The sequence below is a fragment of the Amborella trichopoda genome, chromosome 6, assembly GCF_054954075.1.
Source record: "Amborella trichopoda isolate Santa Cruz 75 chromosome 6, AtrichopodaSantaCruz75HAP2 v2.0, whole genome shotgun sequence".
Classification (NCBI taxonomy): domain Eukaryota; kingdom Viridiplantae; phylum Streptophyta; class Magnoliopsida; order Amborellales; family Amborellaceae; genus Amborella; species Amborella trichopoda.
In genome coordinates this window covers 4,469,234-4,530,181 of record NC_142341.1, presented here as the reverse complement: position 1 = coordinate 4,530,181, position 60,948 = coordinate 4,469,234, and the positions used below count along the sequence as shown (strand labels likewise).

Genomic DNA, 60,948 nt, shown 5'->3' with positions numbered 1-60,948 from the left:
TGTTGAGCTATAGACCCATCAAATAACACCCAAATTCTTTCAAATTACTGTCTTTGTAATGATCTACGGGTAAGCTTAAAGTTTCATGTCTGAGGCATTCTGAAACTCCCATTAGACTGAGAGCTACGCCCTCGCAAAGAGGGGCATATCGCTGTTACACGTAAATGCATCAATTTTATATCCATGTGACACTTGTTATCTTGATATGCGGTAAATGTGAATGTTGTATGACAAATTTCATGTGAATGCTATAAAGATGTGTGCATGATGCCACATAATTGCACTTTGTGAGAAAAAGGGGCCACAAGCTCAATTTTTGATGAAATGAATTCATAATGAATGCCAATTGCTACTGAGAAGACTTATGTGTAAATGCCTTGTAAAAGCTTATGAAATAAATGCCTTTGGCCAAATGATATGATGACATGATGAAATATGATTCATCTATATAAGATATTGACAGATGTGAATGAATTGACTGCTTATATTAATATTGACCACTACGCAGTGGGATACTCATCGGTAGTGGATTATGTTATGATATTGTGATGAATGGCCACGACTCATATTGCCATTGACCCCTACTCGGTGGTACACTTACCGGTAGTGGATACTGTTATGATATCGTGACGAATGGCCATGACTTATATTGATATAGACCACTACGCGGTGGGACACTCACCAGTAGTGGATAATGTTATAATATCGCCTGCTACGCAATGGAATACTCATCGGTAGTACGGAAAGTGATGCCAGCGTATCTCCTAACTTTTATAATGATAGAAATGGGGGATAAGATAGAGGGTCGCACCCTAGATTCATGAAACAAGTGAAATGGTTGATGCCTTGCAAGGTAAGGGCCTATCGAACCCCCAATGCCCGTTGGGGAGGGTATTACGACATGGATTCACCCACTTGTCATTACCCTCCCTTCTGAGAGATGGTAGAGGTTCTAAGCAATATGATTAGCTTAGCCCGATGGATGGGGCCTCTACTGCAGGAGTAGGTGATTTAGGGAGTGAATGGGTAATAAGTGAGTTTCTGAATAAGGAATGTCTAGGATTGCACTGACTGAATGATTAATAATTTCATTGATTGAATGCTTATGATCACACTGATTTAATGATAACTATTGTTTGAATATAAACTATGACTTTATATTGATGGATTAAATTGTTATCACATATGGGTAGACTTACTATAAATAAATGCATAACACTAGACTTACTTACTGGGCTGCATAGCTCATTCCATCATTTCTTCTCTCCTTGGCAGCAGGTTCTGAGCCTGGAGTCCATGTTTTGTGGCGGGAAGTTGAAGCTAGATTTCTCAAAGAAGGTGTTTAGATCTTGTTTGTGTTTGGGCGGCTTGACCATGGGTTTTTTCTCTTTGTTGGTATATGTAATATTGGGCCTAGATGCCTTGAATTGAATGTAACATTTTGGAAAAAATTTGTATATAACGGATTTTTGGTGTTCGGGTTTGTCTTTGTTCACCTACAAGTTGAGTTATTATTTTAGTCTCTTCCATGGTTTGCTCGATTTCCGAAAATAAAAGTGTTGAGTCCACTCCTTCTTGAGTGACAAGCGTGCCATTGGATCATGAACCTGAGCTCGGTCGCCTGCCGCTGCGTAAGGTATGGTGGTCAGGGGCGCGGTCATGACAACTTCACGCACGGATACAAAGTAAATAAACAAAATACAAAATGGGACAATTTTAGCCAAAAGTTATGAGAAAGGTCGTTTATTGTAGAGTTTTTAAATTTTTACCATAATGCCCCTCGGTTAGGGGATAGTGTCCCTAGACAGGTTTTAATTTTTTTGTTATTTTCAATTGACTAGGCCGTATCTTATGTTTTAGGACAATTGGAGACCGGTCCGAGGTCCCCATCCTTGGACCACCTAGATTGTGGTGTTACACCACATTATAGGCAATTTGAGGATGAAGATCTCAGATAGCTTCAATCTAGTTAGTGGTCTAAGGTCCCCATCTTTGGACACTGAGGTGTTTGACAGCATTATAGGCGGTTTGAGGATGGTGACCTCAGATTACCTATAATATGGTGTAATACGACAATTTGGGCAGTCCGAGGATGGGGACCTCTGACTGCTTAGAATGTGCTGTAAGACCACAATCTGGGTGGTCTAAGGATAGGAACTATCCCAAAACATAGGACACGGCTCAATCAATTGAAAAATGCTAAAAAATAAAATTGGTCTGAGGATGGTAGGGTCATTATGAGAAAATTAAAAAATTCTACAACGACCTTTCTCATAATTTTTTGGACAAAATTGACCCATTATTTATATTACTTATTTATTTTGTGTGCGTACATAAATTGCGTTTTTTAGAAACTTTTCTTATAAGGTCTTAGAACTATCATTTAGCCCGAAGTATCGAATGAACATCAAAGGTATGCAGCTCTATATACCTAAAGTTTGATTTGTCCATATGTCTATCAGTATAATTCTATTCTTAGGTCATATATAGAGGCCTCAGGCACCCATAGAAGCACTCTCCTATACCTTAGTAAGAATCCCTACTTGCATACATCTTTTTTTTAGTAATTCAGTTTTAGATAGAATACCTACTTGCATCCATCTTTTTTTTTGGTAATTCAGTTTTAAGATGGAATCCCTACTTGCATCCATCTTTTTTTCAAGCCCCTACCTGTTTTTTTTCAATAAATTGGGGAGATATATTATGAAGGTGTTAAATTGATAGTGTCAGCAGTACGATGTGGTAACTGAAAGAAAGACTAATGCGATCTTGCCAGGGAATATATATATATATATATATATATATATATATATATATATATATATATATATATATATATATTCATCCCTTTTCTTTTCTTTTTATTTTCTTTTAGCAAAGATCACTTACAAGTAGTCTTATTATAATAACTCTTGCTTCAAAGAAATTAAACTAACAAATCCAAGATATTAAAAACCTTGATGTCATTAAATCAATTTTCTTTAAACAAAGAAAATATCAATAATTATTATGCTTGGGAGTATAAAGACAATATAATTAAATATGACAATAAACAAAAGGAGAGTGTCGGAGATTACCTCAACCGAGCTTATTACACCTCATGCCGAGTCACCACCATCTGATGGCGTGGGATCAATGATCAACCTTCAATCTCAATCGGGAAAGCAAGTTTAGGCCAAGTCACATCAATAGAACATGAACCCATTTGATTACAAACTCAAACCTTAAATGAATTCCCTTAGCAACCTAATTTGAGAGAGATGGATTCTCTTTTTTTGTTAAACCCTACAATCCTTAACCATAAATCCATAGTTGAGAGATAAGAGAGACGAATTCATAACCTAAACCCTTATGTTATTTCACAATGTGGGGGAGAGAGATCAAAGATGATAGAGTGGGGCATGCCCCTTTTGGCTTTCATGACCGAGAAGCTTTTCTTAAGAGAGAGAGAGAAATTCTAAGTGGGGCGTGTCCCTTTGTGGGATGTGAGTGAGAAGTATGGCAATTAGGTACAATCGATAAGGTATAGAGATTTTTGGGTAGAGACAATCCCTTTTTATATGCTTTGAGTAAGATTAAGGTTTCTTAGGGTTTTCCTTAGCTTGCATCTTCTTGTGAGATTGAATATGAACCATTGATCTTGAGTGACTTGTGAGGTAATAGATTTAAGCCATCCATTCCATAGATGGGCCATCAATATTATGAAAAGTACATGCACCATTATCCCTATTTTTTAAACCATTTTCCCATCAATAGAAATTAAATAAATTAAATCTAATCAAAATATTGTGCATACCATAAAATAGTCTAAGTCTATCCAATCTTTCCACAAAATCTTTCAGAGATATATCAAGTTAATATTTAGTCAATATCTTCCAACTATATGGTCGCATGCCACATCATCAAAAAAAAATAGGAAAGAGAATAAGGGTGGGACGTGCCACCCAAGGGAGGCACTCATGGGCCTCACCTTCTAGAAATATGGTGAACCCATGTGCACAATGGACCCCCATGATATTTTTATATATTTAAAATTAATAAAAATAAATAAAATATTATTTGAATATTTAAACCATATAAAATCAATATCTTTAATTTTATAAATCTAAAAACTGTAAATAAAATATCCAGGGGTTCATAAAAATTCAAATAATAATCCAAAATAATTTTCATCATAAAACAAATACAATTAAATTAATTTGATAGGAAAATGATCCATATGATTTAGGAATCAACAATCATGAGGCACTCCACCTTCAACTGTGGATTACAGACCACACTTGCTTTATCATACCGCTCCAGTGTTTTCCATGATCCACAGTCCAAGCATGGACTCATTAGTAGGTCACCAAAGTATGGCTGATAAACTAAGGGTTCGCAATCCCAGTCTGTAGATTACAGGTCCTCCCCTAAAGACGAGTCAAGGTCACCTAACCTGATGCGACCATAGCTCTTATGGTGCATATAGGTATCGGTCGCACATGCATACACTTTACCCTTAAGGTGGTTTACTGGCTTTTCTGAATGATTTATCGATATGCATGCCGTGTGATGGATCATGGATGAGGTTTTTGGCCCCCGTCTCTATAGGCTCACCATCACACACAAGGGTCACACATTCCCTGGGCTCATTCATCAAGGCATAAGCTCCGACCTCATCAATGGATAACCAAGAACCCTTTTCAGTTTATTCTCTATGCCCAAATACCTTGGGTTTTCCAACCGATTTGCCTAGATCATCAAACACAGTCCGGTATCAGCAAACATCGTTTGCTTAGTATGGTCCACGAGGGACGACACTCTCACTAAGTTCATGTTCCACTATATTAGTTCATTTTACAAGTACTCATAAGGACTTTAAAGGCTACATAAACCCAACGGTAACTGGGTATGGGGATGCTACCACCACGACCCCTGCCCCTTTCCTACTTGCATCCATTTTTAAGATTGATGCTTTACACTTTCTGAACAGCATATGTAGAAATGCGGTCTAGGCCACATGAAACAATTTTCGCCCTAGTTTTCTCTCAGCTAGCCTTATAACGAATTGTATAGGTCATTCCCCAATATCTACTCAATTTTATCATGGAAACCCTACTTTTTTAGGACAAACCTTAAATATTTCTCAAACATTTGCAGCATGACTTAGATCTATCCTTTCTAAGCAAAATATCTCTGATCCAGTCTTAAATATTTTTCTATCCTCATCTTATCTTGCCCCTTATTCAAATTTCAAATATCTCTCACCAGTCTGATTCTATGCCAAAAAGATATTCCCACAGGTGTATAATGTCCATTTACTCTCTTTGGTAAAACCCCACCTAGGATTAATTTAGACCCCAAAATTTTAGAGATATAACCTCTTTAACATATAGATTAACCTTAATAAAAAAGATTTTCTAATTGCACCCTCTAAACACTTGAAAAAAAATGTGTCAAGATTGAATAGAAACTTTCCAATTTTTAGAGGGTGAGATCTAAGTGCTAAAAAAATCCAATTTAAAATTTTTTCTTTTGAGAGTGATCATCTAGTTAATCTTAGATCGTTCTTAAAATCTCATATTGAAAAAAATCCTCCCAAGTAGGTCATCTGACCAAGGGAGTAGAACTAAACTATGGTCCCGAGGGAGTGCTCTCATACATTAAGTTTTTATTAATCGTATTTGTTTTCTTTCGAAATCCCTTTTGCACACTATTATTTCTCCTATACTGACTGGCTAGGAGCATATTTTCATGTAAAAGTCCAGAACAAGAATTTTGCAATCAGTAGCACAAACCAAATTTAAAATGTTTGTGCCATACATTATCTTTTATGCATCCAATCCCAGGGATATGTTCTCTCTCTATAATGAGATGGATAGAAAAGAAAACCATCTTATTCGATAAACCACCTTGGATGACAATGAAAAGATAAGAAAGAGATAACTGAGAAAGAGAAAAAATAAAATAAAATAAAATAAAAGATTTTAATATATGGATTAAAACTCCCAATTAGTTACGTCGAGATAAATCACAGGGGCTAATTTTTTCACTTCCTAAAAAAAAACCTCATGTATTCTCTTTCTAAATCTCTCCTTTAAATGAAGTTTCTATCGGGCCAAGTTTTTAATGAAAGCAAAATAAAGCCTCACCTCAAATCCTCATCCGGAAAGCCCTTTCGGCATTGGAAATCTTCACGATGGTTCTAAAATTAATTTTCAACATCGACAATAAAATTTGAAACTCAAAAAAAGTATAGATCTTGTGGATCATTGAATACATATTTTTATGGTGAAATGGATTGTCTAAATAATTTGTTACAATATACAGTGTTTCGAATCCTAATTTTTTTGCACAACCATTCAGTTCAAGTTGAGATTATCAATTTAAAGATTTTCAACACTTGAATTACAATTTTTGATGAGTTATGAGGGGGGCTTTACTTATTTTGATAGGGCTCCATTCATATTCTTTCTTTCTTTTTGATGTCAAAACATTCTACGTGTTACTCATTTTTTATTTCTCTACCATGAAGGTCTAAAGGTACAAATTATTTACCCTTTGCATTAGGTTCATTAAAGCTATTACAACTATAGCTAGCAAATCGCTTAATGGTAAGGGTGGCAATGGACCCAAACCCGGCCCATACCCGCCGGGTATATCCGACACTCGTTTTGGACCCGCGGGTAGGGTTTGGGTCCAATAAAGGATACCCGGATAGTCCCGAGTCTGGGTACAGGTCCCTGCTATACCCGACCCAACAGGTATCTAGACCCCAAATTTTAGTTTACTCAAAGGCCAAAGCCTCAACCCTAAAATCCTTTCAATACTTTTTGCCTTCCCTTAGTTCCCCAAACAGCTAAACCCCATCGCCGTCCTCCCTCTCTCAATTTCTTGGAGATATAGCTCTCTCTGGATCGCGGATGTCTCTCTCTAATTGCCCACCTCTGAAAAATCAATTATTTGTTATTCACCATTGTAGGATACAAAAAAAGAAGCTCATAGTGAGGGTGGCAATGGAACCGACCAGACCCGGGACCCGATGGGATAGACCCAAGACCCAATGAGTATGGGTATGGGGTTTAAGTTTTGGACTCGACAGGTTGGGTCTGGGTCTAAAACCTGAACCTGAATACATTCGGTTCTGAGTCCTGATCCAGCCAAACCCAACCCATTGCCACCCTACTTAATGGCAATAAATTTATTGGGATTAAAATTCATATTTATTCAGTTCTTGAATCCCACATTTATAGGGATTAGTTTTCCTTTTGATTTTGGTTTCCTATTTTTAGTTAATTCGTATTATGTAGGATCTTTGAGTTAATTCTTATTATGTAGGACCTTTGAGTTAGGTCGAGTTGTGTTAGAATAGACATGAGAGTCCACTTTAGATAAAAGATAAAGTTATGTATGGAAAAGATGGGAGGGCCTCGAGTACCACTTTTTATCTTTTTTTTATTTAAAATTTTGGATTATTTTGTAAAAAGACAAATTGTAGAGAGAAGAAGGAGATTGAGTTTTATATCTCTAGTTCTCTAAGTAAGTATCATGTAATTTTTATTCTTGTAAGTGCATTGTAATTTTTTTTATTTGATTTAGTGGAAAAATATCGTCCGTCTTCGTCTGTGGATGTAGTAGTAGTGACAAACTATGTAAATTACGATTTTTTTTTTCTTTTTTTTGTGCTATTTGTTCCTGCTTTATTTTTCTTACTTAGTGCTTGTTTGTTGCTAATTCTATTTTTCTCATACTTTATTTGTAAAAAATCAACCAATCCGATTTAGAGCTTCCACACACAACAATGCCTATGCTTTTTGAAAATATTTTCAAAAAAAAAAAAAAGGTTTGACACCACAAAATGTAGAATTAAAGTGCACTTATAAAGTCTATAGTAAAAGGTTGTTTTGAAGTTGTAAAACCCTCTAATTAAATATATATATATATATATATAAAGGGATTTTAAGTCCCAAAATCATGCATCTTGAAACACATTGTCTGAAGTATCATTGTTCAAGATTTTCATGTACTTATAGATCTATTTGATTTGAGTCATATTTTTAGTCTAAACTTTTATAATTAAAGATAAAAATAGATTCTCATGCCATCTCAATAATTTTTTACAGCAAAATTATATCTTATAATAAAATTAGGTGGCGCACCATAATTCAATTGTTTAAAGTTGCAACCTCATGTAAACCAAACCCTTGGAAAAAACACACCTGTTCAAAAGTTTTATGAACAACTAAAAACTTTAAAAACTTATTATCTTAAATAGAGTCTTGTAAACTAGGATTATAACTTTATTAATTGGTATAACTCCCTTAATCCCACACTATTTTTCTCTCTTTATAGGCTTCAGCTGGAAATGAATCTTAGCAAATCTCTCTTCATCTTAACTACAAAAATGTCACACTGGTGGTGGATGCCACTAACCTCAAGCCACTCTTGGGCCTTCGTGGAAGCAATGTTTCAACCCGAATCCAAGGGGTAGATCGTCTACCCTTTTAGATCCATGTAAGATTGGCGGTCTAGATTGGTCTAAATCAACACAATAAAAAAAAAAATTAAAATAGAGGCTTAACACTGTGGATAATTAAAAAAATTATAATAAATTATTGACAAGATTGAAAAATAAAAATTACTTTTCTAAAACCACTCAGTTCAATTTTACTGATTTTTTATCTCAATGATTCCCAACTCAGATTATACAAGGAGGTCACAATTATTTTTCGATCTCAATGATTCCCAACTCAGATTGTACAAGGAGGTCACAATTATTTATAACTATCTGATATAAAATATAAGAGTTTAGATGTATCACAAAGTTAAAAAAAATTTCTTTTGAGCTCTAAGTTTGGCCAATGAAATGAATGCAGTCCCCCAATTTCATATCCAATGGTCACGATTAATTATGACCATGCACCTAAGATTAATAGTCCGATTGTATACTTTTCTTAAAACAAATATATGCCCAAGATTAACAGTCCCATTGTATACTTTTCTTCAACAAATATGTGTGTGGTTCGTTTTTTCGTCTCTATCCCCCTCTTCTTACTTATGGACATCATCTTGCGGTCCCCTCTTAATTATGCGACAAAAGATGTTATGCTGCGTTGGAGTACATTATTTATTTACTACCACGAGTAAAACCTATATTTGAGGAACCTCTTTAACCCAAGCAAAAAGTTTATTTGGCAACTTTATATTATAGAAATAAGGTGCATCTCAAAAAATTAATAAAAAATAATGTTTTATAGTTGGGAAACTTTCTAATTGATTGTCTTGACCTCTTGTTGTGTGGTTACAAAGAAAAAAAAAATTTTACGTCCTAAAAGTAATGCATCATGCCCTAAGTTATCTGGACTGTCTATTTTCTAGACTTTCAAGTATTTACATATCTGTTCGATTTGCACCGCTTTTTATAATTTTGATTTCATAATTTGAGTTGAACATAAATTTTCAAGACATAGTAAGGGTTTTTTGACACCAAAACTTCATCTTTTTGGCATTCTTTAGAGATGTGTCTTACTCGTAAGGTAGGCACCTTATACAAACTTCACCCTATACGTACATTTGGAATGTGATTTGAGTCTTATGTCGAGGTTACTCAAGCATGGTGGGGTTTGTACAAGGTGTCAACCTTAAACAATCATAGTATATGATGTATTTTAGGTGCCAAACCTCTTATGATAGCCGTAAAATATAGTTTTCACCCCTATTATAAAATTGTAAGCTCAAAAAATAGTAATCTATGAACACTTAAATATATTGATAATGGACGGTCTAGATAATGTGTTACATGATGTACTATTATTAATACTAAAAATTCAATTTTGCTTTCATATTCATACATATCAAAGTGGAGATGATTAATTGGAGAATTTTCTAATGACAAAACGACCTTTTTACACTGAGTTTTGAGATGGACCTTACATGTACAGTATAGGGTTGATACCTAATATAAACTTTTTCCCTCAAACATAGGTTGGTCTTTGGGTTATGGAAAAGCTTATAGAACAAAGGCTCTAAACAATCAAATTAGAACCCATTTCAAAAATTTAACTAGAAGAACTTGTTTTGATGGCCAAATATCCTCAAATTGATCATCTCGACGTCAAGATGCATGGACATGAGAAAAAAATAAATTCCAAATTTTGGAAATAGTGCATATTATAATGAATTTTTGGACAGTCAATTTTCAAAATTTTCAAGTTTTCTCGGATATGCTCGATGTACACTATTTTAAAGCTTTAAATTTTATAATTAAAGATAAAAAGATAAGGCTATCAAAAAGATTTCAAGCATTGAAATCACATTTCTTGATGCTATTTGAAGGTGAGGTTTACTTTGATTGTTTGGAGCCTCGGCTCTATACATTTAAAAGCAGCTCTCATGCTGGACGGAGCAAGTGTACATTTCGCTCCCACGGAAGCATTACATTTATTAGAAATCCCTCTCTCCCTCTGGGTTCAGTTTCCGCCTCATCACGCACCGCCCCCGTTTCTCTCTCTCTCGCATGATCCACTCGCCCTTCTTTGCGCTCTCTCTCAACATCCACCTTGCTCCTGCACTTTTTCTCTCTCTCTCTCTCTCTCTCTCTCGGGCAGATCAGGGTATGTTCCCATTTACTCTTTCCCCAACCACCTTTCCCTGCATTCCCTTTTACCCCTCTTTCACCATGGTTTAATCCCTTTCTCTCTCTTTCTCACCTTCTCCTTGCATTCACCTTTATACTCTCTCTATATCGACTGAGGTTTACTCTCTCTCTCTCTCTCTCTCTCTCTCTCTACGTCGACCGAGGTTGATTCTCTCGCTTTCTAGGGAAACCTAGAGTATATGGATCTGTAGAGTCGTGTAAAGCGTGCCGTTATGGTAACCAGCGTGCTTAAAAAGCCATAGAACCATGGAGGCTTGAGCAAGTAGTTGCAGAGAAATCCATTGTTTATACTTTTGCAGTTTAAGCTTTTGCAGTGAAAATGCTTGACGTTTCTCGTGTTCAGAAGGAACTGGTGGAAATCGATCGTGACAAAAGGATCTCAGGGGTGAGCATTACGCTTCATGGTGATGATATCTCTCATCTTTCTGGAACAATTTCAGGCCCCATTGAGACCCCTTATGAAGGTGGAACATTTCAGATAGACATTCAGCTTCCTGGTAATCCGTTGCACTATGTTCCTTTTGCTAGAAATTATCAATGTTTTCCTTGAGTTATAGAGAATTTTATTCTCGTATTGATACTTTTTAGCTATCATAATAAGAAATTTCTTCAGAAATTAATGTCTTGTTTTGATGTGATGATCAAAATTATGTTCAATTACATTGAAATATATGTCAGGTTTAGTATCTTTGTAATCTTATCGATTATAGTGTAAAAAAATTGAGGTCATTGTCTAAAAAATTAATTCCTTGGGTCCTTGACCTTTTCTTTATATTTTGTGAATTTTTGCCGTTCTAGTGTTTTTCTGGATTACATTATTATTATGGAACTCATACTAGCTTTATTTGATGAATTTCAATTGTATATATTTCATTTGTAATCTTAATTGGATTAATTTTTCTTATCAGTCCATGCAAGGCATCTATCTTTTCTTTTATTTTTTTACTGTTTTTACTATTAAGAAGAATCCTAAAATCTTAGATAGTGATAGATTAGAGGAACCTGGGACTGATCATTTTAGAGATTGGTGACGTCTATGGAAATAAATTTTAGAATATTTGGAGATATTTCCTTGAGGATAGTTCACATTATGCAGCCCTTTACATTCTCAGAAAATTAAGTTAGGAGTATCTCTTCACTGTGATATAGTTGAGACTAAACTCATATTTCCATTGAAAATATGGTTTTGTGACTTCTGCTTTCTTTGGTTGTTTGTCTTTCAGTTGAGGTTTGAGATTACGATATAGAAAGGTTCAAAAATTTGGTCACCCGGCCACCTAGGCGACCTGGAGGCCAAAACGCTTAGGCGCCTTTTAGGTTGCACCCTGGCCTTGGGGCATTTTTGACTTATTTGCTCCTTAAAAAGGGGGAAAAGTGTTTTCTTGGGCATTCTAGAGAATGAAAAACTCTCAAAAATTGAAGATTTTTAGATTTCTATCAAGATTAAAAAAAATTCAACATTTTCGATTTCTTGCGAAATAAAAAGATATACATCGTGATAGATTTTGGAGCATGGAGTGGTTGCACTAGAGGACTTTTAGCGACCAAAGATCACATGTTTGGACCTATATCGATTGTATTTTGAAAATGGTAGTGCATTACAATATTTGAATTAGGGCTAGGTATTTATTGTATTGGGGCTTGGTATTTATTATATAATGTGTCATGATTTGATATTCTTTTATTTTTTGTTTTTCTTTTGTGATATTTTTACATGGTTTAGTTGAAATATTTTGTGAATATTTAGTGCTTTGGGGCTATATCGAACTCATTTTGAAAGCTTAGTGTGGTGGACGATGGACATCATGCTTTAAGTCTTTGAATTTTGATGGTTACTTTTCAGTTTATGTAATATGTACTTTGCGTTGTGTTTCCATTTGCCAAATGACATTTTGATTTTTTTTTTTCTTTTTTTGTGAATATGATGAATGATGATGTATGTGATTATTATTATTATTATTTTGTTTTCAACAGTTTTGGGGCCCTAAAACTGCCTTAAGAACTTCTTAGGGGGCCTAAACCCCTACCCTAAGATCTCCTTGGGGGCCTAAACCCATTCGCGGTGGCCAAGCTCAGCCTTATTCCTAGACACTTGCCCCCAAAACTCCTAGGCGGGTTGCCTCCGAGTTTATGAACAGTGCGATATGGTTAACAATAAAATTTGCAGAAAGATGCAGGGAAGAGGGAGAAAAATAAGACAAACCAAAGACGAAGGTGAGAGAATATGCCCTTTCTTTGGACTTGTAGGAAAGTCCACTCCAAAGATTAAGAATTTGACCCTCTCACTGAGTAGAGTCTACCCCAGAAAGATCTTTTCACAATACATAAGAAAATATTTTCTTCTTCTATGTCCTTCTCATTGTACAACATTCACATATATTACGAAAGAAAAACCTGAAAACCTATATTGCTTCTTAAGAAACCGTAATAGCAATTAAATCCTAGCCCTTTATTTATTTTAAATTAAACTTCTAACTCTACCATAAAAAAAAAGACAAATACCTGAAAAGATAATTAAAAATCCAAATAACCCCAATCAAACTTCTTAAAATGTATAATAAAATAAAACAATAGAAAACTCTAGTTGCATCATTCTCCGAGGTTTAGGAGAACGCAACCTCAAGCTTATTTGATTCATCATATTCTTCAAATACCTTTTCATTAATTGGTGATGGAGTCCCACCATTTTCCTGGGTACTTTATCCACTTCAATGGACCAAGTAATTAAATACTTAATGTGTAATTTGTAGTGATATTTCTTTATATTGAGCATAATCTTGATTTCTCTTTCGAGCTCCTCCTCTAAATCATTCCATTCAGAGAAAGTTCTATCCCACTAAACATGTTACAAGAGCCCTTGATGTAAGCTTATCATGAAAATGGAGGCCATGAGGCGTGTCTCGTCTCCGAGGTCACCATGGCTATTAGTTACTCCAGCCCCTAGCTACTAGCGGTTTGAACAATGACATCATCACTCCCAAAAACCTTGTCATCCAACAAAGAAACCCACATCACTTCCAGTTTGAAACAGCTCGCACTATCCCAATGGGAACATCATATCCCGCCCAGACCTAACTACAACGTTAATTGTCCTGTCCTTACCCTCGTCTTGCCAAAACTAGACAAAAAGCTGATCAAACGCTTAGTCCTGAACAGCAATTTCCTGTGTATTCCATTAGGTTCTTCCAACCTGTCCCTAGACTACTTGTGGCCTCCAAATCCAAAATCCCTATTCTCAACTGCAACTAAATCTCAGGCCAGTATAAGCCACAACCCTAAACAGTAAACACAACTTATTATAAGCCACCACTATGTACAGACCCACAATCAGAGTACCAGCCTAAAACGACGACTTGGCTTTCAACAAAATGACCTGCTCACTTGGCTTGAAAACCATTATGGTTAGAGATTGAGTGGCCTATGGCAGGATAGACACTCTTAAATCTGCTTTGGTCAGAACTTTCTCCCATGACCTCAGAGAGATGGAAGTATGGGCCACTAAAACTTGGAGTACCACATGGTTGGTTTCTTTTAAGTTTATTCAAGAAGGCGAAATCTTAATTTCCTTTCTTCCCATGGTGAAACTAGGCGCATTCTCCATTTAGGGACTTTCTCCTTCAAAAAATTGCTGCTGCATTGGAATCTTTGGTCATTTGAGGTAGTTCCTCATAGAAGACCTCAAAATAGGCATGCACTATATAGCCCAAGACATCCTGCTGCATGGATGGAACTATAAGACTTTTAAATACCTCAGGAACAGTAGCAGAATCTTTCTCAAGGTTGATTGGAGTTCCTTTGTGGAAATAAAGCTGGTTTCCATCTGCTTCCTCATTGACATTTTGGAGCACATACCTATCCCTATAACTATTTCCTCATTCTACTGGGAATTGGATATTTTGCGAGCATTACTCTTGAAAATAACTCACCCACATCTCTAGACCTACTGCAAACTCCAAACCACGCTAACTCTCAGTTTGATTTCACACCCAAATTCATCCACAAATTCAAGGCATTTCACTCCATCACACTTAGTGAACCAAATATCATTTTCTACCCCAAGAACACTCAAAAGAACTGAAAACCAAAATCATAGCCAAAGCCATAAAACCACGAGACTAGTCGTGATGATCACATTGCATTCTTGGGAGGTATAGCCAAAACCATAAAACCAAAAATTTCGATAAGTCTCACCTTGACCAAAGTCACATGATGTTCAAAATACTCTTAATCTTGTTAAACCCTGAGAGTCTAGGTTTCGGATGTCAGAGTAGAAGGGAGAGAGATATAAAATATTAAAACCGACCAAATAAAATATAGGAGGGACCTAAAGGCATGAGATGGTCTAGCTTTCTTTGAAATATTAAATTCTGCTGACTTGGTATGTAATTCGAGATGCAATCGGGTCCTGGCAAGTATACCTTCAGAATACAACCAGCCCGACAAAGTTATCAACCAGCTTCACCAAGTTGTCATACGTTGTCCGAGTTGTAATTTAAAGATTCTTATGAAATCTACTTTTTGTGGTTGAAAAGGTAAGGAATACAATAAGCTCTGATTTGACACTAAATTAATCAAAAAATGATTTTCCAATATGAAAAATCGGTCATATGAAGATTCTGGCCTTGAAAATGGATCCTTGGCCAAAAATATGAAAGCAGCGAGAAAAAAATCCATCTGATGATTTATATGTCTTAATGTGAAAAGGGGGGCTTACTATATATAATAAAGAAAATATTATGTTTTATTTAAAGGTGAGGCTACGTATGTGATTAAGTTTGGACAATCTAAAGGGAAAAAACATTTAGATAAGCAAACTAAGTGGTGGAGTAATGAGGTTCAAAAGGCTATTACCAAAAAACAATTATGTTAGAAGCTTGGCAATATAATAGAAATGATTAAAACTTAGAAGACTAATAAAACACCAAGAAGAATACTAAAAAACAAGTTAGGTTAAGCATATGATGATCTATCCAATAAGTTGGGGACAACATAAGGTTGAATAAACATTTTCAAACTAGCAAAATGAGAGAGAGGAAGTGTAGGGATCTAGATCATGTTGAATGCATTAGGAGTGAAGATCAGAGGGTCTTGGTGAGCAATGACGAGACGAGGTCAACGAAAGGTGTAGAATTTATTATTCAAAAATTGTTAAATGACTTCCACTTTGGAAGCATAGCATTACGAGGAACCGTTAATATCAATGAGGTCGGAAGTCATTGATATATTCGCAAGATTAGAATATCTGAAGTGAAAGAAGTTTTGAGAAAGATGAAAATAAGAAAGTCTTTTGGACTAGATGGTATACCAATGGAGGTTTGGAAGTGCGTGTGAGAGATTAGCATGACCAAACTATTCAATAACATTTTGAGAACAAAGAAAATGCCAGATGAATGGAGAAAAAGTACTATGCTACCTATTTACAAGAGTAAATGAGACATATAGAGTTGTACGAACAATCGAGAGATTAAACTTATAAGTCACACCATGAAGCTTTAGGAGAGAGGGATTGAACAAAGGAGTACGATATGAAACGAGTGTTTCAAAAGATTAGTTCGGTTTTATGCTAGGGTGGTCAACCATTGAGGCTATATTTCTCCTTAGGCAATTGATTGAGAAGTTTAGGGAGAAGAGAAAAGACCTATATATGATCTTTACTTATGGGAATATATCTCCATACACCCTATTTTGAAGTTCTATTTCTCAGTAGGCCCAGAATTTGAAAACATTTTTGGTGGCATAGAGATTCCACATAGTATATGTTCTAACCCCATAGACCAAATTTATCCCTTTTGATTTACTCTTTTTAGCCCAAATAATTATAAGAAATATGCATGTCTATTCCTTTCTAAACCCCCCTCTCTCTCTATAATGAGTTTCTCTCTCTCTCTCCCCCTATGTTTCTCCTCCAAACCTCTCTCTTACCCATCTCTCTTTTAGCCCTTTTTCTAGAGAGAGAGAGAGAAACTTGTTATATATAAATATATATATATATATATATATATATAGAGAGAGAGAGAGAGAGAGGGATTTAGAAAGGAGTATATACGGACGTCTTTCTTACTTTTATTTGGGCTAAAAAGGGGCGGTCAAAAGCGGTAAAGTTGGTTTAGGGGGTTAGAAGATATACTACGTGGGATCTCTATGCTGTCAAAAACGTTGTCAAACCCCGGGTCTGTTGGAAAATAGAACTTCAAAATAGGGCATACAAAGATATTGTTTCTTTATTTATATAGAGAAAGCATACGATAGGGTAGCTAGAAAGTTAATTTGGTGGATGTTGGAAATGGGAAGAGTCTCTAGAGGATATATTGACATAGTCATGAATAGGTATAAGGGCTGCTAACTAGTGTAAGAATAATTGGTGGAGAGACAAGTGATAGACCTACATCAAGGGTAAGTGTTGAGCCCATATCTCGTTGCTTTGGTCATGAACGAGTTAACTAGTGGTTGAGGTCGTGGTGGTAGCATCATATGTGCCTCAACTACTAGTCTACGTTTCCATTCCCACTAATACATTCGAAAAACTATTTCTAAAACGGGTAGGGACCTGTATTCCCCATTGATTTACCCAAAAAAAAAAACTATATATCTACAAGATGAGGTACTGTGGTATATATTATTTGCAAATGACATAACTTCTATTGATGAGACTATAGAAGGCATCAACACAAAGTTACAACTTTGATTGGATGCTCTAGAATATAAAGGTTTTAAAATTATCCGGGCTAAGGCAGAATATATGCAATGCAAGTTTAGTAATATAGGAGTATAAACGAGGAATTAATTAAGATTGATGGCCAAGAAGTATCTAAAAGATATTATTTTTGATACCTTGGGTCGATGATTCATGAGAATAAAGAGATTGAAGAAGATGTCACACATAGAATCAGAGCTGGGTGGACGAAATGGATATGTGTTTTTGGAGTCTTATGTGATCGTTAAATGTGAATGAAACTGAAGGGGAAGTTCTAGAAGGTAGTTGTAAGACCGGTCATGCTTTATGGGATTGAATCTTATGCGGTCAATAAACATTATATCCATAAAATAAGTGTGGTTGAGATGAGGATGTTGGGATGGATGAGTGGAAAGACAAGAAAGGATAGAATTCAGAATGAATTCATCTGAGGGAACTTAAGGGTAGCTCCGTGCCTCCGGCTGCGCCATGCTTGCTTTCGCTCGTCGCGTGAGTGTTGACTTAGAACAACACCGATTAAGAGTGGTGATTTTGTTCAAGTGCAAGGCTCTAAAGGGCAAGAGGAAGGCCCAAAAGGATATGGATGGATGTAATGAAAAGAGATATTATGATTTACAACGTGACTGGGTATGGATTTTGATAGAGCGGAATGGCGGAACAGGATTTGTTTTGCCACCCTAAATAGTTGGGACTAGGTTACTTAAGGACCCAGACTCGGGTCCGGTCCAAGCTCGAACCCAATCGGACCCCGGTCGGGTCCAAGTCATTTGGACTTGGACCTGGGTCTAGAAATTAATTAAAAAAAAGAAAATTATTTTAAGGAAGATACTACAAAACGTCTATAGGCGAAAATGAACAGTGATTTTGCCTACCCTCATCATCGTTCAAAGTTCATCGCACAGTCACGATTGTTCGGTAGTGTTTCATTTTTGATTTTTTTTCTACAGATCAGAATGACTTGAAATTTGGAGCATGTTTTCATAAAAAATAGGCGAATCTACGAAAAATATCAAAAACATATTTTGCATGAAAAAATTGATCAAAATACCCTCGAAAAGTTGGGGGTACTTTGATCAATTTATTTTTCTTGAATTACTTTTTTTATTTTTATATTAGGTGTGCCTTACTAAGATTTAAACACGCTCTAAATTTCAGATCATTCCGATTTGTAGAAAAAAAATGAAAATTGAAACACTATTGGACAATCGTGACCGTGCGATGAACTTTGGACGGTGATGAGGGTAGGCGAAATCACTGTTCATTTTCGCCTATAGGCGTTGGAAAGATTTTTCCTTATTTTAATATTGTAAACCTACATTTTTTATATATTTTATACCGGGCTGGGTCGGGACAACCCCAACTGGGAACCAACCCTACCTGATAGGGTCCAAGCTCAACCCAGACCTGTGCCCAATTCACACCTATCTGACCTGATTGCACCCCTAAATAAGGCTCAGATGATGATGGTTATTACTGTAAAGAAAAGGAAGAGCCACATGTCACCCTCATGGGTGACACTTGGTGTCTTCCTAAAAAGTTTGGGGCCATGGGTAAGGCCAACTTGTACGTGAGCATTACTTGACCAGCCTAAAGCTCTCTTGCAAGCGGACAAATAGTTCGCTGTTTGCGAACTTTATAAGTTTGGTAGTGGGAACTAGGTTCTCTAGCGGCTAACTTAAATTCTCATGCAGCGAACACGAACTATTTTTAATCAAATCATGGCTTGTAAAGACCACAACATTCTGTAATAAAAAGAAATTTAGGCAAACGCTACTTGACACGTGTATCAAGTGCCATTGCGTCCTTATTGTTGCATGCATGCACGTGTGCATGCGCCCCACTCCCCTTGAATAATTGTCTTAAACTTGACATGCACCTCAAGGGTCACTTTCGCGCTTCACATAAATTTTTTGGATTACTGAATGTTGCAGTCCTTGTGGACTATGATTTAATTTTAAAAAAATATGGGTTTCACTTCTTGCAAACTGAAGTTTCAAGTGAGCGAACTTGTAAATTTTTGGGGATTAAACTAATTTGTCACTTGCAAGTAGGATTGTTATCGGCCCGGCCCAGCCCGAAATCATGTTAGGTAGGCTCAGCCCAACCGAGGCTCAAAAACTCAAATTTCAGGCTCGGCCCGAAATCTTGCCTACAAGGGCCAAACCTGAAATATTGGGCTGGGGCTGGTCCTTTTAATAAATGTAGGGAATTTTATTTTAAAACGTCATGAAAAAACTTTGGCCCAGGCCCGGGTAGGGTTTGGACTAGCCCGGGCCTTGCTGGAAAATACACCAGGCCTACCAAAGAACTGCCCAAATTGGGCCCAACCTGTTTACACCCCTACTTGCAAGTGAACTTCAGATTGGCACGTGATGATCAAGTGTGGGTGTGGCCACCTACATGTGGCCATCCATGGCCTCCCACGTTTTAGGAAGATGCTAAATGTCAACCATGAGGATGACATGTGGCTCTTCCTTTTCTTTATAGCAATAATATCGTTATTATTAATTAGGAAATTCTATCAAATTACCCATGAACGATAAAAATTTAACACTTCAAGCATATCTTTTAAAGTAACCGTAAATAACGAATGGTCTTGAGTTGGAATAGTTTTCAAAATACCCATAAAATAACACATGGCGTTGAGTTAGAATAGTTCTAATAGTGTAATTGTTAAGTAGTTCATCTTTAGTGGGTTCTTTGATAAATTTCCCCTATTATTATTAATATAATTTTAAAGAAGGTTGATCCATGGAATGTAAATTTTCTCTTGGATTTAAATTTTTTTTTGTGGATCCATTTTTTGAGATGGAAACTTCCAATGCTAAGAGGAATCAAGCTTGGTTCAAGACGATAGAGATTGGGTTTTCATAGCACAACGTCGCAAGTTTCATTCTTATATAACGTTGTCAAAAAATAAAATAAAAATCCAATGGCTAATTTTTTAGATCTAGAAATTAGTTTTTAATGAAGTTAGTATCAAAACGAAGCTTATTGTATTCCTAATTGATCGGAGAGAAAATTACGTACCGACACCTTTTGTGCCCATTTATTACCAGATGGGATCCTTTAACACAAAAAGTACGAGGAACACCCTACATCCCACGGCCCTTTTTTTTCCGTAATTTCCCCTGCTGCCCGGTAATAACAATATCGGACAACGCATGGTTTAAACTTTAAAGTCAATTTTTTTCAGCTGTCAGGCAATGCCATTGCCGGACATCATGGCTGTAACACGCTATCCATGCATGGTAGCTGGCTCCTGATGCAATGCAAGTGATCAATGTGGAAGGAGGCAAAAGCAAGCATGTATGCAATGATAAGAGATCAAAGATGGCGCCGCCTTCACTCTCACTATAAAATACCCAACGCAGCAAGCCCTTCGTCACCGTCTTCGTTTCACAGAACTTTTTAGAGGGAGAGATTCAGAGAAAGAGCAATGGCAGCCATGCAAATTGGGTGGGCGGCAGCACTAGCCTTGGTGGTGTGTGTGGCAGCCTCGGCAGAGGCATCGATTTACCGGACGATTGCGACCACCACCATCACTGAGGAGGGGGCTGTCGTGGACAATAAGGGAGGGAGTTCTAGGGAGAGATAGAGGGAGCATTGCAGGCAGGAAAGGCGGAGCCTGAACGCATGCAGGCGCTTCACCCAGAGTAGGAGGCCTCGGTACACTCTCCTATCTTACAAGAGGGATATTCCACAAAGGTGTTGTGAGCAATTGCAGAATATAGAGGGGTACAGGTGCGAGGAGATAAGGTAGATGGCCAAGAGTAGCATGTACCAAGGGGAGGGAGAGAGGGGTGAGTAGCAAGAGATGATTGAACGCGCCGAGCAACTCCCATTGTCGGCCAGCAGATAAATTGACTTTAAAGTTTAAACCATGTATTGTTTAGTATTGTTATTATTGGACATCGTTGACAAATATAGAAAAAAAAAACAAGGTATATGTGATGTGAGGTGCTCCTCGTAATTTTTGTTAAAGAAGATCCTATCTGATATTTTTTCTTGATTTGATGATCAGAAGGTGATAAGATGAGGGAAAGTAAACTTAGGTGGCCATGTGTAGTGTAGATTTAAAACATCACCTGTTAGGAGGTGCAATTTGGTTCAAGTGGAAGGTTCCAAATGTGCAAGGCGAAAAGCCCAAAAGGACATGGATAGAAGTTGTTAGAACAAATATGGTGACTTTTGGTCTTATTGCGGGTATGATCCTTAATAGAAAAAAATGAAGCAACAAGATTCATGTTGCCAACCCCAGCTACTTGGGGTAAGGTTTGGATGATGACGATGATGATTGATTTGACGATAAAAAATAGAGAAAAGCTATGATTTTAGAAGATTTTTAAGAGTGCAACCCAGGGATCCTATGGTAAATTTTGTTATGCTGGTTGTATCCTAGGAGTATGCTCGTTGGGTCCCGATTGCATCTTGGATTACACACCAAATCAGAGGTGTTTAATACGTTGAAGAAAGCAAGACCATCTTGTGCCTTGTATATTTTATTTGGCCTGTTTCTTCCTTATATATTTTATTTGGTTTGTTTAATTTGCATATCTCTCTTCTTTCTATCTTGAAATCTAGATCAAGCCCCTCAAGATTTAACCGGATTAAAGGGTATTCTAAATATCATGTGAAAACTGACTTCAGTTAAGGGGAGGCTTTGCCGAAGTTTTGTTATGAGGGAATAAAAAACTAACAAATCCAAATCCAAAACCACCAAAAAAAACCTTTGAACTCCTCCACTGCAATTGAAATGTACCATTCTCCATCCATCCAAACTACATCAACTCCTAGTACTCCACCCATGCCCTCAAAATCTCAACTCACATACCCACCCTCTTCACCAACAGCTAAACAAACTTAAGACCCATATTCCTTGTCTAAACTAATTCAAATCCTCATAGCGTCCCCAGAGTCTTCCTTAACCCTCTCTTCCCTGTCCTTATTTGACCATCCGCCGATCTTCCCTTGCAACTGTTTCAATTCAAACCTGGGATGTTTAGCCCTCCTACCCCTCAAACCAAATTAGTTCAGCCCTCCTACCCCTCAAACCAAATTAGTTTCCTTCCTTAGAAACACTTTTTGACAGGTTTTAGTAGACAGGCCCCATAATCTGAATTAGTAGATAGTGATTCAACTTTTACGGATGTCGAATCTTACCTTTTCAGTTGACTCTGACAAAATTGAAAGAATATCTAGGGCAGAGGGCAACATTCAAGGTATTGGGTTCTCATTTGGTGGCCCCACTATGAGATCAATAATGCTATCCAAGAGAATGCCATCAAAGATCATTCCATGCACGACAAGAAAGGCGAAAAAGAAGGAAAAGCAATATCAACTCAGAAAATTGTCTTGCAATATTTCCTACGAGAAGACAACTACATTTGGAATTTCAAAATTCCCTTCATCTTTGATGACCCAAAACTTCAACTGTTATAGCCCTAAGCGCAACTTTCCAAACCCCCAGTTAATGTGGATAGTCACATGGAATATCAGGGGCATGGGTGACCCTAAAAAAAAGAACTCCTTCCAAATTTTTCCCTAACACTCTAACTAAAAACTTTGGCAATCTTAGAAACTAAAGAGGAATGTCAGGAACTAGCAAAATGTTCGAGAAATTTGAGGAAGAAGACCAGCAGCTCGGTCTGTTAATCCTGCAGAAGGTATCCAAACCCCAAACTGGTGTATTATGTGTTTGGAAGGGGAGGAAACACATGAACACCTCTTCTTGCCCTGTAATACAGACATGAAGCTCTGGGCAGGTATTATGGTACTGTTTGATATCCCTTGGGCTGCCCATGGTTTTTCATTGACCTACTCTAATACAGGCTCTCTCCTTCCCTACCGAAAGTGGTAAAATCTTATGCCAAATTACTGTCCTTGCCATCATATGGACAATTTGGTTGAAAAGAAATACTTACACCTTCAAAGACAACTTCTAGACTATCAGCTCTAATCGACAAAATAAAAAATTTCACCATATTATGGGCACTCAAAGGAGTTCAAGGTATGACGGCCATAGAGTTTACCACTAATTGGAAATGCATTATCCAATATTTACCTTAGTAAACTCCAAAATCCTCACTTTGGATTGCTCTACTTGAAGGCTCTATGAAAGTCAATTTGATTGGCATTCTCTCAGCCCAAGGGAGAATTTTGGCCCTGGAAGGTTTGGAGGACTCTACTGAAAGTTGCAGGGGGCAATTCTGCTGACAGACTCGGGGCCCTTGGGACCCTGCAATTTTACTGAGGCTGAATCCCAAGGTTTGCTCACGGGCCTTGAAAACTTTGATAGATATTGCGGGACTAGTCCGCTCATTAAGGAGATTCGCAGAAACTTTATATCATGGGCATCCCCTACAGACTAGAGTACTATAGCAATATTTGACCAAAATAAAGTGGCCGATCTCCTCTAACTCTCACCAACTCAACTCCCCCCCCGCCCACACAAAAAAAGGAAAATTACATCAGTACAAGTTTTGTTAGTTATAAAAAAAAAATTGTTTGTCTTAGTACATCTTATTTATTTATTTAGAAGTGTGCTTGTCTTAGTACATCTTGGTGCTTGTTTTCAAACTTCATAGTTGCAAATGCCTGAAGTCGAACTTTAACTGTATAAAAATGTCTGAAGTTGTGCATTTTATAAGATAACGAACTCAACCATGGGACTTGCGAAGAACTCTGAATGTTTAATTTGTTGATCATACCTTATCAAACTTCATGAACAATCCAATGTAGTCCAGACCTTGCATATTGGCCACACCTTTTTTGAAAAATGTTCACAATAACATATTGGCCATGCTACGGCTATTTGTGAAGGTCAGTATGTGCAAATATACAAAAAAAATTGAAAAAATCGGCAGCTTAGAGGTTATTTGCAAGACACGTGCAACTGGAGCTCAAATATGTCTCGAACTTCATTAGGTCATCTCTAGTTACTAACAGAGGCCTCAAAATTCAACAACCCAAGGTCTTACTTTCCATATTCATGGGACATTTAGGGATCCTCTCATTCGTTCTGCATATCTCATATATGAAGTATTATTGAAATCTAGCCCTAAAATACTATAGAAAGTGTGAGAATTGGTGTGGATTTTGACATGTCTTGAATGGTTCTGATATCATGAAAATTTATGGGCATGTGTCCACATAGACAAAATTGAGAAATATTCCCTTGAGCATGGAATAAAAATGTTCTCATTTTCTTATATACGGCCCTCACAAATCCACATTTCAGCATCGATCAGATTATTGCAAATTGAATTATATCCCTTGATGCGTCCATATGATCCTTATTCAAGTTTTTGTGATGTCTTTCCTTGTTCTCAAGCGTGATCGGTAACTAAGTTCATATGCAGGTTTTTACTGTAGCCTGATGACTGCTAATGTTCTTCATACTATCTAGTATACTCTTGTGGATTTTTGTGCATGTGCTTTCTATCTACATTTGATGTTAATCATGATGTGAACTTATATCATTTTCCCCCTTGTGGTTAGGGGTGAAGGGCTACAGCTCAACATCTAAAGGTCGAATTGTAGATAACCTATCCAAAAAGATCAACTTTTTATATTTCTCCTTAAAACCCCCAATGTACCATCAAAATATAACGATGATAAATTTTCTATTATATAATGTGCAGTATCTATTTATTGTCAAAAAATTAATACCTACAGCATCTAGTTTTCATAAGACTTCACTGTAGCTTGTTTATCTTTATTTTTGCATTGACATTAGATGCCTAAGCTAGCAGCATTGAAACAAAAAGTTCATGTTGTCAACTTTCATGATGGTTGTGCCATGCATCGCTCGTTTCTAAAACGGCATCCTAATTAGTTTAGCCATAATGGATAATGGGTGAATATTAGATGATGTTATCTGAAAGATTGTTGGCTGATGCTAACATGGTGTTATTGGTGTAATTACAGCGTCATACCCTTTCGAACCTCCAAAGATGCAATTTCTGACCAAAGTTTGGTATGGACCCACCAAATTACAACATGAGCTCTCTCTCTCTCTCTCTCTCTCTCTCTCTCTCTCTCTCTCTCTCTCTCTCTCTCTCTCTCTCTCTCTCTCTCGCTCTGATGTTGCATGTTGTGGCACTTTTCTTCTTCAAGTCTTTGATTCTTTTGGCATCTGAATTTGTAACTTCTTGTCGACATAATGCGAAGCAAGGGATTTTGCTAGGATGGTATTGGAGCTTATATTAAATTTATGCTTATTTATCATGAATCTTAAATGAAGGCATCCAAATATTAGTAGCCAAAATGGAGCTATCTGCTTGGACATTTTGAAAGATCAATGGAGCCCGGCCTTGACATTGAAAACAGCCTTGCTTTCCTTACAAGCATTACTTTCATCACCAGCACCTGATGATCCTCAAGATGCTGTGGTAGCACAGCAGGTCAGACTTTCCAACCTTGGTCCTTGACTGGACTGTTTATTTGTTTCTTTTTTATTCTTTGTGCTCCACTCCAGAGCTTTTTTTTATGTGATAATCTCAGTACAATCAAGACTACCCAACATTTGTTAGTACTGCTCGCTATTGGACGGAAACATTTGCAAAGAGATCATCCCTTGGAATTGAGGAAAAGGTACTCTCCTAATTGTTCTGATACTTGCTAAAATTTGACTTGTATACTGCCAAGAGCTCTGTGCTCTGCGCATGCCTTTATGTATTCTTGATTTTGTCTTTTACCAAAGGCACTTGTACCTTCTTTCTCTTCCGAATAATGTTTTTTTTTTTTTCTGCTGTTCAATGTTGCTGCCATGTTTGATATTGCAGTTATATGTCACATTTTAATAGCATAAGCATTACCATATCTGGAGAATTGAAATGTGTACATATGTTGTTAGACATGCAGTACCAATTATATGGGCTAATGATGGGTGTTGAATGTCTCTTAGAGATTGTTTTTTTTTTTTTTTGGGGGGGGGGGGGGGGAGCACTCTTAGAGAATTTGTGTTAATGTTTCTGGTAATTTCCAGTTATTTCTACTCTTCATTTGATTGTACTTGGTCTAAATTGGTGCTGTAGAAGATGTGATAGATAAGTGTAATCTTTAGCAATCTAGATAACCAACTTACCCAAGAATAAGAGCTTTAGCCGTTATCCTGTGCTTGTCGTACCTGTGTATTGGGCAGTGAAGTTACCTTGCACTCTTGTGGGTTCCGGTGTTAGTAGGTTAGGGTATGAAAGATTTCAGGTGCATTCTATAAGAAATCTACATCCGTACGTATCACGTGATGATGGTGCAGGTATGTTTTTCGGTTGGTACATTTTATTGGACCATCCTAGAGAAGGTTATCTGCTATTGGTTGTAAGTTGACATGTTTTTTTCTTAAGAACATGTTTTCTTCCAATTAAAGTTATATGAACACAATTGATCATTTTCAAATGCATTTAGCATAAGTGCTTCATTTACAAATGATATCATTTACAGCTCACTTTATGGTAGAATACAATTCAAATTGTCATACTTAGATAACAATAAAAAAAACAAAAATCTATTAGTAACATGCCCATCTACATCTAGGCCAATTTGTGAAGACTCGTGAAGGTCGCTTTTGGAAAACACAATCACATCACATTTTTTGTGAGCAATTCCTTGACAATCTGGATAATGAAATTGTCACTTTTCCCATATCGTTTGGAGTTGCGGAATGCTCATGAAAGCGTGTAGCGGGCATTCCTTTTCATGCGAGTTATTTTCAGGCTCATAAAACTTGCTAAGGTGATGGAAGTGTGGTGAGAAAGCTCACTTGACTTGCTTTGCCTGCATGTTGCCATTTGTTGGCAAAGAGACAATTGGTTATCTGATGGGTCAAAAAGTTCCATTGGATGTCCTCTAGATACTCATGTCAATGAATCATAATTGCATCAGAAATCGAAATAATATTTCATTCTTGACAACTTAAGGATAAACTCTCTATCGTATTTTATGAGCCTTTCCATGAGGTGTAGATAATTATCAATTCCCTTGCTAAGCAAATCGATTGGGCAAACTTTTTTCAGCGGCTCTCTAACTGTTTCTTTAGTTTGTACCAAGGCTACTTGGGCATTACAATGGGGTATTTGCTTTAATATTTTTCAATTCTTTGTGTGAGATGCCCATAAGTACCTTAATGTTTTTACTTTTCTAGTTGTTTATAGTAACATGAAGCTCTCTCTCGCTCTCTCAATTTTTTCCCTCTATCCAATCTTGACCGAATTTTTTCACAAGCAGCTTACATTAATGAGTACCCATTATTAGGCAATGACAAGGCAGAATACATTAACATATAATCATGAAACATTCTATTTGGCTCTTGAATGATGTGGGTTATTGAACAGGTTCAAAAGTTGGTGGAGATGGGGTTCCCAGAGAGCCAGGTACGAACTGCATTAGAAACCTGTGGAGGAGATGAAAACTTGGCTCTGGAAAAGCTATGCTGAAATGGAAGGCTTCTAAATGTATAGTGGGAGGGACTTGGTTTTTGTCAGAATGGTTTTGCTGCATCTTCCATCATTTTCTTCACTCTCATCAGTCCTTCAATCTCCTTGAGAACCTGTGAATTGTTACATAAAGTTCCATACAAACATGAAAAAGTCCATATCACAATTGAGTGGCATATGATAATATATTATAAATGTTGTTGGTTATTTTTAGAGGAAAAAGTTTATATAATGTCGCAACCTTAAAATGTAGAATCAAAGATGCACCTCAAAAATCCATCGGACAAAGTTGTTTTGATGTTGAAAAACCCTCTAATTGATCATCTCGACATCGAGATGTAAGAATATGAAAAACAGAAGAAGAAAGATTTGAGTCTCAAAAATAGTGTATTTTATAACACATTATTTAGACCGTCCATTTTTCAGATTTTAATATGTTTATAGATCTACTTGATTTTATCCATTTTTAGAGTTATTTTATAATTATATATGAAAATGGATTTTAAGTTAACCCTAGAAATTTTTTCACCAAATTTACGTGTTATGATAAGATTTAGTGGTGCACCTTAATTGGATTGTTTAAGGTTGCAACCTCATAGGAACCACACCCATTTTCAAATTATGGAGAGTGGCTTTTGGTGTAGTTACCTCAATTGCAACGTCTTCAGGTGTGATTGCATCGACTTCATCGTAGCCTAATTGAGAGGCTATCTCTGGTAAGGAGAGAGGAGGACCCTTTGTAAGAGCCATGATATTTCGTGTGCGTGTGTGCACCTGAAGATGAGCAGATGAACTATCGGTATATTGAGGAAAAAACGTACTCAGGGTTGACACTTTTGCATCTGCAGTTTCATAACCACCCTTCATTTCCTCATAAATTTGTGTTAGCTTTGTCAGCACCTGTGGGCAAGGATCAAAGTCGTCAGAAACTGTTTATCAAATTAAGGCTCGAGTATATAATGCAGGGATAGTCCATAATAATAGCCAGCTTTTCCATTTTTTAACAACAAAAGGTGCCCTAGTAAAAGTCATGAAATTAAGATGCCTGTGTTTTTATGTTTTTCCCAAGTTTCAAAAGCACTGCTAACTGATTCTCCTCATTTCATTGTTCTCTAGTGAAGAAAAAAAATTAGTAATTCCAGGAGTCACTAATATGCAGTACAATTCATAGCAAAAGGGGAATTCAACTATGGGAGATAAAGCAGCTTATCTCCCCTTGATCTGTATACCCTAATTTAAATAGGGTTGAATAGCAAGAAATCACAAGATAAATTGCCATAATATCCGTCAAATAAACCGTATGCTGGTTGTATGTCATATGGTACTTACTACACCTCAGAGGCATCCACCATCTGTTCCCAGTAATGGATGAATGGTTGAGATTCATCAAACAAATGTTGATCTCTACCTTACGAGGAACAAATGTTGGATTGCACCATGGTATATGATATACCATACACCACTGGCTTATGTAATACTATCCCCTTATCAGAACATGTTCAGACCAGAGTGAGCTAATGAGCTTGAAATAGATTCTGAAATTTGGGAGCTCAATATTGACCTCAGAATAGGAGTCTGAAGCTGATATGCCCCATGTTAGAGGGCATCTATTCCCTGTTTCTACGATTTCCTTGGCCAATGTTGTAAGTGGAACGTCAATCCAGATCGAAATCCCGTACCTCAGAAATGCCCTTTGACATTTGACAGAACAAATAATAGGCATGAACTCGTTACAAACATTTTAAACAGGGAGAAAGGACAAAGCTCCTTTTATGCTTAGGATGGATAATACACTTACAGATTGGTAGAGCTTTGAACTGCACCATCTCCTGCAGAAACCACCAAGCGACCCATCGCTGATAACTGCTTTAGGACTTCTGTCTGCCAGGAAATTGTCTCTATAAGAAATCAGAGAGAAAGAGAGAGAGAGAGAGGAGTGCATAAATCAGATTTGGCATGTTGACTCATGACTTCTCTCTCATGAATAGTGCCTATCAAGTCTCCCTCTCACACACACACACATAAGCACAAACACAAATCTGAAATACAATCGAGTACAATATATGAATTAAACCCCATGAAAAACAGATAATAAAGAAATACTAAGGAGAATCACCTCAGAGTTACGGAATCCTTCTTCATCTTCCTCTCTAAAAGATTTAGCAGCAGCTTCACCCCCCGCAGCCTGCTCGACCAAATTGTCACTGCTTGGAACCAGTAAAATATAAAGAACAAAGCACTAAATGAGAAGTCTAGTGATAAGGAAACATTGGGGAAGAACAACCTAAACATAGGCACTCTATGCTGATCTACCTGTCAAAATGGTAATATCTTAATACTTCAGCTAAGAGTTTTGCCAAGTTGGTTTTCACAGAGCCGTTCATTCCTGTAAGTAGAAGGGCTTTAGAGAAAATGTGGGATCTTTCACATGATGTTTTCAGATTGCAGGAAGTATATGAGAGGATTATAGTTACCGACAAGAAATATGGAAGTTCCTTTCAGTTCATAATTGACTTCCACTGCCTTGTTCTGCAAAGAATATCAGGAGAAACCCCAAGTCCAATTCTTCAGGAAAAGAAAAGCATTCTAGATCCAATTTGTGAGGAAACAATGCAATTATACACACACACACACATGATGAAAAACAACGAATCATCGCAAACAAAGTCTCACCTTCAAAGCTAAAGTCTGTAGATTATCGGCAACAGAACTCCTAGAACCTTCATAACATAAATGTCACGAATTCAAAATTACTGATCATCAAGGCCACGGCCATTCATTGTGCTAGGGAGATTGAGAATTTGAAGAGTTTCCTTCATGGAATCCAGTTAGCCTACCAACAAGTAGGAATGAAAAGAAACACTAACTGTACATCTCATCTATTTATTATCATTCCTCATGTACACTCATGGAATTCCCCCTTTGGCTAAAAAGATTTTGGTTGAAAAGCTAACATAAAAGTTATGGAAATAGGATAGTTTAGAACCAGGAAAATGTCGACTCTTGACTTAATCCAGATAGTGTATGAACAAGTTATGGATAACAAAAAAGTAGGCTGATTTCTCTTTATTGATAAAAAAATAAGCTTATATCTCATTCACAAAAAAAATCTGCATTTTCCATTATAAGAAGTGAAAAAAAAGCTGAGCGCGTCTCTCAATACAGAGAATAAATATGCATGACATTTGTATATACTATTTTAGTTAACAATGAGTTTTATATAGCAAATAGTTGGTAGGCTTCTTGCTGACTTCTAATAAGTACAAAGCAAGGGATTTTGTTAAGTATTTTTGTGTTTCTATATTCAATAACACAACTATCACAATAATCAGTAACCAACTAATTCCATCACCAAATTTTATCAAATCAGTATGTAATGCTGATCTGGGCAATTAATCACCACTTTAATGTGATTTTTCCTACATTTCCAGTCCAAAACAAATTTGTAAACCATATTTATCAAACCCAGTTTCGCATTTAAGCATTACTTGTTCTAGAGCCAATTAACTAAACACATTTTAAATATATGAAATATAAATGTAAGTCTCATACAGTATTTTAAGAATCGGACAAGCCACCGAACCGGTTAGAGGTCTTGTCCAGTTACTACTAGATGAACTATTTGGAGCACATTTCAAAAAGATGAAAAACATATAAAATTAGTTTAAAAATACAAAATATGTTACACATAATAGTTGTCCAACCTTATTTAGCACTTCATTACTAAGACCGGCTGGTCCGACTGACCAAAAACCAGTCAAATATTTTAGAAGTTGGAGCAAACCCAATTTTCTCTTGGATGAGATCGTCCTTTGCATTCGATGACAGTATGACTAATTAGTCCCATCATGATAACAATGGAGTAATATAAACGTATTTAAGCTAATTATCCTCACATAATTCAAAATTTAAAGATAGTTTCCAGTAATGCTTATGGTGACCTAGCCTCCAATTTTTGGGTTTACCACTTAATACACTATTTTGATTACAGTGATAAGGCATTGACATTGATTATTCGTTTTAATTTCAAGAAACCATTTTACTGTTACAGTTCATGAAAAAAAAAAAAAAAAATTCCAAGAAAGAGGTTTCATATTACAAAGAATCTTTGGCATTCTCTCCCAGAAGAAAAATGTTTCCAAAATCAAAGGCAAGAGTAAAGCAAAATCAAACTTCTTTCTTTTTCCATTCATTTCGAACAAATCCACCCACTATGAATAAGAACAAACCAGAGGCAGGAAAATAAGAATTAAATTAGCTGCTACTTTCATTATTCAGCAGCTAACTTTCATTATTAATTCCTCTGAAAGTAAAATTACCGGAAAGGTCACCATTTTTTGAGAATTCAGAAACGAAGCGACGATTTCTCAGAGCCGATGGGGCTCTTATTGGACAAAATATATGGAGCTCAGGCCTCTGATAAGGCTTCTCATTAAAGAAACGAAATGAAGAGTCATTCTTCACGGTCAGAAAGGAAGAATAAGAAGGCGTTATTCTAGGGTTTTTGTGCCATGAAGAATCGGTAATTTTGGGGTTTAGCAAAGAGGAGAAGGGGTCAGTTCTAGGGTTTTTGCAAGTAAAGGGGAGGAGGAGCAGGTCCATGAGTTCAGAGAATGGCATTTGCAGTGGGGGAGAGAGGATATATCCCGCGTGTGTACAAAATGATCCACAATATTGCGGAGGAAGTATGTGTACAAAATGATCCCGAGTAAACATGCTTTCGATAGACTGCTCCGGCGAAATTATTTTGTACCACTCTGACATCCATCCACCGTAAAATCAAACGGTGGATAGCGTTCCAGGCCGGAAGTTCCCATGTTTCAAACGTAAAAATAATGAAATAAAGAAGGATTGCACATGTTACTTCACGTATGCGATGATCCTACTACTCCGTCCGTTGGTTCTGGTGGGGGGATCTTTTTAATATGAAATTTGTGATCTCCCTAAGAATCAATTATTTCAAATAAAAGAAATTGAATCGCCTTTTTATAAAGATCTCACGCTCTTTATTTTGGAACATTATTTGTTCTAGTGTATAGAGAGTGTAATTTATAAAGTGTGTTTGGTTGGTATGTAAATATCTCCTCGAAAAATATTTACATAATGTAAACATTTTGGCGAAAAGACTTTTGCAAATTTTATTTTCTCCATATTTGTTAACATGTTTAAAAAGCATTGTGTAATAATTTTATATGTGTGGTAACTTGTTTAGTGACTTGATTTAAATATATTTTATAAGAGTAATGATCCTATAGGACTTTCAGTGTAGGACCCTAAAGGATCAGCATTAAAGTTGGTACGGAGCTCTAAAAAAATCTTGACTTTTTTATAGATTTGTGTCAAATTTAATGTTGATCCTTTGGGATCCTACACACCTAGGTAGGGGAGGGTCCTATAGGATCATTTCTCATTTTTTATAAATATGTACGTGTATTATTTAATATAATTAAAAACATATAGTTATATATATTTAAAGGGAAAAGTTTATATAGAGCTGAGGCTCTAAACAATCAAATTATAGCCCAGCTCAAAAATTTTACTAGAAGAGGTTTTTTGATGCCCAACTATCATCAAATTGATCATCTCTACATAAAAATGCATGGACATGAGAAAAAAATGGATTTCAAGTTTTCAAAATATTACATCTTGTAATGCATTTTTAGACCTTCCAATTTTCAATTTTTTATAGATATGCTCGATCTACACTATTTTGGCACTTTAAATTTTATAATTAAAGTTAATAATATATTTTAAGGTTATCACAAAGATTTTCAGTATTGAGACCACTTTTCTTGACACTAATTGAAGGTGGGCTCTAATTTGGCTCTATACTAACCACACCCATATTTAAATAGTATTTAAATATTATAAATTATATATTAAATATTATTTCAATATCATTTATAAAAAATATAATATATATTATAAATATCTACTATATGAATAAAATATATTATATTATAATATAAGATAAATATGATATAACATATATAAATACAAATATATAAACTATATAATTATATTTATTTACATAGTTATACTTATTTAAATACTATTTAAATATTATTAAGGTATTTAAATATATTATATATTTTATGATAAAATATTTATTATATTTTATTATGTATTAGGATAAATATATATTTTTTAAAAATAGTAATATATTAATAATATACATATATAATATTATAATATATAATATAATACAATATAGTAAACTAATTGGGTCTAGATCTTGGTTTGGATTCGTCTTAGACTTTATTAGGTCGGGTCCGGGCCAAGATCAACCCTACCAATATTTCTAGGCCTAGACCCAGGTCCAATGATTTGGACCCAATATGAGTCTACGTGACCCATATTTGGTCTGGATCTAGCTAGAACCTGTCAACCTGGCCCATTAACACCCCAACTTCCGTACCTGGCATTTTGAGTTGGCCAGGTATACCCATTTTCTTCGAAATTTTTATCTATTTTAGAAAAGTTAGGTTTTGCTACTTCAAACTTTTTCTCGAATTGCAAATTTTATATAGTTTGCTTTGAGAAAATGGTTCGCTGACAAGAATCTATTTTAAATAGGGATCGTTTACAAAGAGATCATTTATCTTTTGTACATGGAGGTCACAATCTTTCTCACTTATTAAATGTCAAATTAAATGGCTTAGATAAGTTGATATCGAAAACTCCCTATATTGAGTGAAAATTAACTAATGAGGTGAGAATAAAAGAAAAATGGTCTCTTTTTATACTTTTCTATAAAAGAAATTCCATAAAAGAAATAAGAGGGAAAGTAAAAATAATGGTGCCTCTAAAAGAAACTAATTAAAACAAAGAGCAAAATAAAGATTGTGCTTCTATAATGGAATCAAACATGAACCTAATATTCATTGATTTCCAGTGTTTCAAAACACAAATCCGTGGTTGAATGTCCCACTCTGACCATTTGGGATCAGCTAGATCACCAACTTGGTCTCTTACACACTCCTCAATGAGGTCTCTCTTGGCCTTTTGCAATGACAAAATTAGGGCCAGCAACGGCCGAGTTGTCCTGGTCCTGAAAATCGAGGGTTTGGGCACAAAATGTGACACGGGGGCCGGCCTAGGTCAATGCAGGGCCGGGCCTAGGTCGGATCGGAGCTTTACCCAGCCTTATAGAGACTAGGGCTGGCCCAGCCTAGGCCCGAATCATTGCTAAATTCTATTCCTCTATATTTACGATGAAGAGCAACACTTGTAATGCTTTGACTAAAGCATATTGTACACTTAACTCTCTTAGGCGAAAGAGTTTTTTCTATTTTTGACCGAAACTTTGGGATACACCTACTATTCACTTGAGGATTATTTTCACAACTAGAAATATGGGATTTAAGTATGGGAAAAAGTTTATATAGAGCCGAGGCCAGATTTAAGTATGGAAAAAGTTTATATAAAGCTGAGGCTCTAAACAATCAAATTAGAGCATACCTAAAAAATTTCACTAGAAGAGGTTGTTTTGATGCCCAAATATCCTCAATATGAATGGACATGAGAAAAAAATGGATTTCAAGTTTGGGAATTAGTGCATCTTGTAACACATTTTTGGACCATCAATTTTCAAAATTTTCAAGTTTTTATAGTTCTACTCGATCTACACTATTTTTAAAGATTTAAATTTTATAATTAAAGATGAAAATATATTTTAAGGTTATCACAAAGATTTCCAGTATTGAAACCATATTTCTCGACACTATTTCAAGGTGCTTTTTACTTTGATTATTTAGAGCCTCGGCTATATACAAATCTCACCGATTAAATATTTCAACTCTTAGATCCCCACCTCATCCCTAAAAAAAATTATTTTTTCAATACAAAAAAAGAGGATCTCTGTTTAATCTTGGGTTGTTATTTTTTTGGGCAACATCACATTCTTATGTATCTACACTGTTTTATTTTTACTTAGATTGTTTAGAGCCTCGACTCTATACAAATTGCACCATTTAAGGATTTCAACTCTTAGATCTCAACACCCCCCCAAAAAAATTATTTTTTTGTTTATTTTTATTTAAATGGTTTAGAGCCTCGGCTCTATACAAATCGCACCTTTTAAGTATTTCAACTCTTATATAGAGTTGAAATTTATTTTTTTGCAACAAAAATAAATTTCTTTTTTCATAACAAAAGAAGAGGATCTTCGGATGTTATTTTTTTGGGCAAGCTCACAATTTTGTCTCTACATTGTTTTATTTTTAATTTTTTTTATATAAAATATTTTGGTGCCAAATTTTGGTCGTCCAATCCTCTATTAAATTCGCACTTGTAAAAAATATTCCCAATAAAATAAAATAAGGGGCATTTGGTCATTATATTTTATTAAAAAATTATTTTAAATATTATTTGTAGGCACGACTCAATGAGAGGATAGCACATACCAAATTTCATATTTATACAATTTATATAAAAAAATTAGAAATAAAATACTCTGAGGTGATCTAAGATCAAACAATGAGTGGCTCACTTGATCAAAATTGGATATCTGGATGGTAGGGGAATATCTTCTATGCGGTAGGGGAAGTACAGAAACCTTTCCCTATTTTTTTTCAAGCACATCGATTTGATTATTTGTTTTTTAGGTCGGGTGTTGGGGTGATTATCTTGTGGGGTCCAGCTTCATAAGAAGTGAAAGAAAGAAAGAAAAAAACCCCAACAAAAAAAATGGTTAGAGAGAGAGAGGGAGGTTTTTAGAGAGAGAACATAGAGGGTGTTTTAAAAGACCAAAACAAAAGGGTTTTTTTTTTGGGAGACAGCATTTGCAAACAAAGATAGGGTTCTTTGAAGACTCTTGGAGAAAAGAAAGTGCACGTTTGTAGCAAGGTTTCTATCACCATTTTAGACCATTCCAGAGGCTATTTTTCCTATCTCTCACGCTCAACACTCAGCTGAAAAATCGGAACAGTTGCATATCCAAGTCATTAGGAGACCATTTTTTTGGGGCTTTTTGAGGTGGAAAAGAGATGACCTTGTTGACGCTTGTGAGGTAGCTTTGTATCTTCTCCAAGTTATTGTTGTTATCTTATTTGATTGTAAGCCTCAAGTTTTGGGCAAAAAACTTGAGAAGAAACTATATTGTAACCCTCATTTAATTTTAGTGGATTCTTATCTCAGATTTGCCGCGTGGTTTTTCCCTTCACATTGAAGGGTTTTCCACGTTAAACCTTATGTTGTAATTGTGCTTGGTGGAACTTTTATTTTTGTGATTAGTGATTTCTATTTTTTTGGCACTTAGCAAATTGTCCATTTTCAGTATTTGTAAAACATACATTGTGGTGATGTTTTTACTTTTGATTCATACATAGAATGGAAGAGTATTGCTTCCCAACAACTGGTATCAGGGCATTTGCACATCAAATGTTTGTTTTTATTCGTTTGTCAATCAAAGATGGATGTAAATACCTCTACACAGATGATTAGTTTGAATGGGGGTAATTGGTCAATTTGGAAGACTAAGATAGAATACCTTATCTATTCAAAAGACCTCTATTTGCCAATTGAGGGAAAAGAGAAGAAGCCGGAAATGATCACTTATGATGATTGGAAGAAGTTAAACCGGAAAGCAATTACTTGCATCCGGCAATTATTAGATGATACCGTGTTCCACCTTGTAACAACGGAAACCAGTGCAATTTCCTTCTGGAAGAAATTGCATAATTTGCATGAGAGAAAGACGGCCAGAAATAAGGCATTTTTAATTAGAAAACTTGTAAACTTGAAGTTGAAGGAGAATGGGTCGATTGTGGAGTACTTGAATGAAATACAAAGCATTGTAAATCAGCTATGAAGATGGTGCTAGATGATGAGCTGCCAGCATTGTTGTTGTTGAGCTCATTACCTGATACTTGGGAGACCCTCGTTATCCCTTAGCAACTCACCACCCGATGGGGTTGTTACCATAAGCCAAGTTACAAGTAGTTTGTTGAATGAAGAAGTGAGAACAAAATCTTCAGATTCCTCCCACTCACAAGCATTAGTTACTGAAGAACAGGGGAGACTGAATAATAGAGAAAATCATAACTGAAGCAAATCAAAAGGGAGATCCAAGTCGAGAAAAGGAGTGGCATGTTACTATTGCAATAAGCCCGAACATATGAAGAAGGAGTATCGGAAGTTCAAAAGAGATAAAAAAAAAAGAAAAATATGGTGATGGAAACAAAGAACATCAGGAAATTACTGCAGTTGCATCCGGTGAAATTATAATCTCCTCAACGTGTGGTGAAGGTGGTGTTAGTGTAATATGTGATGATTCAAATTGGGTGATTGATTCAAGAGCATCTTTCCATGCTACTTCACACAGAGATTTATTTACCATGTATAAGTTGGGAGACTGAGAAATTATGGAGTATCTAAAATTGTTGGAATGGGTGATGTTTGCATTACTACCAATACTGGTTACAAGTTGGTCCTCAAGGATGTGAGACATGTTCCTGATTTAGATTGAATCTCATCTCAATAGGAATGCTTGATGATGAAGGGTATGAGTCACAGTTTGGCCATGGAGTGTGGAAGTTGAAAAATGACTCTCTTGTTGCGGCAAGAAGCAAGAAATGCTGCTCTCTCTACAAGATCGAAGCCCAACTATCCAAAGGTGAGGTGAACGTTGCCTTTGAAGAATCTCTATCCGACTTGTGGTATTAGCGACTTAGTCACATGAGTGAGAAAGGTTTGGAGATTTTGGTGAAGAGAAATTCTCTTTCAAGTCTCAAAGGTACGTCCTTAACTCCTTGTGATCATTGTTTAGTAAGAAAACATCATAGAGTTTCTTTTTCGCATGCTAAAACTAAATGGGATACTGAAATACTTGATTTAGTTTACTCTGATGTATGTGGCTCTATAACTGTAAAAACTCTTCATGGTGCTTTGTATTTTGTCATTTTCATTGATGATGCATCTAGGAAAGTTTAGAGCTTTGTCATGAAGAACAAAGACCAAGTATTTACAATTTTTCAAAAGTTTCGTGCCATAGTTGAAAGACAAACATCAAAGTCCTTGAAATGCCTTCGTACAGATAATGGTGGAGAGTACACCTCAAGGAAGTTTGAGGACTATTGTGCCAAGCATGACATATGACATGAAAAGACTATTTCCTCCACACCACAACATAATGGTGTTGCAGAAAGAATGAATCATACCATAATGGAAAGGGTTAGAATCATACTTTCCTCAACTAAGTTACCAAAGAAGTTTTGGGGTGAAGCTAGACATGCTACTTGATAAATCTATCTCCTTCAGCTCCATTGAAAGGGGATGTATCAGAAAGAGTGTGGACCGGCAATGATGTATTCTACTCACATTTGATAGTCTTTGGATGCAAGACTTTCATACATGTACCTAAAGAGCATCGAAGCAAGTTAGATGACAAAACAACCCAATGTGTATTGCTGAGTTATATAGATGATGAAATTGGGTACAGATTATGGGATCCCAAGGCCAAGAAGTCGCATAGAAGCCGAGATGTGATCTTTCGTGAAAACCTAACACTTTTCAATTTTGATAAGGAGGAACCACCAAAGATGCTTGTAGATGAGCTACCAGAAGCACAAGGCCCTTTACCCATGCATAATGATGATGGGCAGCAAGTTCAAGATGAAGATAACCAAGTTTGGGGTGGTGAGACTCCTCAAATAGATGATGTGCATGATAATAATGTGCATGGTAATGATGATGTATACGGTGATGTTGAGCAGGGGGAGCAACCTCCTCAAGAAGAACCACCTATGGTGAGAAGGTCACAAAGGTAACGAAAAGCCTCAACAAAATATCCATCATCAGAGTATATCACACTCACTGAAAGTGGTGAATCAAAAAGTTTTAAAGAAGCTATGGTACATGAGCAAAATGAACAATAGAAAAAAGTCATGCAAGAAGAACTTGAATCCTTACATAAGAACAAAACCTATGAGCTTGTTGAGCTACCAAAAGGACGAAAAGCTTTAAAGAACAAGTGGGTATTTAGGTTGAAAAATGAAGATGACAAGAAGAAAATGAGGTACAAGGCAAAGCTAGTTGTTAAGGGACTCGGGCAGAAAAAAAATGTTGATTTTGATGAAACATTTTCTTCCATTGTGAAGATGACTTCTATTCGCACCATCTTAAGTCTAGCTGCTAGTCAAGACTTGGAGATTGAGTAGTTAGATGTCATGACAACTTTCTTGTATGAAAATCTAAAGGAAGAAATATATATGGAACAACCATAAAGTTTCCTACTGAAGGGCAATGAGCACATGGTATGCAAGTTGAAGAAGAGCTTGTATGGATCGAACCAAGCTCAACGACAATGATACAAAAAGTTTGACTCTTTTATGATGAGTCATGGTTTTACTAGAACCATTGTAGACCACTGTATTTACTTTAGAAAGTATTCTGAACCTTCTTTTATTATTCTCATATTATATGTTGATAGTGTGCTTATTGTTGGTCAAGATGCTAATTTGATTGACAGGTTGAAGAAATAATTGAACAAGGTTTTTGACATGAAGGACTTAGGGGCATGACAATCAAGTGTGATAGGAAGAACAAAAAGTTGTGGCTATCATAAGAAAAGAACATTGAGAAGGCACTTGAAAGATTCAACAGGGAAGAATGTCAAATCAGTCAGTACACCATTAGCTAGACACTTCAAATTGAGTACCAAGTATCTCCAACCAGCAGTGAAGAGAAAAAGGAAATGGAGAAGATCCCATATGCGTCAGCCATATGAAGTTTGATGTACGCTATGGTGTGCCCAAGGCCTGACATAGCACATGCCACTAGTGTAGTTTGCAGATACTTGATAAATCCAGGCAAGCAACATTGGGAAGTTGTAAAATGGATTATAAGGTATCTAAGAGGCACATCTAAAGTTTGTCTATGTTTGGAAACTCATCACTCTTGGTAGAAGGCTATACGGATGTGGATATGGCAGGAGATCTTGATAAAAGAAAGTCTACTTCGGGTTACTTGTTTACTTTTGCAGGAAGAGCCATTTCTTGGCAATCAAAGTTACAAAAAGGTGTCGTACTTTCGACTACAAAGGCAGAGTATATTGCTGCCAGAGAAGCCCGTAAGGAGATGCTATGGTTGAAGAGTTTTCTTAAAGAGTTGGGTTTGAAACAAAATGAGTATGTAATTAGATGTGACAATTAAAGCACCATTGATCTGAGCAAGAATGCTACATTACAGTCTAGAACCAAGCGCATTGAGGTGCGATACCATTGGATTCGAGATATCTTAGAAAATGGGTTGATGAAGATTTGTAAAATCTATACCGATTGGAATCCGTTAGACATGATGACGAAGACAGTGCTAAAGGAAAAGCATGAGTCATGCAGAGCTTTGGCCATATGAGCATCTAGTATGGGGGAGCCCTTGTCATGGGTCTGGAGGGGGAGTTTGTTAGGGTGATTACCTTGTGGGGTTGAGCCCCATAAGACGTGAAAGAAAGAAAGAAAAAAAAAACTCCAACAAAAACATGGTTAGAGAGAGAGAGAGAGGTTTTTAGAAAGAGAATATAGAGGGTGTTTTAAAAGACAAAAAGAAAAAGGTTTTTTTTTGAGACACCATTTGCAAGCAAAGATAGGGTTCTTTGAAGGCTCTTGGAGAAAAGAAAGTGCAAGTTTATAGCAAGATTTCTATCATCGTTTTAAGCCATTCCAGATGCTATTTTTGCTATATCTCATGCTCAACACGTAACTGGAAAACCGGAACAGTTGGTGTGCTTTCCGGTTGCATCTCCAAGCCGTAGGAAGACCAATTTTTTTGGGGCTTTTTTAGGTAGGAAAGAGATGATCTTGTTGGTGCTTGTGATGTAATTTTATATCTTCTGCATGTTATTGTTGCTTTCTCATTTGATTGTAAACCTCAAGTTTTAGGCAAAAACTTGAGAATAAACTATATTGTAACCCTTATTTGATTTTAGTGAATTCCTCTTTCGGATTAGCCCCGTGGTTTTTCTCTTCACAATGAAGGGTTTTACACATTAAACGTTGTGTTGAAGATGTATGTATAATTTCCTATAAATTTTAAATAATTAATCAGAATAATAATTAAAAAATAAAAAATAAAATAAAAATAATAACATTTTTAAATAATTAATCTAAATAATAATTTAAAAATAAAAATAAAATAAAAATAATCACAACAACAATAATAATAAGGAAAAAGTTTATATAAAGTTGATTCCTTAAATTGTAGAATTAAGGTCCTCCTTGAAAATACATCGGAAAATGATGCTTTGATGTCAGAAAACTATCTAAGTAGTAGTAGTAGTGGTAGAGCAGTAGTAGTAGTAGCGGTAGTCGTCGTTGTAGTGGTAGTGGTAGTGGTAGTGGTAGTGTAGTGGTAGTAGTGGTAGTAGTGGTAGTGGTAGTGGTAGTGGTAGTGGTAGTGGTAGTAGTAGTGGCGGTCGTAGTGGTGGTCGTGGAGGTAGTGGTAGTAGTAGTGGTGGTAGTAGTTGTGGTAGTAGTAGTGGTAGTAGTGGTAGTGGTAATGGTAGTGGTAGTGGCAGTGGTCGTAGTAGTGGCGGTAGTAGTGGCAGTGGTCGTAGTAGTGGTAGTAGTAGGAGTAGTAGTAGTAGAAGTAGTAGGAGCAGGAGTAGGAGTAGGAGTAGCAGTAGCAGTAGTAGGAGTAGCAGTAGCTAAGGCTCGGTTTTGCAAGCCAGGGCTTCCCAAGAACCCTACCATAGTAGTAGCAATCGATGAAACGTTTTATCTTTTTAGCATCCCAAATAATGGTCCATTTATCAAATGGAAAGAGTTTATATAAGGTTGCAACATTGAAATGTAGAATCAATGATGTACCTCAAAAATCTATCAGAAAATGTTGTTTTAATGTTGAAAAACCCTCTAATTGATCATCTCGATATCAAGATGTATGAATATGAAAAGAAAAAAAAGATTTTGAGTCCCATAAATAGTTCATCATGCAATACATTATCTGGATTGTCCATTTTCAGTATTTTTCATATATTTATAGATCTACTTAATTTTTACTATTATTGGAGTTTAGAATTTTATAATTAGAGAAGGAAATAGATTTTCAGATAATGGTAAGAATTTTTTAGACAAAAATTACGTGTTATGATAAAATTAGGAGGTGCACCTTAATTGGACTGTTTAATGTTGCAACCTTATATAAACCACACCCTTATCAAATTATTGCATCATTTTTATTAAAAGAATTAGATTAGAAAAAGTTTCGATAAGGTTGAAACCTTAAAATGTGGAAATAAAGATACACCTCAAAAATCTATAGAAAAAGTTGTTTTAATGTGAAAAACCCTCTAATTGATCATCTCAACATCAAGATGTATAAATATGAAAAAAAAAAAAAAAGATTTTGAGTCCAAGAAATAGTGCATTTTGTAACACATTATCTAGACCATCCATTTTCAAGATTTTCATATATTTATAGATCTACTTGATTTTAATATTTTTTGGAGCTTCAAATTTTATAATTAGATATGAAAATAAATTTTGAGATAATTCTAGGAATATTTTATACCAAAATTACATGTTATAATAAATTTGAGGTGCGTCATAATTGGATTGTTTAAGGTTGCAACATTATAGCATTATAGAAACCACACCCATTTTATATATATATATATATATATATATATATATATATTAACTTTAGATTGTGTAGATGTTTTATATAAGAGTAATGACACTATGAGACCCTCCCACACCCATGTGAGTAGGAGCCCAAACAATCACCATTAAATTTTGATACAGAACTTTAGAAAAGTTATCAATAAACCCATTCACCTAAGTCCGACACTCATGTAATAACTTTTTTAGAGATCTGTGTCAAAATTTAATAGCGATCCTTTAGGATCCTACTCACATTGATGTAGGAGGGTCTCATAGTGTCATTACTCTTTATATATTTCTTTGTGGTCTATTATCTTTCCCTTTCCTTATTCCTGTCAAATATTAAACAATTATTGAATATCTTGGGCACAAGCGATCAAATATTGAAAAGTCATTAAATATTTTTGGAATGAGCCAAATGAACAATGAACCCTCCATTATTGAGGCTTAAGAACTCATGATCATTTCCTTGAACGGAGAGGTTTGTATAAGGTTACCTCCTTATACTTTAGAAATAAGACGTGCCTATAAAATTTACTTAGAGATGTTGTTTCGGCATCGAAAACGTTATGATGGCTCGAAAATCTCTTTTTATCATCAGTTATAAAATTTAAAATTTCAAAACTTGTGTAGATCGAGGAAATCAAGAAACATTTGAAATTCTTGAAACTAGACAATCCAGATAACTTGTTAAAAGACGTATAATTTTTTGGACTTTGAATTCTTTTTTTTCTCCATGTTCATTTATCTCGATGTCAAGATGATGACTTGGAGGGTTCTCCAATGCTGAAACACTCTCCTGTGTAGGATTTTTGAGGTGCACCTTACTTCAACTGTTTAAAGTTGCAGCCGTATATAAACTTTTTCGTGGGTTGTGAGCTCTTAAAAAGTAAGGTGGTTTAGTCACTCGGCTCATAATAAGTGGGCCAAAACAAAACGACAACTGCTCATTGTTGTTCAATAGTCCCACGTTCCTGAACCAAGGTTTAGAAAAATGGATCGGTGAACTTGATCGGCCACTCCAAATATTGGGTTAGATCAATGGATCAAGGATCTGAATTGATCGCTTTCGGTTTAAAAAAATTAGCAAAAAATTCCCTAAAATAGTGTTTTTGAGGTTCAAAAAAATTGGTGGTGACACAATATGTAGTTTCTTTATTTTACAAAAATACGTAAATATTGAGACATCATTTTCCTATCCAAATGTGTGTTGACCATTATATATTTTAAAGTTCTTTTTTCCTTTTTATTCTCTTAATTTCCTTTGATTGTTAGAAAAGCCCAAGCAAACAAAAAAAAAAAGGAGATAGATGTCGCATTGTTGTAATTTCCTTTAACGGCAAAGTTTACTTTACAGCATATAAGCTTATTTATATAGCTTTGAGATTAACTACATGGTATAAAATCAAAGTTGTATGATGTAAAAAAGTTGTAGTGTAAAACAATTAGAAATTAGCTAATTTAGAATGATATAAATTTTTAAAATTAGCTATAGCTAAAATAACTATGTTGTAGATTAACTATATATAAATTATGGCGTGAAGAAAATATAGATAGTTTAAAGGGAAAATTACCAAAAACCTCTAAGACCCTTTTTCTATGTACCTTATCCCAACCTAATTCTTTCTCTTACTTTTTTCCCCAAAACAAACTTTCTATGCAAATACCCCCAAGAGAAAAAGTTCATTTTTTTAAGACAGAAATGCCTTTCCTGTACATAAAAATCATTTTAGCCAGATTTGACATTGACTTTTGGACCCTAGTGGCACATTGCCAAAACGCACCATCACATTGCCGAAACGCCCTAAGACAACTGCCAGACCAAAACTGAGTACTGTCAGATTGCCTTTTACATAGTGTCGGAGCCTTGGAATAATAAGATCTACTGTCGGACTGCCCTTTCCAACTGCCAAACCGCATTTTATACAGTGTCGGAGTCCTACTGTTGGACCACATTTTAAACAGTATCAGACCTCACCACATTTTACATAATGCGAGAGCCCTACTGCCGGACGGCATTTACAAAGTGTTGGGTCCCCTATTTTGGTGGGATAGAGGAGAGAGAGGTGTCGTAAGGTAAATGTAAGGGAGAGTAGTTTATGTTTTTTTTTTTTTTGGTTGGGGTTATTTACATGGAAAGTATATTTTGAGGAAAAAAGTGAGAGAAAAGTTAAGTTAGGGATAAGTTGCAAAGAAAACGTACTTTTGGGGTTTGTTTTGTTATTTCCCCTAGTTTATACAATATAAATAAAGAGTGATGATCATATGAGACCCTGTCACATCCATATGAGTATAATTTCAAATGATCACCATTAAATTTGACACATATCTCTAAAAAAATTATCACATATGGGTATGGGACTTGACTTTTCTAGATATTTGTATCAAATTTAATGGTGATCCTACACACATGGGTATAGGAGGGTCATACGATCATTGCCCATAAATAAAATAGTTTTAAATATTAACTATGTAAATAAAGAAATAAAATATGTAAATATTTAGGTTTTACAGGGCACGTCCCTTATGTAAAATTGCTCCTAAAGTTTTATTATGCGTTGAATTGATGTAGGCAACAATTTGTTCCACATCGAACGTTGGGGCTATTTGAATGATTAATAAAAAATGATTAGTTTGTCCACTCGAGTGGTATAGATTTGAATGACCACTTTGTCACATAGTACATGCGTTAAATTAGTGTAGACCAATGGTTTAAAAACCGGATCGGTGACCCGGATTGGGCTTTTCAAAAACCGATCCGGATCGACGAATCGACCATCCGGATTGAAATCGGGTGAATCGGTCAGAATAAAGCTTCAAAAAAATCCGAAAAAATTATTAAAATTCATTATAAATATTGGTTTTTAGGAATTCAATAAAAAATGAGGGTACTCCATTAAGAATTTTCATGTTTTTGAATGAATATGCGAATATTGATATGTTCTTTCCCTGCATGAACCGCCATTCAGCATTTAATTTACAGTATTTCGTGCTCATCCCTACACTGTTGCTGTTGGGACTCGATATGTGAATTATATGGCTGGGATAGGGTGGCCTCAAAATCATCATCTCTCTCGTTTTTTCTTTGAATAATATGGATTAAAAAAAAAAAATAAATAAATTTTCAAAAAAATCGATCATGGATTAAAAAAAAAATCACAAATTTTCAAAAAATTCTATCATGGATTACAAAAAAAAATTCGATCATGGATTAAACAAAAAAAATCACAAATTTTCAAAAAATTCAATCATGGATTACATAAAATTCGATCATGGATTACATAAAATTCGATCATGGATTACAAAAAAAAACAAACAAAAAAAACAAAAAATTCAATCGTGGATTACAAAAAAAGAAAAAAATAGTTCGATCATGGATTACAAAAAATTCAATCATGGATTACAAAAAACTCTATCATGGGTTACAAAAAAAGCAAAAAATAAAAAATTCAATCATGGATTAAAAAAAAACAAACAAACATTTCGATCATGGATTACAAAAAAAAAACAAACATTTCGATCATATATTACAAAACATTCGATCGTGGATTACAAAAAATTCTATCATGGGTTACAAAAAAAAAAAAAAAAACAAAAAAATCGATCATGGATTACAAGAAAAGAAAACAAACATTTCGATCATGGATTACAAAAAATTCTATTATGGGTTACAAAAAACCAAAAAATTCGATCATGGATTACAAAAAAATCTATCATGGATTACCCAAAAAAAAAAAAAAAAAAAAAAAAACCGTACGGAATCGCCGATTCACTATTCGGACTCGCCGATTCCGTACAGTGAATTGGCGATTCACTGTACAGAATCGTCCGGTTCTCTCTAGAACCGGACGATTTCCGATTTTTGAACGATCCGGTTCCTTTTTTACTATTTCCGAGTCGAACCGGGCGAGTCCGGTTCGACTCGGCGTTTTTTAAAACGCCGGTGTCGACAATTTACGCAAAGTGCGAGCGGTTCCATAAAAGCATTACAATGACCTTGATGGAGAGCGTGCGTTAAAGTTGTTGGGACCATTAAGGTGGCGGCCTTTTTTAAAATAAAAATTATAGGGGTGGACCAGCGCCCTTTTACCAAAAAAAAATTTACAAATATAAGGGCGGCTCACCGGTTTAAAAAAAAAAAAATATTAAAACCCACTGAAGTCTCTTTTTAAAATAAATTTAAAACCCACTAAAGTCTCCCTTGTTAAGTGAAGGAAGTGAAGTTCTGGTGTCAGTACTTCACTGTTTTTGTTAAGGGTTGGCACCTTTAATTTTTGTTTAGTGAGGAGGTTCCTTCTGAAGCTGAAGGAAGACTTACATGCCAAAAATTAAAACCCAATAAAATTTGCACTTTTAATTTTTGTCTGAAGCTGTAGTTCTGGTGCCAGAAACCCTTTTGGTCACCTGAAAATATTATTTCACCCCTGATTAGTAAATTTAAAGATTAGAAGGGAAAGCTTTCTATACTCTAGCTGCAACATAGAAGTTCTACACTCCCTTTTATCTAACCATCAATTTTTTAATGGAGGGTTAAGATTGTCCCAATCACAATGCCACGTCTTTAAACTATTTTATTTTTAATTTTTTTTTTCTATAAATTATTTTGACACCAATTTTGGACATTCATTCCTTTATTAAACTCGTACTAACGAAAAATATAAAAAAAAATATTTTCAATAAAATAAAATGACCAAAATACTCCCGAATAGTTCAATGAGTCTGAATGAGAAGATGGCACGAACCAAATTTTGGTCATTATTTTTTATCGAAAAATTATTGTTAATATTTTTTATAAGTGAGTCCAAATGAGAAGATGGCACGTAACAAATTTCATATTCAAAAAAATTGTGGTAAAAAAACTAAAAAAAAAATACTTTGAGACGTCGGATCTAAGATCAAACGGTGAGTGGCTCTCTTGATAAAAATGGATGATTGGATGGTAAGGGGAGGATAGAACTTCTATATTGTAAGGGGAACATAAAACGTTTTTCCAAATTAAAAAATGATGCAAATCAAGGAGATCTATAAATTTAAAGGTACAGATCTTTTCAAAAATTGTTTCGATGCTGAAACTAGAGCCGGGGCAGCCTTGGCCTTGGCCTTGTAGGTTGCCACACAAACAAATGAAGGAAAAAAAAAAAGAAAAAAAAAAGAAGAAGAAAAGCGACGAGCCTAACCTGACTGACATTGGGTGTAGCCCAGCCCTCCAGCTAGTTCAAGCCCTACTTTTTTAGGGCTAGGCTGCTCGGCCAGGTCCTTAATTCCCAAGGTTTAAAGGTCTATAAAAAGAAAGAGGGGGAGAAGTGTTGGTCTTTGACCTACACCGTCCAGTATTTTTTGTCATTGATGATCTTGCGTTGAACGGTGAGGTTCATCCTACCTATGTTAAGGTACGGCTCCAGCCCCACATATAAGCATCAAGGAGTTCATTGCATGGAAGATGGATAACTTGAGTCCATATATTTGAGGAGGGCGTTCTTGTACCTTTTGGTGGTAAAAATCCAATACTTAACCCGTCTTTGCCTTTTGAGTCTTCTCCTTACTTCCTTTTTATTTATTTATTTATTTATTTATTTATTTTATTTTTTTATTATTTTGGAATGGCTTGGATCAAAGAAAGGTACCCGGTTTTTATGAGTCCGAGACTGCAGTCACCGCACGCATTATTGCACTGGCCCTGATATTTATTTGCGTAGTCTCTCTTTTGTGACGCATGTGCGTCGAATTGATATGCACTGTCCAGTATGATTTGGACAATTATCCGCCCCAACATTCAAAACACTTTACCAAGATCAAAACGTGATGTTACGCATAAGATCATCTTAATAAGGAAAGAGCTTACATAAGGTTACAACCTTATAATGTAGTGCTATGGATGCACCTCAAAAATCCATGGGAAAAAGTAGTTTTAATATTAAAAAACCTTTTATCTCGACATTGAGATATAAGACCATGAAAAATAAAGAGATTTTAAGTCTCAAAAATAGTGCATTTTACAACATATTATCTGTACCGTCCATTTTCAATATTTCCATACGTTTATAAATCTACATGATTTTAATCATTTTTTAAATTTAAAATTTAATAATTAGATATAAAAATAGATTTTGAGATAATCCTAAGAATATTTCACATCAAAATTATATACCATGATAAAATTTGAAGGCGCGCATTACCTCTACAACTACGAATGCATCCATATGCCAACTGCACCCTCTTAATAATGATGATAATTTTCGGTATAAGTTAAACACAGGAGGGTGAAAGATAGACGAACTAATCGCACTTCAGGTAGGACCCACTTCCTCCATCACTGTCTGCCAACCAATTCATGCGACAGTAATAACCTCATGTTTCTAATGACCAGGTGGATCACAGTACAAGGACCCTTTACCAAATTCTCTCTGGTTTTGTTATTCGAAAAATGGCTACATGGGTTTTACTTTTCTATGTGAAAATTAAGGTTATGTTTAGTGTGCAGTTAAATTAACCCTTGCGGGAAAGGCGTTGGGGTCGTAGTCCTTGTTGGGGTTTTTAATAAGTGTCTGTTTACTCAAAACATATTGAACCCTTGCAACTGCATTTCAAACTCTATTCATTCATGGATTGAGGATCCAAAATCTTCCAAGCAGATCGATCAACTCTCATCAATAAACCATTTGCATACCGATCTCCATCATATAGAAAAAAAAGATAAAATTAAAGTCCTAAAAATCTCAAAATATTTGAAATCCAAACTTCAAGAAGCCCACAAACCAAAACGTGACTAAGGGATGTAACACTCCAAAATTCAATAATGAGAGGGAGGCAAGCCCCACAGATTTTGGAACGCCTCTCATTTTATCTGATGTTGCCAATGTTCCGTTCTTAAGGGTTGTAAAAAAATTGTTCATGTAACATAATTCACCCAAAAAAAAAAGAGAGAGATAAGCCAATTAAATACCACAGAAAGAACTTAAAAATTGAAGAATGAGGGAGAGGAGGGCCAATTAATAACAAACAATTGCATGGAAATACTTAAATTAAAATTCACGGAAAAGAGAGAGGAGAATCAATTAAATACCACACAAATCGAAGAAAAGAAAGAGGATAATCAATTAAATACCACACAAATGGAATTAAATACCACATAAATGGGTCCAAATTGACAAGCAATTCTTATTTCTTGACGGGTACACGATTCCTGTAAATTATAATGCACCTACGCGTCATTGAAAAGCAAAAAAAAAGAGGAACATACATTGACATCAGATCCCAAATTAACACTGCAAACTGAATTATTCATGGAAAAGAGAAAGGAGGAGTAGATGAGGAGTGAAGTGAAGTACGCATGTGTCAGTGGCAGCAGCGACGGCGCATGACGGTGACTCTCCTTCTTGGGGGGGGTAGGCAGAGGAGGAGGATTACCATGGCCAACACCAGCGCCACCACGATCCCAAACAATCCTGAACCACCACCATTATCCGCTATATCTGTGCAACAAATCTTCCCCATCTCTCTCTCTCTCTCTCTAGTTTGTGGTTTTGGAGTGCTAGGACCCCTCTCTCTGTGTCTCTGTCTCTGTCTCTGTGGGTGGAAAGAACTATATGAAAAACTCGTACCAAAACTTTCCCATCTTGCCAACTTTCACTGCTCAAATGAGTTCAATTGGTTTGGAAACCTGGTTTTCCACTTAAACCCTTCCCATCATGGTGACACACATATTTTGTCGCTCTCTATAATTTGAGACTTATCATTATTTCTTGGGCGAGTGGCCTGTATCGTTTCCCATAAAATGTGACCTTTTACGTACGAGTCTACCGTTCTTGCATTTTGCTATTTTTAATGCTGGTCTACTTTTGCCCGTACAAAATGAAGGGTTTCTTTTCCTTTTTGTTTTTTGTTTTGGATTGATCGCAAGGACATCATTTATCTTTTAGGGCGGTGGCAACGGCTGCAGGCCCAGATCCAAATAGTATTTGGGTCCAGGTTTTGGACCTAGTCTGATCTATCGGGTCCAAATTTTGGATCTATACCCGTACTCATCGAGTCTCGGGTCTGGTCAGATCCATTGCCACCCTCATATGAGCTTTTTCTTTTTCTTTTTTTGACTCTGTTTTTTCCATCATATACCCCTATTATTGGCAACAAGGTTACAATAACTCGCTATTACATTTTAAGCCATTTGATTAGTCATTTAATAGCTAAAGATGACTGCGAGTTCTTATTGTATGATCTTTAATACACTCGAAACAAATAGGGCTTGAAAAATTTTATCTCCAATTGTTTACAGGTATGAGTCAGGTCCAATTGAACACAAACTTGGACCCGTATCGAGTATGCTCGGTGGGTCTCGGGTCGGGTCCAGGTCCGTTGCCACTCCTAATCTTTTGTACATGGACATTCATACCCACTCATTGGATGTCAAATTGGATGGCTTTGATGAGTTACGCAGTCCAACAATATTTTTTTAGAACTTTATATCTATTCAATTATACTCTTACAACCACCTATTTTAAAATTAAATGGATAAAAAATGATTGTAACCTCCATGTATAAAAGATAAATAGTCTCTTTGCAAACAATCCCTTCTTCTTCTTTTTTGCCGTCAATCTTGTATTTCCTTACTTCTTTTTTTTTTTTCCATCTTCTTTCTCTTCTTTTGGTTCCTTAGCTTGGATCATGGTGACAAGTCCAATGTTCCACTAATCGAGTATCCCCGAGTTGGGTTTTCAACTTGGGGATATTAAAAAAATATTAAAAAATTAAAAAAAAATATATTGATAATATTTTTTATGTATTCTACCATTTTCGTAAAGATTGGAAAGTATTTTGGTCACGAATATTTACTTTTACAATTTTCATCTTTTTTGGACTATTTTGAAAATACCCCCACCACAAATTGATTTTTCATAATCTTTTTTTTTTTACTACTTTTTAAAATTTTATTTAGATTTATTTTGTTTAATCTTACTTTAAACATATATTTTTTTTTTTTTTTTTTTTTTTTTACACATTTTCTGCCTAGCCAATACCTGCTCGACTTGGGGCGATTAACCGGACCAATTTCGGATTACCCGGACACGGCCCATAGCCTGCGATAGCCGGTTCGTGTAATTGAACACTACTAAAAAATAAACTTGTGGGTAGAGAGAAATAATAATATTATCTAAAAGGAAGGATACGATACACACGATGCATTTGTTCTACACACTTGCATGCTATCCAATGTCCATTTTGAAGATGGACGTTGGATGTAGACAACCATACAATGTTTGAATCACCTTGGCCGAACCTTTGGTTGAGGTGAGTAACTCCGCCCGGTCCAAGTCAAGTTGGCCGAATTATGTATGGAAGATGCTAGGGTGAGCCCATTAGCTCACGGAACAAAATGAGCAGAAAAAGTAAAAAATGTGATAGGGTACATAAGGATACTGAAGAACATGAAAAAGTTATATAAACATGGATTGCTTAAAAGCTAGATTTATACTTTGAGTATTTAAATAAAAAAACGCAAAAGTCTCAAATCATCTTGAAAGCTATCAAAATCATCTAAAAAGAAATTCCTCTAATTTTTTATGTTTTAAACTTTCCTTTGTAAGTTTTTATTGTAGGTTGTTGGAGCTCAATGAGTTGGGCACCCAACTGACCACACCACTAGGGCGCTGCCGAGTTAATCGCCGAGTCTAAACGGACTGGGGGGAGTCTAAAAAATCTGCAACAAACATTCTAGTGATACAGAAGGTAGTCTCCACTGTGTCTCAACAACTACTAATGTATTGCATGTCAATATATTGTGTAGCATATACTATAATGAGCACGAACATAAGTAAAAAAAAAGTTTGTTTTACTAATCTAAAATTACCGCTATTTTTAGCATTCTCAATAAACATCTTAGAAAAACAAGTAACATAGATTACAGATAAAAAAAAAGGGAATAAATTCATCAAAACACACCCAAGAGATAAACTATTTAATATTTTACTACAATTTTTTTATTTAATTTCGAAAGTTCATCCAGATATACATAATCGTGAGTTGGAATGGTGGAAAATGGGTAGCAATGTTAAATAATTGGTAAATGAGCTGTATTTTTTTAAAGAGAAATGACACTATGAGACCCTCCTATACTCATGTAAGTAAGACCTCAAAGGATCACCATCAAATTTGGTACAGATCTCTAGAAATATTATTACATAGGTGTAAGACTGTTAAGGTCCTACTCAATTGAGTGTGGGAGGGTCTCATAGGATTATTACTCTTTCTTAAATTCCTTTAAGAAAAGCAATAGATTTTAAAATAAAAATATTATAATTTTGTAAAATTGATATTACTACAATTCTTCCTTTCCATTTTGGAAAAAAAATCATGCGGTCCCTCTTGTGAAGCACCTAAGGGGATTTGGACTCTCAAATCGTGTTTGGAACTCTCGAAGATCAACTAATGATAATGAAAAGGATTTGGAACTCAAAGTACTCCAAATCCTTGCATGCTCCGCGAATAAATCAGACCGTCCATTCTGATGGACATCAACTCGGGAATTTTACACTCAAAATCGAAATTTTCCTCAGTTGACATTACGATGATTCACACATGTTTTAGCTGCGGGACCAGATGTGCAATTTGGCCCTTCAAATTTATCCGGAAAATTCCCCCACAAGAAAAGCTGGGACTGACATCATGTGTTTGGAGGAAAGCGTCGTCATTGTGGGTTACAGATCATTGGATCTACATCCTAGGGTAGGGCCACTTGCGTCTTCCATTTCGCTTTATAAGGTTGTCGATAAGTCGCACTTGTTCGGTTGAATGTCGAAATCAAACTTGAAAGCATGCGCATGATAGTCCTTCGTGTCTACATTGTACACCACTACAAATAGCTACTTATTTTTATAAGAAAAAAGTTTATACAAATGAGAGGCTCTAAACAATCAATTTAGGGCGCACCTCAAAATTTTGACTAGAATATTTTTTGACTCTAAAATATCCTCAAATTGATCATCTCGACCTCAAGATGCATGGACGTGAGAAAAAAATAGATTTCAAATTTTGGAATTAGTGTATTTTGTAATGTATTTTTTGATCATCAATTTTCAAGATTTTTAAGTATTCATAGTTTTGCTCGATCTACACTATTTTTGAAGCTTTAAATTTTATAATTAGAGATCAAAATATATTTTGAGGCTATCACAATAATTTTCAGTACTAAAACTAAATTTCTTAATACTATTTGAAGGTATGTTCTACTTTGATTGTTTAGAGCATCGGCTCTCTACAAAACTCACCCTTTTTTATAATGTATTAAAACATTGTTTGTCCAACTTTATCCAACGGTGGTCTATATTATGATAAGAACCTGCAGTTAAGGCCTCAATAAATACCTTCCTCAATGAAAGGTTTCCCTGTGTCCTAGGATATTGGAAGGTGAACTTGGTAATTATATATATATATATATAGTCTAGTATTGTATGTACACAATTTATCCAAGGAAAATGTCTGTCTAAGGTGTTCCCCCACACAAAATGGTTTCAAGAATATGCCCCAATTGATTATCTAGGCCTCGAGATGTATAAATATTAAAAAATAAAAGAATTTCAAATTCAAAAAATAGTGTATCTTCAAACACGTTATCTGGATCTACTTGAACAATATCCTTTTTGGAACTTTAAAGTTTATAATTATGGCTAGAAAATGATTTTAAGCCATCGTAAAGTTTTTGGCATCAAAACCCCATCTTGTAATAGAACTTGAAGGCGTGGCTTAGTTTGATTGTTTAAGCTGAACACCTCATATACCTCACCGTTTATCCAATATTACCACTACATAATAGTGTAGGAATAGTTTGGTCATACAAACAAAATAAATATTATATATAAATCTTAGTAGGTAGGGTTTGAATTCCTTTCTAAATATAATTGATCCAACAAGGTTGTCTCCCTCTTATTCCTCCTCTCTTTCTCTCTCTCCGTACACCATAGCAAAAGAGATAAACTCCTTAAAAGGAAGACCTATGTAATCTTTTGTCGGGGATTTTTTTTTTTCTTTACCTATTTTTTTTGGCAAAAATAACTTACAGGTAGTCTTTATTACAATAAGATAAATTTCAAAACAAAATTAACATAACAATAAAACCAAGATCTTAACAACTTGATGCCATTGAAACAATTATGCATTATCTTTTTACTAAACCCTAAAACCCCTAGCCATAAATCTATAGTTAAGAGATAAGAGAGAGAAGAACTTCATAACCTAAACCCTTAAGTTCTTTCACAATTGGGAGAGAGAGATCGAAGATGAGAGAGTGGTGCGTGCCCCCTTTGGCTTTCATGAGAGAGAGAAACTTTTCTTAAGAGAGAAAGAGAGAAATTCTAAGTGGGGCCTACCCCTTTGTAGGATATTAGAGAGAAAATTGGGAATTGGGTATAAGGTGTAGAGATTTTTGGGTAGAAACAATCCATTTTTATAGGTTTTGAATAATATTTGGGTTTTTTAGGGTTTTCTTTGGCTTGCCTGTTTTTGTGAGATTCAATATGAATCATTGATCTTTTGTGACTTGTGGGATGAGATATTTGAGTCATTTATTCCATAGATGAGCCATCAACATTATGGAAGGTGCATGAACCATTATCCCGCTTTTCTAAACCATTTTCTCATCAATAGAAATTAAATAAATTACATATAATCAAAATATGCAGCATACCATAAAATAGCACATGTCTACTCAATCTTTCCACAAAATCTTTCAAAGATATATCAAGTCAATATCTTCCAACCATATGGCTACATGCCATATCACCAAAAAAATAGGAAAGTTAATAAGGGTAGGGCGTGCCACCCAAGGGAGGCACTCATGGGCCCCACCTTTTAGAAATATGGTAAGCCCATGTGCACAATGGGCCCCCATGATATTTTTATATATTTAAAATTAATAAAAATATTTTAAAATATTATTTGAATATTTAAACCATTGTAAAATCAATATCTTTAATTTTATAAATCTAAAAAATTATAAATAAAATATTCAGAGGTTCATAAAAATTTAAATAATAATCCTAAAATAATTTTCATCATAAAACAAATACAATTAAATTAATTTGATGGGAAAATGATCCATATGGTTTAGGAATCAACAATCATGGGGCACTACACCTTCAACTGTGGACTACAGACCACACTTGTTTTATCAGACCGACCCGGTGTTTCCCATGACCCACAGTCCAAGCAAGGGCTCGTTAGCGCGTCACTAAAGTTCGACCGATGAGCCAAGGGGTCGCAATCCCAGTCTATAGATTTCAGGTCCTCCCTTAGAAACGAGTTAAGATCACCTAAATCTGATGCGACCACACCTCCTATGGTGCATAGGGGTATCTCTCACACATGCATACGCTTCACCCTAAAAGGTGGATTTCTGGCTTTCCCGAACGATCTATCAATATGCATGTCGTGTGATGGCACATGGATGAGGCTTTGGCCCCCGTCTCTGTAGGCCACCATCACACACAAGGGTCACACAGTCCTTCAGCTCACTCATTCGAGCATATCCTCCGACTTCATCAAGGGCTAACCCATTAGAACCGTTCTTGATTTGTTCTTTATGCCCAAGTAACATGGGTTTTTTCCAACCGACTGACCTAGATCGTCAAGCACAGTGTGGTATCAGCAAACTTTGTTTGTTTAGTATGATCCACGAGGGACCACACTCCCACTGAGTTCTTGTTCCACTATTTCATTTCATTTTACAAGTATTCATAAGGCCTTTAAAGGCCACATAAACCTAACACTCCTCGCCAACTCATATTTGATCATTATGATTTATAACTATTTTGAATATGGGTGCAATTAGCATACAGATGCCTCCATAGCTGTAGAGGTAAAGTGCACATTCAAATTTTATCATGGTATATAATTTTAATGTAAAATGTTATTAAGATTATCTCAAAATCTATTTTTATATCCAATTGTAAAATTTTAAATTTCAAAATTAGTTAAAATCAAGTAGATCTATAAATATATGAAAATCTTAAAAATGGACGGTGTAGATAATATGTTGTAAAATGTACTATTTCTGAGACTTAAAATCTTGAAAATGCACTTTTTCATGGTCATAGATCTCGATATTGAGATGATCAATCAAAGGGTTTTTCAACATTAAAACTACCTTTTCCGATGGATTTTTTAGGTGCATCAGTAGTTCTACGTTATAAGGTTGCAACCGTGTATAAACTTTTTCCTTTGAATATTGTTTGTTTTCTAAAATACCATATTGTGGGGTGAATATTTAGAACCAGCGTTTAAAAAATCGCCGAGTCGAACCGGACTCGCCCGGTTCGACTCGGAATTCACGAAAAAGGTACCGGATCGGTTCAAAAACCGGGAATCGTCCGGTTCTAGAGAGAACCGGACGATTCCGCACAGTGACTCGCCGATTCACTGTGCGGAATCGGCGAGTCCGTGAAGAACACGGGTTGCACAGTGTTCTTCACGGATTTTTTCAAATTTGTCATTTTTTGATCATTTTTTTTGTTTTTTTCGGCATGTGATCTGTTTTTCAGGCTGTAAACAGCTTTATTCAGATTTTTCAAGGATTAAATGGTGGAAAAATTGGTTGTTTTTGGATCAAGAAAAATTCGGGGTTTAGGGTTTCCGCCATTTCTGAAATTTCATGCCAAATAGGGCATGAATCTTTCAAAATTTGTAGGCATATTGATCTTAAAGCTGTGAATCAAAATATTTTGTTACTAATTTGTGATAATCGTTGAGAAAAACAGAGTTTTTTGGAGATTGAAGGCTTCGGTTCACAAAAACAGGTAAGAACTTTGGGTTTTTTTTTTTTTCCGCCATTTGATTTATTTCACGGCATATTTTGAACAAAATGAGTTCAATAATTAGGGTTTTTAATCTTTATTGTGTCTAGTATGATTTAAAATTTTTAATTTTACGTAATCTGATCAATTACAGCAAGAAATTTGATATGAACCGTGAGATGCCTGCGGAACCAAATTCCGCTGTTTTTTTTTTTTTTTTCCGCCTTTTGATTTTGTTTTCATGATATATTTGAAATAATGTGTTAAAAATTTAGGTTTTTGATTCCTTATATTGTTGTTTATCAGAAAATATAGTCAATTGGATGTAATTTATTCACTTGGAGGTGAATTTTTTAGTTAAAATCGCTTATGTAAAACGACTCTGTGAAGAACAATTTTTTTTTTTTTTTTTTTTTTTTTTTTGTGTAGCCCATGATAGAATTTTTTGTAATCTATGATCGAATTTTTTGTAATCCATGATCAAAATGTTTGTTTTTTTTTCTTGTAATCCATGATCGAATTTTATTTTTTATTTTTTATTTTTGTAACCCATGATAGAATTTTTTGTAATCCATGATCGAATGTTTTGTAATCCATGATCGAAATGTTTGTTTTTTTTTGTAATCCATGATCGAATTTTTTGTTTTTTGTTTTTTATGTAACCCATGATAGAGTTTTTTGTAATCAATGATTGAATTTTTTGTTATCCATGATGTAATTGTTTTTTTCTTTTTTTGTAATCCACGATCGAATTTTTTGTTTTTTTTTTTGGTAATGCATGATCGAATTTTATGTAATCCATGAACGAATTTTTTGTAATCCATGATAGAATTTTCTGTAATCCATGATCGACTTTTTTGTAATCCATGATCGAATTTTATGTAATCCATGATCGAATTTTTTGTAATCCATGATAGAATTTTCTGTAATCCATGATCGACTTTTTTGTAATCCATGATCGAAATGTTTGTTTTTTTTACTTGTAATCCATGATCGAATTTTTTGTGTTTTTTTTTTTTGTAACCCATGATTGAATTTTTTGTAATATGATCGAATTGTTTTTTTCTGTTCTTGTAATCCACGATCGAATTTTTTGTTTTTTTATGTTTTTTTTTTTTTTGTAATCCATGATCGAATTTTATGTAATCCATGATCGAATTTTATGTAATCCATGAGCGAATTTTTTGTAATCCATAATCGAATTTTTTGTAATCCATGATCGAATTTTTAGAAAATTTATGATTTTTTTTTTTTAATCCATGATCGAACTTTTTGAAAATTTGTTAATTTTTTTTTTTAATCTATGATCGAATTTTTTGAAAATTTGCTGTACTTTTTTTTTTTATTTCTTTTTATCCATGATCGAATTTTTTGAAAAATGATGATTTTTCGAAAAGATGTGAAAATCGTGATAAAGTTTTGATTATCATGATGTATTAAACATTTAAACCCAATTTTTAATTTTTATTGTTTGAGTTTGCTGTAAATTTTTTTTTTTTTTTTCCATGATCGAATTTTTTGAAAAATGATGATTTTCCAAAAAGATGTGAAAATCGTGACAAGGTTTTAATTATCATGAGGTATTAAACCATATGTTAAATTTTTATTGTTAAAGTTTTTGTTGAAAAAATTGTATGTTGATGGATTATTTATGCAAAAAAATACGTGTTATTATATTTTCAATACAAAACTGTATTTTTTTTATCTGTTGTTCATGGATTTTTTAGTTGGAATGACTGATGTTAGCCGGCTCTTTGAAGAATTGTTTTTATTATTAATTTTTTAATGCAAAAAATGTATGTTCTTGATAATTGAGTTGTAGCCATGTTTGGAGCTTGCATTTTGTATTATTCTAAATGTTTGTAATTGATATGTACGAAAATATTATTGTCCTTTTGCAATAACAAATAACAACGAATATGACTACATGAACTACCGCAACATATTATCATTACATATGGTGATTATTTTTCTTTTTGAACTGTCAGGTTAATTTAAACTTTTTACATCTTAATTTAGATCGTATATTACTAATTTTATGCTTTATTGTAGTCCATGTATGTTGATATACTTATTCCATGATAATTCTATGTTTATCCTTTTGTGTGATGTAAATTAAATGTTGAATGGCGGTTCATGCAGGGGAAGAACCTATCAATATTCGCATATTCATTCAAAAACATGAAAATTCTTAATGGAGTACCCTCATTTTTTATTGAATTCCTAAAAAAAAATATTTATAATGAATTTTAATAATTTTTTCGGATTTTTTTGAAGCTTTATTCTGACCGATTCACCCGATTCCGATCCGGATCGCCGATTCGCCGATCCGGATCGCCGATTCGCCGATCCGGATCGCCGATTCGCCGATCCGGATCTGTTTTTGAAAAGCCCGATCCGGGTCACCGATCCGGTTTTTAAACCATTGTTTAGAACCAAAACTATCACTAAAATTAGTCAAAAAATCATTTTCCTAATATGATGAGAAAATGTTTAGTGTTTTAATATTTATTACTCCGTCTATTGGACCAAAAGTTCATGAACAAAAAAAAGTATCATACCATGATGGTCTTAAAAAAAGGTGAGGACCTTAAATTTTCTTCCCATGTAAAGGGTAAAAAGTGTTGGAAATGTGGCTTTCAGGCCCTTTCTCTCAAGAATTTATTTTTCAATGATGATACAAAAGCCATATTGTATAGTATATGTAAAATTCTATGTGGTTGGCATGAGACAATGCCATATACTAGGATCCATTTTGGAGTTTTTATAGGATGTTGCATTAGAGGAAAAACCCAGTGCCACT

General features: G+C 35.2%; 2 protein-coding genes across 9 annotated transcripts; one reads left to right on the top strand and one right to left on the bottom strand.

Annotated features, from left to right (window-relative positions):
- The first annotated feature begins 10,441 nt into the window (after positions 1–10,441).
- On the top strand, positions 10,442–27,988 carry UBC27 (ubiquitin-conjugating enzyme 27). 2 transcript variants are annotated; one of them, XM_088870534.1, is made up of 6 exons: positions 10,442–10,592; positions 10,980–11,133; positions 25,260–25,308; positions 25,576–25,735; positions 25,836–25,925; positions 27,665–27,988. In XM_088870534.1, the coding sequence occupies exons 3-6, from the start codon at positions 25,286–25,288 to the stop codon at positions 27,764–27,766; spliced, it is 375 nt and encodes a 124-aa protein (XP_088726660.1). In that variant the 5' UTR covers positions 10,442–10,592; positions 10,980–11,133; positions 25,260–25,285; the 3' UTR covers positions 27,767–27,988. The 2 variants fall into 2 exon arrangements, with proteins under 2 accessions (XP_088726660.1, XP_006844560.1); XM_006844497.4 differs by lacking the exon at positions 10,442–10,592 and having other exon boundaries at positions 10,815–11,133.
- On the bottom strand, positions 26,269–32,393 carry SKL1 (shikimate kinase like 1). Of its 7 annotated transcripts, none has more exons than XM_088870531.1 (10): positions 32,086–32,393; positions 30,440–30,599; positions 30,241–30,295; positions 30,080–30,152; positions 29,883–29,970; positions 29,565–29,647; positions 29,328–29,457; positions 28,588–28,666; positions 28,415–28,479; positions 26,269–27,879 (listed from the first exon to the last, which is right to left on the bottom strand). In XM_088870531.1, exons 4-10 carry the CDS (start codon positions 30,148–30,150, stop codon positions 27,811–27,813), a joined length of 585 nt encoding a protein of 194 aa, XP_088726657.1. In that variant the 5' UTR covers positions 30,151–30,152; positions 30,241–30,295; positions 30,440–30,599; positions 32,086–32,393; the 3' UTR covers positions 26,269–27,810. The 7 variants fall into 7 exon arrangements, with proteins under 7 accessions (XP_088726657.1, XP_088726659.1, XP_006844561.3 ...); XM_088870533.1 differs by having other exon boundaries at positions 30,245–30,295; XM_006844498.4 differs by having other exon boundaries at positions 29,883–29,973; positions 30,440–30,486.
- Between the last annotated feature and the right edge of the window lie 28,555 nt (positions 32,394–60,948).

Excerpts from the sequence above, each read along its gene's own strand:
- UBC27 (XM_006844497.4), top strand. The coding sequence starts at position 10,956 with ATGCTTGACGTTTCTCGTGTTCAGAAGGAACTGGTGGAAATCGATCGT. Across the intron at positions 25,309-25,575 it reads CAATTTCTGACCAAAGTTTG|GCATCCAAATATTAGTAGCC; the intron begins GTATGGACCCAC and ends TCTTAAATGAAG. Across the intron at positions 25,926-27,664 it reads CCCTTGGAATTGAGGAAAAG|GTTCAAAAGTTGGTGGAGAT; the intron begins GTACTCTCCTAA and ends GTTATTGAACAG.
- SKL1 (XM_006844498.4), bottom strand. The coding sequence starts at position 32,386 with ATGCCATTCTCTGAACTCATGGACCTGCTCCTCCTCCCCTTTACTTGC. Across the intron at positions 29,974-30,079 it reads AGATATTACCATTTTGACAG|CAGTGACAATTTGGTCGAGC; the intron begins GTAGATCAGCAT and ends ACTGGTTCCAAG. Across the intron at positions 29,648-29,882 it reads AAGGATTCCGTAACTCTGAG|ACAGAAGTCCTAAAGCAGTT; the intron begins GTGATTCTCCTT and ends ATTTCCTGGCAG.